Genomic DNA, 67892 nt, shown 5'->3' on the forward strand with positions numbered 1-67892 from the left:
GTACTTGACTTTCCCGCCCCTCCCCCACACGAGCCCTGGGCATATGTGTTTCTCTTCTCCTTGGACCACAGCATCTCCCACCCAGGCTGTTGCCACCTCCCACCTCCGCGCCGGTCTCTCTGCTTCCATCTCACCCTCTACAATCATTCTCCACGCGGGATGTTTTTGAAACATAAATAAAATCGTGCCCCTCCTACCTCGTGCTTAAAATCCATTGCACTGAAAATAAACCCAAACTGTTTCCCCTGGCATGCAAATCCCTACACAGTCCGCCCCGTTCCTCGCCTTACTCTGTCTCGTACACACCAACTTTCTCTCCTCTCTCTCTTTCCCTCTCTCTCTCTCTCTCTCTCTCTCTCTCTCTCCCTCCCTCTTCCCCAGGCTTCCTTCCGGGATCTTACTTCCCCCCACCAGGGATTGAACCGGGTCCACCTCAGTGAAAGTGCCACGTCCTAACCACTGGACCTCCAGGGAATTCCTCCAACTTCTCTCTTTTTCCTGCAAAGCTCACTGCCTCTCAGCCTCAGAGTCGACCCCTCTGAGACTCCCCGACCACCCCCTCATCTGCAGCCACCCCACCCAATCCCGGTCACTCTCTAGTATCACCCGTGGTCTCTGCACACACATTACTACCAGATATTTGCTTGTCCCTGTAGTTTTTCTGTTTGTCATGCTCCCCCGCTGGGACGTGAGCCCCAGGAGTGCCGGAATTTGCTTGTCCCTTCCCGCATCTCAAGTGCGGACAGCAGAGCTCAGAGCGTGACAGGTGCTCTTTGTTGAGCAAAGACTTCAGCCTGCTCCCACTGACTGGGCACCTAGGACACTCCTGGCACTTTGTCCGGGCGTTCTCACTGCATTATCTCTTTGGATGTATTTGGGGAGAGAGGAAAAATGGTAACTCCCATTTTACAGATGGAAAAACGGAGGCTCACAGGGGAGCAGTCACCGGCTCAAGGTTCCAAAGGTAGAACGTGATGCTGGGGATTTGAATCCGGGAAGTTTTGCTGGGGAAGCACAGCCGGGAGAGAGAGGAAGGGAGGGAGGGTGAGAGAGATTTAATGAGAGAGAGAATAAGAAAAAAAGAAAATGAGAGATAGAATGTGTGTGTGTGTGTGTGAGAGAGAGAGAGAGAGAGAGAGAGAGAGAGAGAGAGAGAGAGAGAAACCTGACAGAGAACCAAGAAAGAAGGGAACAGTGAGGCCAGGGTCTCCCAGCCCCTCTGGCTCCCTGGCCGCAGCCGGGCACAAGGCAGCCTGAGAACGCTGAGCTGGAAGCTGGGAGCACCTGACCCCAGGAATGTGTCCCTGGGGGACGGGCCGGCCCAGCTGGGGATGCTTATAAGCCCCATCGGGGCCCCTGATGGACGTAGCGGGCAGGAGCTCAGCCCAAAGCAGGATCCGGGAGCCCAGAGAGAGCCAGGTGAGTGGCCCCCAGGCCCCCCCTCACCGCCCCCTAAGAGCACGCGGTCTTTGTGACCCACTGTCTCTACAGCTTCGTGCCCCTGTGATTCTCAGCATCCGGACCTTGTGTCTCTATGTCTCTTCTCCAAACAGGTCTCCAGTTAGGAGTGTCTCTCCAGTTCTCTCTGTCTCCCCTGGTCTCTCTATTTCCCTGAATCTCTCTCTCCCTGACTCTGCCTCTCAGCCTGTCTCCGATGATCTCTCTTAAGTGCTCCACCTTCCCTCCATCCCTGAGAGTCCAGTCTCCTCCACCCTCCCACCTCGCCCAGTTTATAGACGGAGAGACACTTTCTCCATCCCTTCCTCTCCACCTAGTCCTCTCTCTTTCTGTCTTTCCACTTCACTCTCCCTCTCTCTTTTTCTCTCTCAGCCTCTAAATCTCTCTAGGCTGTGGGTCTCTGGGCCATGATCTCAGACCCTATGGCATGTGTGTGTCGGGGGAGGGGTGGTATAGGTCCTAGTTTGCCCAGTAATATCCTGGGAGGGCAGGAATGGAGAAAGAAAGAGACACATGCACGGCCCCCAGACTCACCTGAGACTGACCCTCATGCAGGTGCTGAAGGATGTCCAAGGCAGGAAAGCCCTGGGGCTGGTTCCTGGGACACCTCCTCCTCAGTGTCACAGGTATCTGTGTGTGTGTGTGTCTGTCTGTCTGTCTGTCTGTGCCTGAGGCGCAGTGTTTGTTACGGTGCAGCCATGACTCAGTGTCCTGCTGGATGTGCCTGAAGCTGCGTGGGTGACAGTACTGTGTGACCGTTGCTCTCCAGATGCACACCTGGGATTCCTTGTATCACAGGGAGTTTGCATGTGTGCTGCCTGTGTACTGGGTAGGTGTGGCTTTGCATGCCTCTGTGTGGGACATAGTATGACACGGTGTGTGGTCGTGCCCGTGAGAGTCGGTGCGTGATTGGGTGAACAACTCTGACAATCTGTGCCTCTGAATACCCTGCAGAGTGGCAATGCTGTGAGGACCTGAGTGCTGATGCTGTGAGGACCTGGGGAGCCTGGAGCGGGTGAAAGGGAGATGGTGCTTCTGGGGGAGTCACCCATCGCTGGCAATCTGTGCCTGCTTCCTGGGTCTCCGATCCTTGGGCCCCCAGACAGCCACATCACGGGACGGTGTGATAGGGTTTCTGTGTGAGCTGGCTTTTTGCTGCTGTGGTGGAGGCTGAGCCAGGGAAGGAGAGACTTGGAGGGCCACAGAGTGTGGCACGGCCTCGAGTGTCTGGCTGTGTCGCCTTGCCTCTGCCACCTTGTGTGAGGGGGTCTACTTGTTCTGGGAGGCTCGTAGCCCCAGTAGTGCACTGTCGAGGCGCGCGCGCGCGCGTGTGTGTGTGTATGTGTGTGTGTGTGAGAGAGAGAGGTGACACGTGGGTCCCAGAGATCTATGTGACACACTTACAGCTGAAAGTCTCCTCTTGACAAGCGACCCCTCCTCCTATACCCTGATCTCCGCCTCTTGAATCCTAACCCACCCCAAGGAATCTGATCCGTGGAGTAAAAGGCCTGCGCTGTGATCCCGCCCCCTTCTCCTCACTCATTCTTGATTCCGCCCCTAAGAGCCTGACTGCCCTCAGGATCCCTGACTCCATCCCTGCGGTCCTGACCACACCGCCTGCACTGTGACCCCGCCCCCAAGTGGCCTAGTCCTGCCTCCTGAATCTGTCCCCCAGCCCTGACCACGCCCCCCTGGACCGAGGTTTCCCCCCCACCCCCCACCAAGCTCTCACCCTGGTTCCACCCTGAGCCCATCCCCCTGACCTCGGAAGCCCTGATCTAGCTCCTGCACCGTGGCCACGCCCCTGGTCTTTGGCCACGCCCCCGAAAGCCGTGACCACGCCCCCAGGAGTAAGTGTCCAGCCTTCTGAGCCTTTTCCCCAGGCCTGACCACGCCCCTGCACCGAGCCCCGCCCCCAGAAGCCCCCGTTCCCCTCTGAGCCCGTCCCCCTACCCTGAATCTGCCCTCAGGATCCCTCGCCTGGGGTGGAGGCAGCCACATCATAAACGGCGAGGACTGCCACCCGCACTCGCAGCCTTGGCAGGCGGCACTGTTCTTGGAAAAGGAATTTCTCTGCGGGGGCGTCCTGGTGCATCCTCAATGGGTGCTGTCAGCCGCACACTGTTTCCAGAAGTGAGTGCAGGGTGGGGCGGGGACGGGGGCGGGGCCTGGGTCCTAGGGAGGACCCGGATGTATGGTGAGCTGAGGGGAAGCGCTTCATAGGTTCAATCTCTGGGTACTAAAAGTGAAAACCAGTGTGGAGGAAGGTTCTGCGAGGGAGGCGGGAGCTATGTGTTGCTTTGGAAGGACTCCAGAGTCCTGGGTTGAAATCCCAGCTCAACTGCTGAGTTACTAGTGACTTAAAGCAAGTTCTTGACCCTGGATTATTGATTGTGCCTTAGGTTGGGTAGCTCTTAGCGCAGTGCTTAGCAAGGAAGACGGGGCTAGGGTAAGGGGCTGGAGATGGGGCTGTGGTTGAAGGCAAGAATGGAGATAACGGTGTAGTAGCCACAGAGCTCTTCTGTCCCCACGCCACCCCCACCCTGTGGCCCTCAGTTCCTATACCATCGGGCTGGGCCTGCACAGTCTTGAGGACGACCATGAACCAGGCTGTAAGATGATGGAGGCTCACCTCTCCATCCAGCACCCAGAGTACCACAGAGCATCTTTTGCCAACGACCTCATGCTCATCAAGTTGGAAGAATTGGTGCCCCAGTCTGACACCATCCAGAGCATCAGCATCGCCTCACAGTGCCCGACCGCTCGGGATTCTTGCCTCATTTCCGGCTGGGGTCGGCTAGCGAATGGTGAGCTCGGGAGTGTGGGTGTGTCCGGCCTCTCTGAGGGGTTTCTCTGCCCAGCCAGAGAGGCTAACCCGATGCTCTGCGTCCCAGGCGGACTGCCCAGAGTGCTCCAATGCGTGAATATCTCAGTGGTGTCGGAAGAGATCTGCAGTGAACTCTATGCCCCGGTGTACCACCCCAGCATGTTCTGCGCTGGTGGAGGCCAGGACCAAAAGAACTCCTGCCATGTGAGAGACGGGAGAAGGGAAGAGGGGAGAAGATCCAGGGAGAGGTGGAGAAGGGAGGGGACAGGGAACCGTGGTGAGAAACAGAGATATGGGAAGATAGTGTGACAAACGGGGAGAGAGGCTGAAAGAGAGAAATCGACACGGGAATAAAGAGAAGCAAAGAAAGACAGAAACAGAAATAGAGAAAGACAGATTCAGTAAGGCAGAAACACACATGCACACACGCACACCCAGAGAGAAACAGATACACAGACGCATAGAGATGAAATGCCAAGTGAAATAGGAAAAAAAAACAAAAATAGAATATACAAAGAGATGCAGAGAGGCACAGAGACTCCAGGAGTCGTTGAGACAGAGAAATAAGCTACAGGGGGAGAAAAAGAAGGAGGGACACAAACAGAGACAGAACAGTAACAAACCCAAGAGAATCTACCAGCTGTTAGGATGTAGGGGAGCAGAATTGGTGCGGTCAGGGCTCTAGAATGGAACGTTTAAGGAATATGTTGCTATCTTTTTTTTTTTCCTCCTCTCCTGCATTGCTTCTCCTCATTTGGTTCCTTTCTGATCTCACATCTATCTCCATCTCTCTGTGTTTTGGATTCTCATTCTCTGTCTCTCCACAACAGGGTGACTCTGGGGGCCCCCTGGTCTGCAACGGGTCCCTGCAGGGCCTTGTGTCCTTTGGACAATCCCCGTGTGGCCAGCCCAACGTGCCAGGCGTCTACACCAACCTCTGCAAGTTCACAGACTGGATACAGAAAACCATCCAGGCCAGTTAAATCCAGGGACTGGGACCCATGAAATTGAACCCCCAAATATAAGCTGCTGAAGAGATTCAGGAATCTGGGTTCCCAGTGCCTTCCTCTTTCAGACCCAGGAGTCTAGACCCCCTCCCCCATCCCCATTAGTCCAGTCCTGCTAAGAGTATCTTCCTGTACACAGTGCCCCCTGGTGGCACAATGTTGACCCCGCCTTACCATTGGTAGAGAAAGTTGGGTTTTCACCGTCATTTGTCCCTTCCTCTAAGCCTAGAAATAAAGCCTAAGAGAAGCACGGGCTCGGCTCAGACTCTCCTCCTTACTTCCCTTCCCATCCAAGGGATTCCAGCAAATAGCTTTCCTTCCTTGTGCCTCAGTTTCCCCATCCGGGAAATGGGAGCCTTGACCAGGAGCGCCACAGGATCCCCAAGGAACGAGACATAGCTGGAAGGTTAAGAGAACTGATTCTGTGGATGTTGTCCAATTTCTGAAAAGTCAAATCAGCAAACGGCAAATTAATGGGATTTACTTATTTAGTTTATGTAGCTTTCACTGACTTATTTTGGTTTGGTCTTCTTAAATGCATTTTAAGAATTCTTGATTTGTAGCTGCCTCAGGACCCTCCTGCTGTAGCTGGAGACTGGTGGGAAGAATCTGGGGGGGCGGTGGGGAAGGGGGGTTCTGAGGACAGAGAGAGGGGAGACCGGGGACCCAAGAATATAAGGAATTGTTATTATACCATAATAATTATTATACTAAATAGAATATACTGATGAGAATTTATATCCATAAATATATTCATAAATATACTGCGAATCTATTCTTAAGGAAATATTTAAATTTTTATGTATCTCTTAATGTATCCTCAAATATATAAAGAGTGAAATAACTAAAAGTAAAGTAGACAAATCCCCACTCATAAAAGAGGATTTGGGGGATTCCCTGACGGTCTAGTGGTTAGGACTTGGTGCTTTCACTGCCAAGGGAGCAAGTTTGATGCCTGGTTGGGGAACTAAGATCCCGCAAGTGGCGAGATGTGGTCAAAAATTTTTTTTTAATTAAAAAATGTTAAAAAGAGGATTTTAAGGTGACTCAAAAAAATAATAGAACAAACAAGATAAAAATGGATAAGGACATAGATGATTTGAACAATATGATTAACAAACTTTACTTAATGGTCATATATAGAACATTGCACCCAGTATCTGAAGAATATACAATCTTGTCAAAACACAATACCTACCAGAATGGCTAAGATTAAAAAGATGGACAGCTCTGAGTATTGGTTGGTATGTAGAACAGCTGTAATTCTCACACATTTCTTGGGGGGTGGGGGGAGTATAAAATGGTACAACCGCTTTGGAAAACAGTTCGGCTGTTTCTTAGAAAGATAAACATATGTCTATCCCATGACCAGCAAGTCCACTCCTAGGTATTCATGTTAGAGCAATGGTGGAGGGGGCAACCGGCCGGAAGTGTTCATAGGAGCTTTATTCACAACAGCCAAATTGGAAACAACCCAAATGTCCATGAAGGGGTGAATGGCCAAACTCACTATGACCTATCCACTCAATGCAATGCTACTCAGTAATACAAAGAAGTATTGATATACACAACAATCTAAGGACATCTCAAAATCATGATGTGAATAGGGACTTCCCTGGCGGACCAGTGGTTAAGAATCCACGCTTCCACTGCCTGGGGCGCAGGTTCAAGCCCTGGTCAGGGAACTAAGATCCTACCTGCCGCACAGCCTAAATAAATAAAATTTTTTAAAAAAAATTTTAATCATTATGCTGAGTGAAAGAAGCCAAACACAAAATATATACTATGATTCTATTTATGTACGAAATTCTAGAATAGGCAAAATTAATCAATGTTGCCTGGTTGCTGGGATGGGAAGGGAAGAGTAGATGCGGAGACAATGGGAAGTGATATGACCAAAAAAAATGCTTTTTAATTTTTATTGGAGTATAGTTGATTTACAAATTTGTGTTAGTTTCTGCTGTACAGCAAAGTGATTCAGTTATACATAAACATATATCCATTCTTTTTAAAATTCTTTTCCCATACAGGTCATTACAGAGTATTGAGTAGAGTTCCCTGTGCTATACAGTAGGCCGAAATTTTTTATAATTTGACAAGATTGAGAGTTACCTGGGTGCATGCATTTATCAAAACTCATTGGACTGCACACTTGAAATCTATACCTTGCACTGTGTATACTGCAATTTAAAAACTATACCTCAACAAAAAACTTTGCACAACCTTTATAAAAATTGACCAGAGGGGGCTTGCCTGGTGGCGCAGTGGTTGAGAGTCCGCCTGCCGATGCAGGGGACACAGGTTCGTGCCCCAGTCTGGGAAGATCCCACATGCCGCAGAGCGGCTGGGCCCGTGAGCCATGGCCGCTGAGCCTGTGCGTCCGGAGCCTGTGCTCCGCAACGGGAGAGGCCACAGCAGTGAGAGGCCCGCGTATCGCAAAAAAAAAATTATCTGATTTTAAAGATGAGAAACTGAAATCACTTACCAGAATTTCCAAAACATCAAGTAGTGGAGCAGGGGTCTGAACGCAGGACCCTTGAAACTCCACTTTTGACTGGTTCCATAATGAAGGGGGAGGGGGGGTTGTGGTGAGATGAAATTAGAGGAGGGCCGACACTACCTGAGGAGTTCCCTGGGGCATCAAGAGTCCAGTCCCCCTCCCAGGGTGGGCAGGATGCAGTGACTGTCTCCCTGGGGCAAGAGTTCCAGATGAGGCTCGTTGCCTCAGGGGGATCCAAAGGGGCTCAAAGAGCAGGCCGAAGGCATTTGCCCAGGGGTGATGGGGCGTCTCCATGGAAGGGTTGTGAGCAGGGAAGGGGCAGGGTCAGCTCTGAGTGTATAGAGAGACCCTCTGAAGCCAACTGGTGGTGGACAGGAGGGGACAGACTGGAGGGTGGGAGGCCGCCGTGGAGGCTGGGGTGAGGGTCCAGGAATAGACCGAGGGGACAGAGAAGAGGGACAGGGCTGGGTACCGCTGGGCTGTAGGGGATGAGGGGAGGGAAGGGGTGGACAGCGCCCTCGGGGGTCTGGCCACACGACTGAGTGGACAGTGGGGGCTGTGGGATGGGAAACGTGGGAGGAAGCGGGAGGAGAGTTTGGGGAAAGAGAGAAATGTGTTAGGTCACAGTGAGTGGGAGGAGACCCCGGGCAGGGGTGGGTGTCTCCCAGGAGCAGGTGGCTGCCCAAGGCTGGAATTCAGAGTCACATGGAGGAGAACTGCTTGGTTGGTGGTTGAACCATGGAGGTGATGAAAGAAAGGCTCCAGGGAGTGTTCCCAGGAGGAGGAATAGGGCAGGTCTCAGGCCTTAGTGGAGGGGAAGGACGTCTGGGGAGATGCCCAGGAGGACGTCGGTCACCCAAGTCTAACTCGGCCAGACTGGGCGTGCGGCGCGGGGGAGGGGCTTTGACATCACCGTGTCGGGGACAAGGCGAGGCGCGGCGCCCTCCCAAGGAGCCTGCGCACAGGTCAGGTAAGAGCCTGGGCTGCGCTCTGGCATGAGTTCAGAGTCCCATCTGTGTCACGGAGACGGTTACAATACCTGCCTGTGTGGGCTGGTGGGAGGAGCATGTGTGATCTTGATGGAAAGCGCTTAGCCTGGCACCGGGAAGCCCTCGTTATGATCACCCCTCACCACCACCCGGCTCCAACAGAGGGAGGTGCCTCTAGGGGTGGAGATGAACAAACTAGCTAGGTGTTCCCAAAGACAGAGACTGGATTCTTCCCACCCTCTGTCGTGACCTTTGCTGTGATGCCCCTCTCTGGGTCTCAGTCTCCTCTATATTAAGGAGGAGGGACTTCCTTGGCAGTCCTGTGGTCAAGACTCCATGCTTCCAACGCAGGGGGCACAGGTTCGATCCGTGGTCAGGGAACTAAGATCCCACGTGCCAGCACTAAGACACCACATGTCGGCACAACCAAAAAAAAAAAAAAAAAAAAAAGGAGGAAGCCATTCGTAATAAACACCTCACGGGGCTGTCAGAAGGATAAATGAGATAATGCAAGGCCAACACTCCATAAACAGAGACTGCTCAGTTGAAGCTGTGGCCCACTGTGAGTCCAGAGACTTTGAACACGAATTTGTGGCAAAATGAAGAGACAAAGTAGTTCTAGAATAGCTTCTAGCCTGGGAAGCCAAATTATCTGGAAATCCCAGAACATCTGAAGATGATAGGTTTTAGGGTTCTAGAATGTCTAGAGATCTGTGGTTCTAGACTATTTTACCATCTTGGGTTCTAGAGCATCTGAGGCCCTAGATTTCCAGAATATCTCAGGCCCTTCTATTCTAGAATCTGAAGGTCTGGTATTCTAGAGCTTTTGAAAGTCTGTGGTTCTAGAATGACTGAGACCCTAGGATTCTGGAATAACTAAGGGTTTATGGTTCTGGAATGTCTGAAAGACATCTGGGGGCTTAGATACCATCATTCTCCCATATTATCTGTGAGGAAATCAAGGGCCAGGGACTCCTAGGCACTGATGTCCTTAGCAGTCAACCCCAATCATGCAGCCTCTTCCTATATATGTGATGGGGCCAGAAACAGGGAGAAACTATTCTTATAATAGGTCCCATCTTTCACTGGGTGATCTGAGGTCAGTATCTCCTTCTACTTGTGCCTCCTCATTATTTAAACAAGCCACGATAGACTCTAGACAATTTCCCAGGGCCCTCTATGGTCCTGAGACACTGGAAAACAAACTTAAATTCCCAAAGCTTTGGGTCATCTTAATGATGATCTCCAGTCTCCAGAAAACAGAATCCAGATTTCAAGCCTCAGGATGCAGAATGAAGACTGCAAGATCCAGAATAAAGACTCTAGTCTCCCAGTCTCTAAAGTCATGCCCTAGAGTCAAGAGTCTAGGAATCTCAGAATCATGGAAGCCAGGCCCCTGTTTCCTAGTCCAGTCGCTTAAATACGCAATGCAGTTTTTTTGGTTTTAGGGGGTTTTTTTGTTTTGTTTTGTTTTGTTTTTGGCTGCACCAGGTCTTAGTTGCAGCAGGCGAACTCTTAGTTGAGGCACGCATGCAGGATCTAGTTCCCTGACCAGGGATCGAACCCAGGCCCCCTGCATTGGGAGCGCAGAGTCTTACCCACTGGACCACGAGGGAAGTCCCCACAATGCAGATTTGAAACTCCATACTTCACATTCCAAAGTCAATCCATGAACCCTCAGAGTCTAGACCCAGACTCTAGAATCTAGGCCCCATAACTCAAAATCCAAAATCTATCGTTCATATTCCAGGCCCCAAAACCTCAAGTCCTAGAGTCCAAACATCAGACTCCAGATTCTTAGTCTGGACTCTAGATTCAGAGGCCCTGGATCTAGAATCCAAGACTGAGACCCGTCACTCAAAGGCCAGAGTCCAGGATCCAGATTCCAGACCCAAACTCCAGAAGTCACCTTCCAAAATCCACTCCCGACTTCAGGTCATGAGTGCCCGATTCTAGGCACCAAACTCAGAATTCAGAATTGGAGATCCAGAATCAAAGATGAAGGATCCAAGATCCAGAATCCAAAATTGGGAGGTTCAGACTCCAAGATCCAGAATTGGGGATATATATCCAGAATCCAAGGTCCAGAATTGGATATCCAGACCCCGAATCCACTGTCCAGAATCAGAGATCCAAGATCCAGAATCCAGAAGAGAGGGTTCAGAATCCAGAATCAGGGATCCAGATTTGGGGGATCCTGGTCCAGCTCCAGAATCCAAGATCCAGACCCCTAATCCAGGCACAAGAAGTATGACTCTAGAATCCAGTTTCTACACTCCAGACCCCAGATTCCAGGTCACATGCTCCAGACTCCTGGTTCTATAGTTTGATCTCCTCCAAGTTTCTGCTCTTGCCCCACCGTCTCCTGCCCCTTGACAAACTGCCCTTGGTAGGGAAATTCCTCTTCATAGACTCAGACGAAAGCTTCAGCCTAATAAATGCTCAGTAGGTCTTGTCCCCCACCCCACCAGCCTCTTAGGCATCCCTGCCTGTAAACCTGACTCTCAGCCACTTCCCACCTCACCCAAGACCTGGGTGGGGGTGGGAGCTTATAAATGCAGGCATTCATGTGCCTGCTCGCTTTCTTCTGGCTTCCAAGCTACCCCAGATGCTGCTGGAGGATCTGGAGGGGGTGAGATCTTTGAGATGGGGCAGGGGGGTTGGAGTGAGGAGAGACACAGGTCTTCCCTGGTCTAGGGGAGACATGGGATGCCCTGGCTCCAGGGAGCAGACACGGACTGCCCTGAGGGATTTGCATGTCAAGGGCACCTGGGTAGGTCCATGTGTTCTTTGCTGAGGCACCCAGTTGAGCCTGAACCAAGAAAATTCCTGGAGATGCAAGAGGGAGCTGCAGTGGTGAGGTGGGGGAGGGCATGGAGTAAATCAGGAGGACGTCTTCTAAAGCATTTGCACCAGAGCCAGGAACAAGGTCAGGAGTTATCATGCGTGCAGGTCAGCTCAGCACAATCTCCCTGAGGCCTCCTGTGTGCCTGGCCCCTGGCTGGGTAGTGCTGGGGACACAGAGAGGACCTGACCTGAGCATTCCTGGGGATGGAACCAGAACAGGCACTATAGGACCCAGAAGAGATACCTGTTAGGTATCAGGGTCTCCCGGAAGAGGTGAGGGCTGAGCCTCAGAGGACAAATAGGAATTTGGAAGATGCGGGGGGAAAGGGCTTTAATTCAAGCCCAAAGCTTGCCTGGCTCTGGGCAGTGCTGGGAATCCAGAGTCCAGTCAGGCTGGGCTTGCCCTCAGGGAGTTCTTGGTCTGGAAGGGGAGGCAGACACCAGTGACTCAGAGAGTCACTGGCCCTTGAAGGGACTGGCATACCTGGGAGGAGGAACAGCCTGAACAAAAGTGTGGAGGCATGACATTGCAAGAAGGAAAATGGGAAGAGATAGCCTAGATGAGCAAGGTCATGAGAGACCCGGCCAGAGGGGCTAGAAGGGGAGAAGCCACTCATGGCCCCGCAAGTGGGGCCGGGGGACTGGGACTTTATCCCGGGGGTGCCAGGGGTCTGTGAGAGCTGTGAGTGGAAAAGGGACCTGGTCAGCTCCGGGTGTAGGGGGGTCCTATGGAGCCATGTAGGGGTACAGGCTGTGAGGGGTGTGGGACTTGAGTGAGAAGGACCCAAGAGGCCAGATAAGAGGCTGGTATGGGGTTTGGGGAAAGAATGTATCCTGAGCCAAAGCTCTGGGGTAAGTGGATGGTGTTGGGCTCTGCCAGGCTGTGGGTGTACCTGAGCGTCTGTCCCGGTGCCTGGAGAAACAGCAGACCCTGGGGAGATGGGGAGCCCGGGAGGAAGAGCAGGTTGGGGTGAGGAACAAGGATGGTGAAAAGGGGTTTCTTAAGAGCAGGTGGGATGAGTTTGTGTCTGGAGAGATCCAGGTGGGGGCAGGAGGGTCCGACCTCACACCCGCTTGCTCTCTCCCCTCCCCAGACATCAGCAGAGCCCTGGCCCCTCCTTCGCAATGTGGCTTCTCCTCACCTTCTCCTTCCTGCTGACATCTGCAGGTGAGGTGGGCCCAGGTCAGGTCCGGGTCTGTGGCAGTGTAATGCCACCTAATCCCGCCCCCCCAGCCTATCTGGGTCCTGCAATCTGCCAGCGCCTCCCTCACTCGGGGACCATCTGATGAACCTTCCCCCACACCCACCTCAGCCACGTGCTGACATCCCTGGGTCCTCACGCTACCCCAAGAGCTGTCAGGGGCCTGGGGCTGCTCTGGAGTCCCCATGACAGTGAACATGGCCCTTGGGTGACACAGACCTGAGTTCGAGTCCTAGGGCTGCCCCTTCCTTGCTGTGTGACCTTGAGGAAATTATTTCACCTTTCTGGTCCTTCAGTGCCTTCTTTAGAAGACAGCACCTACCTGCAACAACAATGGTAAGGGCTCAATAGCACGATGTAGGTAAAGCTTATACTAAGCAATGAATACATGTTGGGAAGCTCAAGAACACAGACTCTGGGTTCAAATCCTGCCTCTGCCACTTTCAGGTTACTTAACGTCTCTGTGACTCAGGTTCCCTAATTGTACCATGGAGATAACCACAGATGCTCCCTCATAGGGGTGCTGTGAGGATTCAATGTGGTCCCGGCCCAGGGTACCACCCTGTAAAGGTGTGCTAGCATTACTGGGCACTTGGTATATTCCAGGCACAGTGCTCAGCACTCATCTAATCCTCTGTGGCTCAGAGAGGGGCCGCCACTAGGTCAAGGTGACCCCAGGTGGCAGGAGAGCTCCAGACAGTGTTCAGCCACCACCCGTGGAGGAATTAACTGTAACCTGATGCCTCTGCCCTGGAGAAGTTGAAGGTGGACTTTTATTAACCCCCCCACATGACCCTCACTTCTGGGGGCCCCTCAGACCTCCCCCCTGCTGCCAGCCTCCCCTCAGGCTTTCCCTGTGCTCTTTCTTCCCTGCCCCCCACCTGCCCGCTGCACCCAGCTAGGGCCTCCGCCCTCCTCCAGCTTGGACTGGCCAGGGGCGGCCTCAGCGCCCAGCTGTTCAGCCCGCACCCTCTGTCCTTCTCTGTAGGACGACCCCACCCTTCCCTTGTTAAGCCCCTTGTCCACCACATCCGCGTTCCCCCCCGCCTTGCCATGGCCCTTGGCCCAGTTCCTGACCTTGGCAGGTAGTGTGGGCATTTGGTGTGGCTGTGCAAATCTTGCCCCATTGTGGGTGTCTGTGTGCCTGGCTGTGACCTTGAGGGGACATATCCACATTGCTCGGTGTAGGGGGTCACGGTCCTAGGATCTTGACGCATCTCTGTGCATGTCCTTGTGCGTGGTGCAGTGTGGGCAAGGGGAGTGTGTGTGTGCAAAATCCTTTGTGTCTACATCCTGCCCACATGTCTGAACCAGGTCCCCAACTGTGAAACTCAATTAGTGACCCTGAACGCCAAGTGAGTGACTTGGGGGCTGATCTAGAGATGGATAAATATGTCCTGACCTGGCTGCCTGTGTCTTGAGCAATGTGTCTTTGACCTTGAATGCCACCTTTGTGTCCCATGTTTCCCTGGGTCTGATCTAGTGGGTCCACATCTGAGCTCTGGCCCTCTGGGTCAGTTTTATAACTTTGAATCTCCACAAAGTGACTTGGGAATGAATAACAGTTTTGACCTTGACGATCTTTACCTGGGTCTGCACATACGTCTGGCTTACTTTGGCTAAATTTGTGTCCACAACCTGAACATCCACACATATGTCTACATAAATAAATCTATCTGTCCTTTGTTTAAAATAACTAATATTTTTTAAGCAGTTACAATATGCCAGGCATCATATACACACTCTCTCACTCTCTCTCTCTCTGTCTTGCTCTCTTTCCCATTTAATTCTTACAACAATCCCATTATACAGATGAGGAAATAGAGGCACAGAAAAGTCCGTTTGCTCAGTCTCACAGATAATATGTTTGGATCCAGGATTTTTTACTCTATCACTTCAGATTTAACCACGATACTATAGACCCATGTTGGTGACAAGTCTTTTGGGACCTGAGTGTGTATTGGTGTCTATCCCTGTGTACCCTTATTAAGGACCTCACCCTGTTGTTCAGACCCCGTGTGCAAGTGTGCAAATCTGTGACCTAGTATATGCAGATCCACGCTGGAGACTGTAAATTTAGGTCTGAGCTTCTATGTCAAACCTGTGCCTGTGAATGTGTGTGTGTGCACACATATACACACACATGCTCATGCCTTAAGTATCCTATTCACATGCACATATGAAGTTCTGTGCTGTGATTCTTGAAGCGGCAACCCATGTACATGCAAATGAATTTCAGCTGACAGTGCTGTCCATATCAGTTCCTAAGTTTGGAAGACTGGTTGTGCCTGTATGTTTGCCCATGACCTTGTGTGGCTACATCTGTGTCCTTGTAAGATACCGCATTTGGCTGAGATGTACAGACTCTGGGGCCAAGAATGTGTGTCACACAGATTGAGTGGCCACACCCTTTTGGTGTCTGTGACAGCTCGGTGACCTTGAATGGCTGGTTCCAAGTGACCATCTGTCTGGACCTGTATCCATTGTCCTTGTCTCTACACCCAACCCCAGAGGACTGCCTGCCCTCTGGTCCTCTCCCTGTCCTCTCTCTCCTGGAGTCCTATAGCAAATGAGTGGGGGCTGAGGGCAGAGGGACAGTTCTGGAGAAAACAAGCAGCAGTTGTAAAAGCTAGAGAGAAGGCGGTGCTTAAAAATCAACAGCAGGGACATCTTAAGAAGTTGGAGAAAGGCAACAGGTGGAAAAGGTGTAGTGAGGTCAGGGCGCAAGGGAGAGGACTCTGTCCTCGGGGATCTTCCTCTGGCTCCTCTCTCAGTGGCCCAGGAGGGGTGATGAGTGTGCGCCCCGCCCCCAGCCATGGCAGGTGGCCCTCTTCGAGCATGGACACTTTAACTGCGGTGGTTCCCTCGTCTCCCCGCACTGGGTGTTCTCTGCAGCCCATTGCCAAACGCGCTATGAAGGCTTAGGGTCCTGAGGGGGCGTGGCGGGAGGGTCTATGGGTCTGACAATCATGGATTCTGAGGAAAAGAGCTGGAGCCTGGGCACTGAGCTCCAGGTGTGTGCATGACTTTGGCACCTTGGTCTCTGAGAGGCAGAGGCTGAAACGATTGGCTTCGGGGCCTTGCGGAAAGGCTGATGGGATCTCCAGATTCCCAGAGGCTCAGGGGCCCCGAAGTTGCCCACTCTTTGATCTTTCTGTCCACTCCTCACTCCACTTGTGGCTAACCACTTGCCCGCACAGCTCCGTGAGAGTGCGCTTAGGCGAGCACAATCTGCGCCAGCGCGATGGCCCAGAGCAACTGCGGGCTGTTTCTCTCTGTCCCACATGCGCATTACGAAGCGCAGAGCCACCGTCACGATATCCTGTTACTGCGTCTAACCCGGCCCGCACGCGTCTCTACCAAAGTGCCCCGGGTCCCGCTGCCCACGCACTGCCCCCAGCCCAGCGAGGCCTGTGTGGTGTCTGGCTGGGGCTTGGTGTCTGACAACAAGCCTGGGGCCACACGGAGCCCAGTGTCACAAGGTGCGTGGGAACATGGAACTGGATGTCAGGCCTCGAGGACCGTATTGTCCAGGGCTCTTGGGCGGAGGGAACAAGGGCCTGAAATTTTATGGATTTGCTCCGACTCTACCGTCCTCCCCAGCGAGACTCCCAGATACGCTGCATTGAGCCGACATCAGCATTATCTGGGCTACATCTTGTAACGAGGACCATGCAGGGCGCCTGGTGAACACAACGCTGCGTGCGGGCGTGGGGGGCGGAGGCACGGACTCCCGTGAGGTCAGAGGTGCCAGGGAGCCATGGAAGGAGGGGGAAGAGAGGGGAACGGGTCTGGGTGTTGGAATGGGGCAGGGTTTTGCTTGCTTTGGGCCATAGAAGATGCTAAGGAGCATTTTTGGGGATGGAGGAGGAGGGGCAGTTAGAATGGGGGTGAGGTTGGAGTTGGGGTTAGAGAGGCAATGGGGGGGGGCTTGTGTCTGGGGAGGACGGTGCAGTTTGGGACGGCCTGGGCTGCCGTTGAGGATGGGTATGAGTTTGGTTTGATCTCAGATGGGAAATATGTCAGGGATGAACTGGGGATGGGGGTAAATTTCGTTTGGGAGGCAAGAGACATGACGATCGGAGCTGGGTTGTGTTGGAATGAGGATGGTCGTGGGTTAGGTTAGACTCTGAATGGGAAGACGTGGGGGTCAGGCTGGGTTGGGGTTGTGGCTGTGGGGAGGTGGGATTGGACGTGGGCTGTATTGAGCTGTGTTGGGTTGAGGTGGGGTTGGATTGATTTGGATTAAACTGGGTTGTATTGAGTTGAGGTGGGGTGGGTTGGCCTGGGGTGGGGGTGGATTGGGTTTTGATTGAGATTCTGAATGGTGTTTAGAATGGGGATGGGGGCACTGGGTCCAGAAGGTTCCCACTCAATCTTCCCCTTCTCCCTACAGGGTGACTACGGGGGACCCCTGGTCTGTGGGGATGTCCTGCAGGGCATTGTGTCCTGGGGTGATGTCCCCTGCGACACAACCACCAAGCCCAGTGTCTGTACCAAAGTCTGCAGCGACTTGGAGTGGATCAAGGAAACCATGAAGAAGAACTGACTATTCCGGCCCACCACCTGGGTCCCTGACTACACAGAAGCCCCCATGGCTGGCCAGCAGCCCCATCTTGACCTGGAACAGAACTGGGCCATTTCCCAAGACCCCATCCAAGACCCAGAGGTTAGCCAAGGACTTGCCCATCTGAGACCAGAGCTGGTGCTCCAGGTCACCTGTTGGATACCAGAATAACAGAAAACACTGATGCAAGTTTCTCTGTGGAAGTTTCTGCAACTTACTTCTGGGGATGAAGGGAAATGGGGGCCACAGACTGGGTGGGGAACTCACAGCCACTGTATACTGTTCCTTTTCACCCACTGCCCTGACGTTCATTCAGCATCTAGGACCAGCTATTTCATCTTGAGCAAAAGGCCCAACCTCAGTCAGCCTGGGTTTCCCCCATCTCGTATGGCTTTCCTCAGAGGGTTGCTGTGAGGATTACATGAGGTGATTCATATGAACTGATTTGAATCGTGCCTGGCACTGAGAAAATACTCTGTATTTCTGGACCCCAGTGAAAGAACGCAGCACACACTAGATGCTCAAGAATGACTTCATTTTCTTCAAGATCTAGTTCTAGGCTTCCTGGTAGCCATGGCAAAAAGGCAAAAACTCTCCTTTCCTTAGGCAGGTTCCTGACCTACAGCAGAGGTTGGGCCCCCATGAGCTGCTTTGATTTTACTGAAGAGCCAAGAGAATGCGTTGGAAACCTTAGAAATGGATTGGGTTTATCACGGGGGCTGCAGGAATCTAGTTCCTGGCCCCAAACATGGGATTTTTCAAGGTCACTGAACGTCAAGGCACAGGAACCTGGCTCCTGAGACCTAAATAGTTTATGGAGGGGAGGGTGGATTGGAATTTGCAGAGACGATCTCTTGACCCTGCAAGGCAGGAGTCCAGAATCTTTGAGACTTTGGAGGACATGACCTTGAGCATCCAGATTTGGGGAACGAGGGGGAGGTGGGTATTGTGGCCCAACATTGTTTGGGGGGGGCGTTAGATGTTGAAATGCTAGGAAATTTACACTGGGAACCATTGAAACTTCATATTCCTGCATCTGGGGATGCTAGGATTTGGTGAGGGGTGCCTAAGATTTTATTATGAAAGAAAGAGTAGATGTAGGGGCCTGGATCCCAAATCTAGGAGTGCAAGAGTCAGGGCATTCTGAAAGCAAAGGCTTACGTTCCAGGGGGTTCTAGAAGCTGAGAAGCTTGTATCTTTCTTTGGCTAGAAGTGGTGCAGGGAGAAAGGAATCAGAGCCCCACTGATGGTATTTGAGGGTATATTGGGTCTTGGGGGTCCATAGCCTTCCTTGGGGTGAAGGTATATGGGGTTTTGTGTTGGAGGTCAATGGTTCGTCCACCTTTGCTGTTTCTGCTCCCACCTGCCCCACCTCCACCTCCCCTCACTGGCTCGGTCCCCAGGAGCAAGGTCTCAGGAACTCCAGGCCCTGCCCTGTCTGGCTTCAGGCCCCAGGAATGCTTCCAGTGCGACTGAGGGCCTGCAGAGCAACAGCTGCTCCCTCTCCCGCCCCTTCCACAAGCTCTGGGTGTGGGAGAGGGTTGTCCGGCCCCCAGGAAGCAGAGGCAGGGCCTTGGCCAGCATCTGGGTGCCAGCAGGGCAGGGGTGGGGCCCTGGGGGAGTGAGGGCTTTAAAAGCCTCCTCAGGGAGGCTCCCCAGCTCCAAGCTCACCGCCTGCCTGCCCCTGGACACCTGTGTCGTCATGTGCTTCCCGGTTCTGTGCCTTGCCCTGTCCCTGGCAGGGACTGGTGAGATAGTGGGGAAGATGTGGGAGGGCGGCTGGGCCCCGAGTCTCTTGCTGCCCCCCGGCCCCGCTCCATGACTCCTTGCCCTCCCACATGGCACCGCAGCCTGCACCCCTGCGACCCAGTCTAGCCCAGACCAGGACACCAGGCTCTCTCTTCTCTCTCCCAGCCCCACCCTAAAATCCAACCTGACCCCCTCCTCAGTGTCACCTTGCTCTGCACTAGGTCCCTGCTCCCTCGGGAATATTACTCCCTCGGGAATAATCAGACTTTGCTCCCCTTCCCCACTCACATCCCTGCCCCCATCCACTTTACTAAAGGGGCAGATCCTGGGCCATCTCTGTCTCTCTCTTCCAAGGAGCCCCCCAAACCCATCAGATTCTGGGACCCTAATCACCCCCTCCTATCCCTAGTTCTCTATGGCCCAGGGATCCGGCTCTTGAGGCCCCAAATCCTACCACACCCTGGTGATTTTCCCCATCCAGCTGTCAGCTCCCCACTAGCTCCTTCAGTCCTGACATCTGGTCCCCCGCCATCCCCCAGGACCCCAAATTTCAGTAGACACCTATGCTTCTTCAAAAACAGACTTTCTGGTCTGTGACTAGGTAAGCCTCCCATCTGGTATCGGGGGGTGGGTTCTGCAAATGTCGCTTCCTCACCTCTTTGCTCCAGAACCCTCATCCCACAGTCCCAGCCATTTCCCCCAGGAAAAACATCCAGGACCCACAATCACATGCTCCTTTCCTTGGAGAATTTCCATCCTTCCCCAAGCTCCAGCCCTTTACCACCCAGAATTTGTCCTGTGCAGCTCTGGTTTTCTGGGAACCCGTCCACCAGGATCCCAACACGGACCTTCCCAGCCCAGCTGTCCTGCCCTAGGTATCCCAACATCTGATTCTGAAACCCCACATCAAGTGAGTTCTCTCTGTGTTTCCACAGCTGTTTGGCCCCTGAGATGCCTCCTCCTCCATTCCTGTCCTGGCGCTGCTCCCAAGAAAACCCCAGAACCCTCCAGTAGCCTCAGACCATGAACCCCAACCCCGTGAGAATCACTCGATCCCAGAATGACTGTTATTTCACTCTCCCTTCTCCTGAGTTCCCTCCCAGTCTGACCCCAACCTGGTCCCGGGGCCCTTGCTCTTGTTAGAATGCCATTCCTAGATCACAGGACCCCTTTCCCAGCCTAATCCTTTCATCCATTCTTTGATCTGGAACCCCATATCTCCCAGCCCCAATCCAGGACCCCCCAAATTCCCCAGATGCTCTTCTTGGCCCCTCTAACCTAATGCCCAGATCTGCATTCTTTCCAGAAGCCCAAAAGCTCAACCCAAGCCCTAACCATTTCATCAGCCTGAGAGCCCCTTAATCCTCCAAATCCCTCCTCCTGCAGCCTCTGACCTCGTCTCTTGGTGCCTCTATCCTTGGTTTCCCCTCTCAGAACCCATAGCCTCCTGTCCCCCAGTCCAAGAACCCAAATCACCCAACCCCCTCACCAAATGCCTGCTCCAGATGCTGTCTTGCTGTTCCCTACCCTAATCCCGGGGGTCAGCTCTGCACTCAGCGTAGTCTCCACACCCAGGACCAGCCACCAACCCACAATCCCAGGGATGGCTCCAGAATTCCAGGCCCTTCCCAACGCCCCTGGCCCATGTTCAGACCCCCAGCTCTGGTCCTCTCCCCCCACGAACCTCCAATCACACAGCTCAGCTCCCTCTCCTAGCCCAGTCTCTTAGCCCCATTGCTAACTCCACCCGACCTGACCCAGCACCCCCATCCACAGGTGCTGTGCCCCCTATCCAGTCCCGGATCATAGGAGGCCATGAGTGTAAGAAGCATTCCCAGCCCTGGCAGGTGGCTCTGTACCATTTCAGCAGCTTCCAGTGTGGAGGTGTCCTGGTGGCCCCCCAGTGGGTGCTCACAGCTGCTCACTGCATGAGCGAGTGCGTAGGGGGCAGGGGATCTGGAGAGGGGGGCACACCCAGGATTAAGCAGCCAGCACTGTCCCCTCGGATAACCTCAGGGGAGGCTGGGGGACCTGAGGCAGAGAGGGAAGGTTGTGGTCCAGGGTCACAAGGAGAGGGGCAGGGCTGGGACGGGATGACCCCAGGGAAGCCCTCTCCGTGGTTGCCTGGGTCTCTTGGGTCTCTCCTGTTGTCTCTCTTTCTGTGTCTGCCTCTGTCCTATCTGTGTGTGTGTCTCAGTAACTGGCTCTGCTGTGGGTCTGCCTGTGTGACTGTGATTGGTGTCTCTCTCCCTCTCTCTTCTGTCTCCATTTCTCTGTGTCTCTCCCTGTCTCTGTCCATCTCAAGTGTCTGCTGCCATCTCTGTCACCTAGGTCTCATCCTCCAACTCTCTGCCCTGTCTCTCTGCCTCACTCCCTCTCCCATCACTACTGAGCACACCTCCACCCCAGAGAAGTGGAAGAGAGTATCCATCCCTGGGCAGCCCCTCGCTCCAGGCCAATCATCCACTCCAGGGGGACACAGAGAAGGTCCAGTGTCAGCTGGAGCTGGGTGGGGGCAGCGGAGGGAAGGAGGAAGGAGGAGGAAGGAGAAGAGGAGAGAGGGAGCTGGGGCAGGAAGGGGACGCTGACCTTGGGCTGGGGGCCAGGCCACCCGCCTGCTGGGGAACCAGCCCCGCAGCCCCAGCTGCGGCTGAGCTGGTCGCCCCGCCCCCGCCCCCGCCCCCTCCTGTGCTCCTCCGCTTTCTCTCCCTCTCTCTCACCCCTTTGCCTCCTCTGCCTCTATTTCTCATTCTCTCTTCTTCCTTCCTCCTCCCTTCCTCACTTGGTCCGTTTCTCACTCTCCTGCCTCGTTCTGTTTTGTTCCTCCCTGCCTCTTTTTTTAGTCTGTTCTTCACGGTCTCTGTCTCTTCCTCCTCCTGTCTCCTATGCGCTCCCTCTATCTCCCTGCCTCCCCTCCATCCTTCCCACCCTCTCTACTGTTCTAAGCTCTTCTTTGACTCCATTTCAGTCTGTCTCTGTCTGTGACATTGTCACATTCTTTCATCTAGTTACTCGCAGTCTCTTTGTTTGCTGTGACTCGGTATCTTCCCTCGGTCTCTCTCTCCCTCTCTCTCCCTCTCTCCCCGCTTCCTGTTTCTCTTTCTCATTTCGGACCCTTCCTCGTGCCCTCCCTTTCTACCTCCTCTCTCATTCTCATCGTCTCCATCCTCTCCTTCACCAGCAATTACCAGCTCTGGCTGGGTCGCCACAACCTGTTTGAGGACGAAGACACAGCCCAGTTTGCCCATGTCAGTAAGGACTTTCCACACCCCGATTTCGACCTGAGCCTCCTGAAGAATGACACCCTCTCCCCAGGGGAGGACTACAGCCATGACCTCATGCTGCTCCGCCTGGAGAGGCCCATCCAGATCACAGAGGATGTGCAGGTCCTGGAGCTGCCCACCGAGGAACCCCGACTGGGGAGCACCTGCTATGCCTCTGGCTGGGGCAGCATCGAACCAGATAAGTGTATGCCAGGGCCACACCGTGCAGCCTGGAGCCCAGGCACCTGGGTGTAAGGGAGGAGGGGGCTGGGGACCTGGACTCCAGAGTCAGGGGGAGGAGGGCGGAGGGGGTGGGGTCTGGCCACAGCCGTGTTTCTCCCTGGCCTGTAGTCATTTACCCAGATGATCTCCAGTGTGTGAACCTTACTGTCCTGTCCAATGAGGTGTGTGCCAATGCCCACCCCGAGAAGGTGACAGAGTTCATGCTGTGTGCTGGACACCTGGAGGGCGGCAAGGACACCTGCGTGGTGAGCCAGCCTGTCCCCCAGAGCCTTGAAGTGCTGGGGGAGGGCACTCAGATTCTGGACTGGGGTTCAGAGCTAGGCAGGCATCTGTCTCCATAGCTTCCCAGCTGTAGCTCTCTGCCCCCTTTCCTTCCTGTATCCCCCTCCCGGTATCCTGCACATAACAGTTCACCTGTTCCTCTAACACATGCTTACTGTCCAGTCAGAGAAAGCTTCTCCGGAGAGGTGACATCTGACATGAGCCCTGTGGGTGGGAGTGTCCTATAGATGGGTCCTCCCCACTGATCTGTCTGCAGGGACCATCCTCCTCCTGGATCCTCCCCCCCCAACCCCGGGGAAGAAACTGGACCCTGAGGTCCCATCCCCATTGTCAGGACCCGAGCCACTGTCCCCTCTGTTGGAATCCCCACTCATGTTCTTCTGGGAGTGGACTCTGGAGACAATTGTCTCTTTCCCCAGAGATGGGGAGTCGCTGTCTGGATCTGTGCACCCAGGTCCAAGTGCTGGAGACCCCCAGGCCCAGCTAACCTCTCCCACACTCTCCCCCTCCCCCTTGTGCTGTAGGGTGACTCAGGGGGCCCGCTGATCTGCGAGGGTATGTTTCAGGGAATCACGTCATGGGGCCACATCCCGTGTGGTGCCCCCAATAAGCCCTCCGTCTACACCAGAGTGATTTTGTATGTGGATTGGATCAAGAAGACCATGGCTGACAACCCCTGAATGCCCCCGCCCTGTCCCTTACCCCCAGTAAAATCGAATATGCATCAATTCCTGGTGTCATTTGGCCTTCCAGACGCTAGACACCTGGGAACTCGGGACCCATCCAGCCCAGACTAGAGCCTCCCCAGCCCTCCCGGTCTCTCTCGGCGGGAGATGTGCAGTTATGATCAGGGGGGAAAGGAAGGATCAGAGGCAGGTGTGGACAAAGAGGCAGAGAAAGGCTCAGACCCCAAAGGACAAGGCAAGAACTCTGAGCCCCACTCTGCCCTGGGGGAGAGCACGAAACGGAGGCTCGGACTCTTGAGAGATAGGGCCCACGTTTTATTGTGGCAGGAAAGCCAGGAAGGGGCGGGGGGTATAATTGCAAGCCACGCCTCCCTGGGGAGGGGTGTGTTCCGCCGAGGAGAGGGGCTACATCAAATGCTGGGCAGTGTCGTGTCGGCCCGGGGCAAGACTGGACATCCTGGGGCGGTGCTGGCCCTCGGAGGGGTAGGAATTCCTATGACGAAGTGCGGCTTCGGGCCACGGCCAGCGAGGGCTGGACACCTGGGGGCGGGGCCTAGCTAGGCCCGGGGGCGGGGCCACACAGCACAGGCGGAGTGCAGAACTGGAGGGGGCGGTGTTGGACTTCCGGGGTGGGGGCAGGGTGAGGACTCGGGGCGGGGACTGAGCCGCAAAGGGAGGGCCCTGGCTCGAGGGGTGGGGCTTTGTCACCTGTTCTTGGAGGGTGCTTAGGGAGTGGGACCTCCAGGGAAGTCTAATCTCGGGCGCGTGGCCAAGATGAGATGGGTGGGCCCGGCACCTGGCGGCGGTTAGGCGTCAGTGTCCTGAGAAGCTGGGGTGCGATTGCTTAGAGAGGCTTAGACGGGCGTTCTTGGGGGAGGAAGTGAACTGGGCTCTTCCTCGGTGCTCCTGGAGTCTGGGTGTGATTGCTGCTGTTCTGACATGGACTTCAGGGTGTTCTGGTGCGAGACGCACCGGCGGTGGCTCACCCGCAGCTCCTTGGAGGGCCCCCTTTTGCCCCACATGCCCACGTAGTTTAAGTAGCTCAGGGTTCCTGGGGGTGGGGGCCAGATGGGCTGGTGGACTCCGAACCCCGCCCTAGGCCCCGCCCTGTCCCTCGAGGCTGACCTCCCCGGGGGTCCGCCCCAATCTGGCCAGAAGCCCTGCCTGGTATTCTCCCCGGGTTCCGCCCCCTGCCCTGCCGAGACCCCGCCCCTTCCTCACCGGCCCACAGCGTCAAGGCGCCGGCGCCCCAGCACAGGTAGGTGGTCACCAGGTAGGACACCTGTGGCCTCGGTTGGAGCGTCTCGCAGTTGGCTACAAAGAGCGTCAGGCTGAGGACAACCAGGAGCCCTGCACTGGGGTGGGGCCAGAGATGGACACGAGGCTGGACAGGGACCCCGAGGCCCCCAGAAAGAGAAAAGAGAGACATCCTCTCCCACCCTCCCTGACAAGGGCGCGCGCAAACACACACACAAGACAGACAGAAAGATACCAGGAGGGGGCGGAAAGAAAGAGTGGGAACGAGGAAGAGAGTGAGAGGCCCAGCACACTCACCCCGACTGAGAAGGTTATAGAACTGAGAAACACACAGGGAGGGTGGGACAGAGAGCCCAAGAGGCATTCAAAGAGAGACCCAGCAGGACAGAAACTCTGAGACACACCTCCCCAAAGCCAGAAAGAGAGCCCCGGGGAGAGATGCTGAGGTAGGGAGGGCACCCCTTCCCCCAGGGAAACACTCACCGATGCAAAAGCTGAGGGAACTGAAGATGAGGTCAGCCTTGTTAAGGCGGCGGAACACTGGTCGGAAGGAGAAGCCCATGGCCACGAGGAGAACTAGACACAGAATCAGGGCCAGGATCATGAAGCCCATGCTCATGTGGATGAGAACTGGAAGGAAAGGGGGGAATGCCCCAGAGTCACCCCCAGATACTCTCCAAGGTCACCCTCCCAACTCATCCCCACTGACAGCCCTGAGCAACATCCCCAACACACACCCCCAAATTTTAGCTACAGACATCCTCAAAATCACCCCCACTGCCCTCGCCAGTCACCTCCTTGAAACCCCAAAATGACTCCCACTCACAAAGTCAACCCCATGTACCCATAAAGTTAACCCAAAGTCTTTAAAAACCCACTTTCTTTAAAAATTGTGAATCACTATGTTGTACACCTGAAATTATATAATACTATAAGTCAACTATATCTCAATTTTTTAAAAAGTCATCCCCACTTGCACCCTCCAAGTTGTCCCAAATCACCCTCTCTTACCCCAAAGTCAATCCTAGACACTCTCATGATCAACTCCACAGATACCTCCAAGGTAACCCCACAGATGACCCTTGAGTCACCCCCACTCACATCCTCAAGTTCACCCCACAGAATCATCTCTATTATTTCTAGAGTCATCCCCACGGTCACCTCTAAGGTTATTCATACTCCCAAAAGATGCCCCACAGCAAATCACATTAATACCTTCCATATCAATCCCAGGCACTCCCAATAGCACCCTTAGTTACTTTAATCACCTCTAAAGTCACGCTACTTCTCTCCCACTCTTACCCCAAGTTTCCCTAATGACCCCACTCACACCCCCAGACCTCCCCAGGTGTCCCAATGTCACCCCCATTCACACCCTAGAGCCCCTCCCAGACATTCTCCAAATCACCCTCCTGACATCCCTCAGAGCACACACACAGATGTACACACAAGAAAATTTCCAAATACTCTAAAACCAAAGTACCTAAAAGACGTAATCACACTCGGTTTAAAATTGATATTTATCCAATTTGCATTTCAGTATGACAGGAGTTTCAGCTCCTTCTGAGAATTACACTTCTCCCTTTTAGCCCTTTCCTACTTTGCCTACTTTTGAGCAGTGCAAGACTATTTCAGCCAAATGAGCTAAGACTCCATTTGCTTTGTTTCTGGCAAACTGCACATATTACAAAATAGCAGTAGTGCTCTCAGGATCAATCACATAATCCTGGTTGAGAGTTTTTCATGCCATACCCTGCCCTCTGGGGCCACAGAGGTAGTCATGTGACTCTGGCTGAGCCAATCACAATGCCTCATGACCCAGACAGTGGTGATTGGCTCAAACATAGGCACATGACCAAAGCCAAACCAATCAAGCTCTTTCCAGGGACTTTTTCTAACTGAAGCTGTCGGGGACCAGCTCTTTCTTCTCTAATCAAGAGGATTATGAGCTTGTAGCTGCCTGAGCCTTGGACCCAGCCTCCTAGGTGACAGGAGAACTGAGAGAGTAAAACTAAGAAGAAAAAGCAGACAAGAGGAGGAGAGAAAGAGAGTTGAGATGACACTCAAGTCCCTGGCTCTTGTCATCCCAGAGACAAGCCCACTCTGTAGTTTGGTCAGAAGGGAGGGCCATTTGCAGCTTACCTCCGCACCATGCATTTCGCCTTCCTGCCGTTCCTCACTTGGAGTCCCAGTTATAAGCCAGTCAGTACGTTGCATTGCTCTAGCCACCATGCTTGGTTTGGGGGCACCTTGTGACCCAGTCACACAGGACTTTTGCAGGAAATTTCTGCACTCTTTTTTCCTGCCGGACCTGAGGTCTGAGTTGTTAGCAGTTATGCCGGTCATTCTTCTGTCTGCTTTCAGGTTCATTCCCCACCCTTCTCTGTTCTGCATTACAAGGACTACATTTCCCAGCCTCCTTTGCTCACTGACTTATCTCTGTTTGGCTCATGGGAGGCACTGGCAAAAGACTGGCTCTAGGGGGAGAGGACAAGCCGGGGTATTTATCCTCTTCTCTCTCTCTGCCTCGGTGTCTTCAGCCATCGATGCATTTCTTCTGTGATTGTAGCCACCTCTAAGCAAATCCCAGCGTGAGTCTATGCCTTCCAGATGGCTCCAACTTCCAGGCTCCAGTAATACTGCTTCTTCCCTTTGTCTTTCTGGCATAGGGGCCTAGCAGCTTCCTGAGTTGCTAATCCCTGATTTGCCTCACCATTCCTACTCGGCTTCTCAGCTCTTCTATTACCCATGAAACCAATTCCCTATATTTACTTCCCTCTGAAGCACTTAGAATGATTTTTTTTTTTTCCTAACTGGATCCTGCCTTGCCACTACATGGAGCCTCGAGAATGAAGCCCACTCAAGTAAGTAACCAAGAAACAGACAGACAGTAATGGCTGATGCAGTCACTTGGACCGCTGAATGCAGCCATATCTGAAAGCATTTCTACCCCATACTTTTTCACTTAGGTGAGCCTGTAAATTCCTTCACTCAAGCTAGTTCAAGTTAGAGTTTCTACCACCTGTGATCCAAAGACTTACTAATTCAGATCCCTTCTGTAGGCTCCTGGCAGGAGCACAGGATTCAGTACTGCCTGAATACCACCCACCAAAATCACAGTCAAACCCAAACACACACACACACACACACATAAAACCATAATTGAATGTTCACCAAAAATCTAGAAGAAGAACTCCCCAAAGCTGAGGAGCAGTTGGTAAAGTCACAGAGGCAAAGGTGGAGAATTTAGACTACATAAAAATCCTAAATTTCTGCACCTAAAAAATAATTAAAACCTTCACAACCTATTTGTTATTTCTTTATGCCAACCACAAAGCTTTGTATATTCTTAGCATTCAATAAATGGTGATTTACCTTTAAAAGAGAACAGTAATACTGCAATGTGTGTTTTTAAATGATATATAAATAAATACATACCTACATATGTGTGTATGTATGTATATTCTTATGTGTATATAACCATAGCCATTTTCTCATATATGCAGAGAATATGACTAGCAGAACACAAGAGCTTAAAAATGGCTCAGTGACATCGGTCACCCCCAGGAAGGGGGACTGGGAGGGACGGGAGACAAAAATGAGAGGGAGACGTTTGCATTTTTTAAAATGTTGAACCACGTAAATATATTACCTGTTCAAATAAAATAAAAGTCATTTAAATTTTAAAATAAGGAAAAATTTTTAAACCACACAGAGGGATTCCCTGGCGGTCCAGTGCTTAGGACTCTGCGCTTTCACTGCCAAGGGCCCAGGGTTCAATCCCTGGTGGGGGAACTAAGATCCCAAAAGCTGCATGGGGCAGCCAAAAAGTAAAATAAAATAAAATAAAGTAAAATCAAATAAAACCACACAGAGTTAACATTTTAGACCAAATGAGGAATGTAATGAATATTCACCATTCTTTTTTGTTTTCCCAGCACCTTTGAACACCAGTCCTATGTTTGGGGAATTTCCCAATGTGTGTATCCACACTTCCCAGCAAGGAAACCAGCCTCTCACTGCTAGCACCTCAGCGTGTGACCAGGTTCCACCAATAAAATAGAGCCACGCTGAACTTGGAATCAGCAGCCAGGAGAAATGGCCGTGAACTCTATTCTAGTCGGGGTGGCTGCAACTACCTCCGGGGTCCTGGGGCAGCAGAGAAAGAGGTTCCCCAGTGGAGTCCAGGCCTGGAGAGACGGGGCTCCACACGTCAAGCTCCAGTGTGTGTGACCAGTCAGCCAGTCCTCAAGCCTCTTTCGGCACAGTCTTGATCACTCAGTCCCTGGAGCCCAGTTCCCTGGCCTCACAGACAGTCTATAAGCTCCGCGATATCCTGTGTAAATCTATTATCTGCTTAAACCAGCTTGAATTGGCTTCTGCTGCTTGTCATGAGAATCCTGACTTCCATATGGGGAGTGTATATCAAAGCCTTACAAAATTTCATCAGCCCTTTTGTGGTACGCGGGCCTCTCACCGTTGTGGCCTCTCCCGTTGCGGAGCACAGGCTCCGGATGCACAGGCCCAGCGGCCATGGCTCACGGGCCCAGCCGCTCCGCGGCATGTGGGATCCTCCCGGACCGGGGCACGAACCCGTGTCCCCTGCATCGGCAGGCGGACTCTCAAGCACTGCGCCACCAGGGAAGCCCTCATCAGCCCTTTTGAAGCACTGCTATTCTGCTCTTGGGAATATATCCCCCAAGAGGAATCATGCTCAAAGAAAGTACTGTAAATAGAGGGGGAAGTTGTGCACAGTTGCTTTTGCCCACCCAGCATCCATTCCCATTCTTCTGGCAAGAGCACCTTGTTATTGTTCAGAGAGACTCTCTGCCCACCCTCTGTCCTTGTGATTCTGACAGAAATGACCCCCTCCGTTGACTCTTAAGAAAAGCATGTGACTCAGACCCAGCCAAACACAGCATGACGTCCTCCTGACCACAGCAAGTGATTCAGTGAGGAGTGAGAATTCCCAGGGTAGTTAATCTGATCCCATCGGAGCTAATTCTGAGACCTTTGTGTGAGGGCCACAGAAGAAAACTTATTCTCTTGTCTTCATCGTTGCTTACAGGAAAAAAATGGGACCCGGGAGCTGCTGAGAGCCCCATCGCCACTGTATGAGCACAGCTTGCCTGAGGGCCCAACACAAAAGAATCCTTCAAGGAGAGATGGTAAGAGACAGATACCTTTTGAGCACCCGGATCCCGAAGCAGGGACAATTTATGCCTGCAGACTTTTCCATAACTTGAAACCATCTTGAGTTTGAGAGGTATAAGAGAAAGAGATACTCAAAATAAATAAATAAGATTAATACCACACAATATTCTGGAAGTTTTATGAGCACTTATTTGAGATCTGAAATGAAGGTAGGTACATTGGCTGGTGGGGTGGCGGATCCTTATAATAATAAGAAGAAATCTGGGTGTAGCACTTACTGTGTGCCAGGCACTGTTCTAATTCCTTTACGTGTTTTAACTCACGTATTCCTCAAACAGCCCATGAATTGGTACTACTATCACTGACATTATAGAAATGAGGAAACTGAGGCACACAGCGGTGAAGGAATATGCCCAAGATCACCCAGTTACCAAGTGTCTGAGCCAGGATTCAAACCCAGAGCTCTGGCTCCAGGGTCTGGGCTGCCTCTGTGGCAATGCTCAAAAGCACTGGAAATGCAGCAAAATGTTTCTGAAGGAGCTGAAAGGCTCTTGTTATCTTAAAAAAAAAACCACTGGGCTTCCCTGGTGGCGCAGTGGTTGAGAGTCCGCCTGCCGATGCAGGGGACACGGGTTCGTGCCCCGGTCCGGGAAAATCCCACATGCCGCGGAGCGGCTGGGCCCGTGGGCCATGGCCGCTGAGCCTGCGCGTCCGGAGCCTGTGCTCCGCAACGGGAGAGGCCACAATATTTTCAAAAGAGTGAGAGAGAGAATGATGGTGTCTAGCCATCTAGTCATGAGGCAGGTTGGGTTTCGGCCAAGTGTAACGCTCCTCTTCCCATGAGCAATGACCGTCCTGTTTCCTCATAAGCCCACATATAACTTCAGGAAGCTCCCTCATAAGGCCTTCAGAGAATCTCCAGAGACCCTCTCAAGAATTCTAAAGATTCCACCCCCCACCAAGAACACCCAAAGAGATTCCCCCAGAGATTCTCTCTCCTGATCATCCCCAGAGACCACTCCGCCCCCAGAGCATCCCAAAGCCTGCCCAGGCCCCTACTGACCGGTGACTTGGCCCAGGCTGGCGCACTTGTCCTTCCCGCAGTTGGTCCAGAAGCCCAGGTAGCCAGTGTAGGAGCCCTGCAGGTAGGCCATGCGCCCATCCAACATGCTGAGCAGCAACAGGGTCACCAGGATGTTGAAGACAAGACACCAGCCCCGCAGGACAAACTTGCGGTCTTCCTCCCAGGAAGAGGCTTGTCCCGCTGGGAAAGAATAGAATTCTGGAGGCCTGGCTCTGCCTGCATCACTCTGTTGCGTCCTAGTCTCCATCTTCGAACACAGCCACGTCTCCACCCCCACCCTAACCTTGCCTTTTACCCCATTCTCAATCCCCTTCCACTCACAGCCATCTTCCCATCCCCACCCAAACTGCAATCCCAATTTCATCCCCATCTCTGTTTCCTGTCCCATCCCAGCACCATCCACAGCCCCGTGCCATCCCCAATATTCTCCCTGTCCTAAACCCTGAGCACAACTCCATTCCCATCTCTAACCCTAATGCACATCTCCTCTCCCACCCACTACCCATCCTAAACCCAGACACTTGTTTTGTCTCCAACCTCATCCTCTGCTTCCTATTCCGCAAAGCCCAGCTCCATCTCCACTCTCAACATCATCCCCTTATCTCCATCCCTGTCGCATATCCCAACCCAGGACACAGACTATGACACAGGTTCCAAAGTGTGTTCACAAGGCCAAGACCCATGGTGTCGAAAGGGTGAACACGGGCGGTGCACCCGACATTCACCAAGGGCTGTGATCTGCCAACCTTCTAGCTGGCAGGGACCCTGACCCCGCACTGCTCACTTACCTCCAGCTACTCTGGACTTCACAGGGCCCCTCCCACACACCAGGAGGCTACCCTGGGGCCTCTACACCCTGAGTCCATGCTCTGATGCATGCTTCTCCCTCCACCTGGGGCACTAGTCTTCCAACTTGGCCCTGACTGCCCCAACCGCTCTCACCTCCAGTGTCACTTCCTTCACATCTCCCTTCCTGAGCCCTACCCCACCCCCAGCCTCAATTCTTAGCCAGGTTGCCCATTAAACACTCTCACAGTACAATGTGCAGTTCTCTCGTATGTGCACACATTAGACTTGGGATTTATTATTTCACTATTTATTTCCCTGCCAGTCTTCCATGAGGGTAGGAAACCCATCTCTTCTATTTCCCGCTGCATCCCTATTGCCTGGTACAGAGCCGTTGCTCCTTGTCAACTAAAAAGAATAATGAATGAATGCATGAATTAATGAATAAAGGGATGGATGCATTAGTGGTACCCAGTAATAGTAATTCCCTTCTCTTCTTCTACGGTACATCTCAACGTGGATTTCGGAGGAAGTTGGGTCTCTGAGTCTGGAACTCAGGAAGGAGCTTGGGAGATGGAGAAAGAAACTTTTAGGACTGAATCAATATCCATGAAATGTAAAAATTCAACAGGTTTTTCTTACAATGGGTTCTGAGCCCTTTTGCCTGTGATCAACCCATCTCATCCTTATAACAACCCTCTGAAGTATCATTGACTCCTCTCACAGATGAGGAAACAGAGGTACGGAGCAGTTAAGTGGATATTCGTGTAATTAAAGATATAAAAGTTTACGGGGTTTTATTTTTTCCAAAAAATCATCACTAAAGCCAAAGGAGAAGATGAAGGAACAGTTGGGAAAATCCCCACTTCTGACTGGAAAGGCAGCACACACTCTTTGGGATACTTGCACCCCTGCTGACCTCTCCTGAGCCCTTCTTGAGCTGTAGGTGGGTCTGCCTCCTCTCCCCAATCCCAGATTTTATAATTTTTAAAATTTATTTATTTTTTGGCCACATCACGTGGCTTGTGGTATATTAGTTCCCCAACCAGGGATGGAACCCATGCCCCCTGCAGTGGAAGTGCAGAGTCCTAACACTGGACTGCCAGGGAATTCCCAATCCCCAAACCCAGATTGGAGGTCTTTGAGGGCAGGGAACAGGCCCAATCTTCTCAGGGTCCCTGAGACTCAGGGAAAGGTGAGGAGAGACAGAGGAGAAGGAAAGGGAGCAAGAAGACACAAAGAACTTCAGATGGAAATCAAGGGATGAAATTGATTCAGAGAAGGCCCTGGGACGGCGGAAGGGTGGGAACAGGTAGGAGGAAGGAATCAGAAATTCAGGTCTCAGGCCCTCCAGAAACTGCAAGAATCGATCTCAGACAAAGCCCATGATCCAGCCCTGACACAGCCCTGTCTAGCCCTGACCCTCCTCTGGCCCCTGTTGTCTCCACTCTGACCCTTCCCTTTACTGCCTTACCCCACTCAGACCCCACTTTGATCCCACCCTGGCCCCTCTCTGATCCTACTCTGTCTCTACCCTGATTGATCCCTGCCCTCCACCCTGACCCCTGCCCTGTCCTGACACCTCTCTGACCCAGCCATGACCCCTTCTTGACCCAGTCCTGACCCCACCAAGACCCTACACTGAGCCCACCCTGACCCAGCCCAAGCCCCCATATCTCTCACACGGGGCTAGGGTGGAAGATGAGTCCATGGCCAACGTCCCAACCTCCTGGAACCCCTCCAACTGTCATGGAACCTGGCCCCCTGCCCCCAGGTCAGGCCAGACTGAAGCCCTGAGGCCTGCCTTTGGACAGCAGGAGAGACCAAGAAACACAGAAGAGGGGACAGAGAGATTCAAACCCCAAGGGACAGAGCCTGAGCCCCGGAGAGACCAATGGACTTCCGGGTGGCCATGGAAATGCCTGGAAAGAGGGGATGAGGCAGTTGGCAGGTTGTTGAGTGCTTCTGGGGACTGGCCTTGTCCCGCATCTCCACATGGCCCAGAGGTCCCAATCTGGCCAGCAGAGCTCTCAGCCAGAGCCCCTTCCAGTAGCTCCCAGCAACACCCAGGGCGAGACCCAAGACCCTTCGTCAACTACCCTCAGGCCCCAGATCAGTCCACAAGACTCACAGCCCATTGTTCAGGGTCGCCGGGTCAGTATCCAAGAGCCCCTGCCCATTGTCCACAGCCGTCGAGTCAGTATCCAAGGACCCCTGCCCAATGTTCAGGGTCGCCGGGTCACTATCCAAGGCCCTCTAGCCATCAACAGTCACCGACTCAGTGCTGAGGACACAACACCCATCATCAGCGGTCACCGGGCCAGCGTCCAAGACACACCATCCATTACCTACAGTCGCTGTTTCCATACCCGAGGTGTCCCACCAGTTTTCCAAACTCGCCACTTCAGTAACCAAAACCCTTCATTAACTGCTCGCACGCCCCTGACCAAAATAAAATCAGTTACCTTCAATAGTCAAATTAGTATCCAGCCAATGACCCAGAGTTTCCACTCAAGTCTTCCAAGCTCCAAGTCACCAATCCGGGCCTGAGTCGATGTCCCCCCATCAATTACTCTCAGCCCCGAGGCTAGTCTGGACCTCCCAGGAGAGTATCAAAGACACTTTGGACGGCTCCCAAATCAACCAACATCCTCTAGAAAGCAACATTCACAGCTTACCATCAGGCAGCTCCATTGAGAGCAGTCCTGGCAGGTAAGAGGCAGGAGTCCACGGAGTAGGCCAGATTTGGGGCCAGAATCCTGGGGGAGGGGTATCAGGCGAAAGTCAGGGACCAGAAGCACGGTCAGTATATGAGACTAGAGGTTGGACTTAGGTGTGGCAGGGCTTGAAAGCTGGACCTGAAGGCTGGCCCTGGGTGGGGCTTGGCATAGAGGCTGGACCTATGATTCAACCTAGAGACTGCATTTGGGGGTGGCAGGGCCTGGAAGCTAGATCTGGAGGCCAGGGAGCCTAGAGGCTGTATCTGGGTGAGCATGTCCTAGAGGTAGGACCTGGCGGATACAGGGAATGGAGAATGGACATAGGGAAGGTAGAGTCTGAAAGTTAGACTGGGTGGGACTCTGACAGTTGGACCTGGGCTGGCTGGCTGGACTCGCTGCTGACACTGGTGATGGGCAATCTGCTGCAGGTCTCTGGAGAGGTGTGGACTCAGCCATTCCCAGCTGCCCATGGGCTGGCGGCTGCTGCGTGAGGCCAAGAAGATCAGTTGCCAGCTGAGCCTGGTGCTGAGCCTGGCCGGCTTGGTAATCATCGGCCTCATCTGTCTGGGCCAGCCCTGGATCCACTTCCAGGTGCCACTGGCGCCCCCTGGGGCCCCTGCTGGCTCCCAGACCATCCCCATCAATACCATCTTCTTTGAGCGGTGCTCTGACATCTCCTGCCTGGATGAGTACGACCAGAATGTTTGTAAGGCCTGCCTTATACTCACCATTCCTGGGACCCCTCTTTCCTCTTTGTTCCAGAGACCCCTTTCTGCCTCCCCTGGGTGGGTCCTCACTGCCCCGGGTTAGCCCTCCCCTCTTCAGGATGGTCCTCCCTTCCCCCTGGAATACAGATACACTGCCTCAGAACCATCCTCACTGCCCTATGCTCCTTCTCACCTGCATGCTACCCATCCTCACAGTTCTCACAACCGTAGCATCTTATTCACTATCCTGAGGCCTTTTCACCCCAAGGAATCTGTCCTCATCGCATCAAGTTGGTTTCTCAATGCCCACCCCACTTGTCACTGCCCAAGAACCTGTCCTTACTGACCTGGGGGGTGTACCCTCAATGCCAAAGGCATCTGCCTCAATATCCTTTCTCTAGAGCCCAGTTTCAATTTTCTTAAGAGAGGGATGAAGAATGTTCAAGGGAGAGGGCTTAAGAATACTCCCAGACTCCCTGGAGACCCTCTCCCCCGTGCTCGGGGCCTGAGGGCCCATCTTGGTGTTCCTGATTCTCTTCCTTCCCCAGACTTGTTGGACTTTGCCCAGGCCTTCCTCCTCATCGCCAGCATTGCCGGCTTCATCCTCTGCATCATTCTCATAAACATCATCTTCTTCACCAGTTCCAACATGCCCGTGCTGGACTTCTCCAATGTCATCCTCAGCCTCCTCACAGGCACGGCACTGAGATCCTTCCCTGAGGGACCAAGTCAAGGAGTACCTCGCTCCCATCCCCATCCTCACCTTCATCCCCAACCCCAAGCCTATCTCCCTCCAAACCTCTAACCCATCCCAATAACAAAGATCAACTTCCAATCCAGCCCCATCTCCAGCCCCAATACCAGCCTCCACTTCACCTCCCATCTCCATCATCAACAAATCTCAAACTCATTCACATTCCCTTCTGTAATGTCCATCTCCATCCCCACCCCCATTCCAATTTTGTCTTGTTTCCAATCTCCAAACCATCCCCATTACCATCTCCAACCCCTTTGCAAACCTCAACACCCAGCTCCATGCCTAACCCTCCGCAAGACTCATTCCAAATGCAACCCACCCCATCGCCTATGAATCTCAATCTCAAACTCAACCCCAATTTATCTCTGATCCCATCTTCTTCTTAATCCCCAACCTCAACTGCAACCACATCCTTATCCCCTGTGGATCTCACTCTCAAACTCAACCCAGCGCATTCCCAGCCCCATCTTCTTACCCATCTCCAATCCATCCTCATCCCCAACCACAGCTCATGCCCATCCCCAAAACTCAGGCCTCAACCTTAATGTCCATCACTCAGACTCCAACTACCCAAGACTCAACCCCATGTTCAGTTCTAACCCCATCCCACATCCTATCTCACCACCACCACCAGCTCTGTGACTTTGTTCAAGCTACTTAATGTTTCTGAGCCACAGTTTTCTCATCTGTAGGATGGGGATAATAAAATTTCCTACCACGTGAGAGGTAGTGAGGACTGAATTAGAAAATGTCAGTACGTGACTGTAGCTGTTTAACTTTGCACATATCCTTACCATGATAGTCCTCCCACTCCCTTCCAAATAACTCAGAAACGATAGTCTGATTAGAATAGTTTAGTTTTTCATTTGCATGCCAAATTACACTTTTTGGAAAAAGGGGGGCAATTTAATTTGGAAATGCAGGATATTGTGTTCCTGTCTTTTGTAATAATTGTTCACAACTTTCAGTTGCATCAAAAGAACATCCTTGGAGAGTGATAGTAAGGCCAAGAAGAGAGAACACTCAACTTCCTGTTTTCTTGTTAGTAAATGGTATTTATCCAGTTTGTCTAGTAAATCTTCCCAACTGTTTAAACATAAGGTACGAAGTGTAGAAAACACCCCTGTTATATGTCATCTAAAATAGGACATTTTGGGCCTCTCTGGTGGCGCAGTGGTTGAGAGTCCGCCTGCCGATGCAGGGGATATGGGTTCGTGCCCCGGTCTGGGAGGATCCCATATGCCGCGGAGCGGCTGGGCCCGTGAGCCATGGCCGCTGGGCCTGCGCGTCCGGAGCCTGTGCTCTGCAACGGGAGAGGCCACAACAGTGAGAGGCCCGCATACAGCAAAAAGAAAAAAAATAAAATAAAAATAAAATAAAATAGGACATTTTTTTCTATAAGAAAATCATTTCTGGGACTTCCCCGGCAGTCCAGTGGTTAAGACTCCATGCTTCCAGGGCAGGGGGCACGGGTTCGATCCCTGGTCGAGGAACTAAGATCCCGCATGCCGCGTGGCATGGCCAAAAAAAGAGAAACATTTCTGCCCATTCCCCCTTTTAATGAAATGGAAAACACCTCCTATATTATTTTTCAATAACAAAGAAAAAATTACCCAGTTCTCCATTACCTGAGAGGGGAAAAAACGAGTCTTTTCCTTTTCACAAATTATCTTTAATTCATGTCATTTCAAAATAAAATTAAAATATCCAGAATGACTAAGTTTCTTGTCACTGCTTCAGAAGCCCAAAATTAAAGACCCAATATAGTGATAATAATCTCAATTCTTTTTTTTTTTTTTTTGGCTGCACTGCGCGGCATGCACGATCTTATTTCCCCGGCCAGGGATCGAACCTGTGACCCCTGCAGTGGAAGCACGGAGCCCTAACCACTGGACCACCAGGGAATTCTTAATAATCTCAATTCTTGAGGACACACTGTGTGCCAGGGAATGTGCCAATCTCAATAACTCCTCAAGACAGCCCAAGGAGATGGGTCCTACGATTATGCCCACTTTACAGATGAGGGAAATGAGGCTCAGAGAGACGGAGTGGCTGCCCTAAGGTGGGATACAGAGGCTGCCCTAAGGTGGGATACAGAAACGGGACAAGAGTTCCAGTCTGTTAGCTCCAAAGCCTGTGGTTTTAGACATCACCATTGCCTGGTTAAACACCAAGTCTTGCCCTCCCAGTGTCCTCCACCAAGACATTGTCAGGAGCCTGTTTTCCTGCCTGTGAGCAGAGGTTCATGGAGGTAAAAGCAAGTGGGAAAATAAGGAACAAGACCCTGGCAGCCACACAACTATGGGCAGGGGTCCTCACACACCTGATGCCTGGCCTCCTAACACCTGTACTCATACAGGAACCAGCATGATATTGGGTATCCTCTTCTACCTGATGCAGGCCCATGAGTACCTGCAAGAAGGCATGACCTACAAGCTGGGGTGCAGCTTCTACCTGGCATGGATTGGCATCTTCCTCTTCCTGATGACTGGTCTGGGCTGGGGTGGGGTTGGGTTTGGGGTTTGGGCATGTGTTCAAGGATGCAGATGGGGACAGGGTGGGTTAGGGTGTGGGATGGGAAGGGGATTGTGGACTGGGAGGACTGGATTGAGTAGGGAGGTGGGATTGGGGATAGGCCTAGGGCTGGATGTAGGGGTGGGGTCGGGTTTGAATTTGGGAATGGGTTGGGGACAGTGTAGAGAGTGGTGTTGAGTTTGGGGACAGTTTAGGGGCTGGGGCTGAGTTTGGTTTTAGACATGCATTTGGGGACATGATAGGAGATATAGCTGGGCTTGGAGAAAGGACCGGGGTCAGGCTGGGGCTGGTGAACTCTGCGCCTCACCCCCTTTGCTCTCTTCCTTCCCCCAGGTTTCTTTTCCTATCTGAACTACATGAATTTCTGGTCCCTCCTGGCAATCCAGGCCATCTGGACTTAAGAAATGAGGATGTCCCCACCTCGGGCCTGCTCCCACGGCTCCCTGCCAAGCTCCTGCCAACCCTGCTCTCCAGCCCCCTCAGTCCCCTCTGAAACATCCCCCCAACTCAGATTAATGATCTGTATTTTCAAATAATCTGCGTTTTTCACCCAGAACATTCTTTTAAGTTCAGTACCTTGTAAGTGTTCCCTGGAAATGCCATGCCTCTCTGGGGCCATCCCTTGAGCCCTCTGGGGTACAGGGATAGGTGAGGGAGAGACTCGGGAGGGAAAGAGACAGGAGGTGTCAGCAAACAGGCTGGTTCCTGGTTCCTGGCATACAGATGGTGCTCAGTCAATGTGTGTTGAATAGCTGATTCTCTCCAAGCTCTTTGGGCTCATCCTTCACTTTTGTGACCCCTGATAATTTGCCCCTCCTGAGGTTAATTCTCCTTGCACCGACACTTCACCTCGTGCCTTTGCCAGCACCTCCTGCCACCACTCCCTTTCTCCTCCCCTAGCCCAATTCAGGTCTATTCCTTTTTTTAACTTAAGTTTTTTTTTGCTATAGCATCCCATTCCTTCTCTATTTATTTATTTTAAAGGCTGTTATATGTAGCCAATTTTTGCATATGGTTTGGAGGACAATGACAGTACAGTTGTTCCTCGGTATCCGGAGGGAATTGGTTCCAGGACCGCCCCCCCCCACCTTGGATAACGCAATCCGGGGATGCTCAAGTTCCCTATATAAAATTGCAGGGTATTTTCATGTAACCTATGCACATCCTCCTGTACATTTTAAATCATCTCTAGATTACTTATAATATGTAATACAATGTAATTGCTATGTAAATAGTTATAAATATAATGTAAATGCTATGCAAATAGTTGCTGGGACACACAGCAAATTCAAGTTTCGGTTTGGGGAACTTTCCGGAGCTCTTTTTTCCCCCAATTTTTTCGATCCGTGGTTGGTTGAAATTGTGTATGTGGAAACTGTGGATACAGAAAGCCAATTGTACCTTAATCTAGTTAGAGTTTAGTCCATAGTATGTGCTCATTAAGTGTTGTTACAATAACTCTTTCTCTTGTCTCCCACAAAAGGCTCTCCAATGTGTTCATTTTTAACAAAAAGTGAGCTGCAACTATGTGCCAGACACGGGGTCTACAGGAGTGACCCAACTGGACACAAATCCTAGTCTTTAAGGAATTGATAATTCAGCAGGGAGCCAAAAAGAAGGAAAACATGCCCACAAATAGATATGTTAGGAGATAAGAGCTATGAAGAAAAATAACAGAGGGTAAGGGAGAACAGTCTGGAAAGGAGAGGTCTGTTGTATGGAGCAGATGGGTGAGGGCTCTATGCTAAGGTGACATCTGAGCAGAAACAGGACTGAAGAGAGGAAGAGAGTTATGGCGATTGATTGGGGGAAAGAGTTCCAGGCAGAGGAATCAGCAAATGCAAAGGTCCTGGGGTTGACATGTCCTTGGCAGGTTCCAGGAAGACCAGGGAGGCCAATGTGCTAGCGTAGCCCTGAGCAAGGGAGAGAGAGGAAGGAAATGAGGGCAGAAAGGGAACAGGGAACAGGTCACTCTGGGCCTTGTGGGCCACAGTGAGGACTTTGCATTCCTCTGAGGGAAGCAGGAACCAGTGAACGAAATGTGTTACTTAAGTGCAGAGTTTAAGTCTCTTCCTTTTACTTCAGACCACAGGCTTCATGGAGGAGTCTCCTCACTAGAAGGAAGAAAACAATCCCAATGACCAGGGGAACCAGCTAAACAAAGCGTGTTCTAGTCACACAAGGGAATACTTTGCCACTGCTTAAGGAATGAGGTCACTCTGTGTACGATGGGGAGAGACTACTTATGAGACTACTGGAGTTAAAAAAAAAAAAAAGCATCTTTACCCATAACGTGTGTGTGTATATCATAAAGCAAAAAGCCCACAATGGCGACTCTGGACAGTGGGTCTGAAGTAGAGAAGTTTCATTTAATATCTTTGAAAAAAACTTTTACAATCATGTCAGTTGAAAGACACTCCTCAGATCTCCAGGGGAGTCCGGGCCTCCAAGACCCTCCTCCGTCGACCCAGAAGTCTGGCCTTCCAGCCCCCAAGTCCAGCCTCTGGCCGCGCCTCTCACTGCGCAGGCTCGGCCTCTAACTCTGCGCCACGCAGACCCTTTCCCGGAACGCCCCCTTGTCCATCTCCGCACTGGCCCCGCCTCCCACCCTGCGCCTGGGACTGCGTCTGAGTCGGCCCCGCCCCTGCAGCCATAGCTCGCGCCACTGCCGCGCTGGCAATTCCTTCTGGCCCCTCCCACACTTGGGGTCCTTCCCCTTCACCGCCCGCCTCTTGTGCTGTTCACAGAGTTGCCTGACTCTCATGATAGGAAAAAGGGCCTCAATATTTCCTTGCTCTCTTTTCCTCCGCCTCCCGGGACAATGTCTCATCCGCTGTTCGGGAAGATTCTAGAGGAAACCGGCAGTATTTCCTTCCTCAAGCACCAAAGTGGGGTTTCCGACACCGGTGAATATGCCGGATGCCTCGGGGAGGAGCCCGACCTGGGGCCGGGGGGCGGGCCGTGCGAGCGGCGCGCGTAATAAAGCGGAAGGTGCAGCAACCCGCACACGCGGTGAAGAAAGTGAGGGTTGGGTGAGAGATCTTTGCATTTTGGCTCTTTTTTTTTTCGCGGGAGGGCGTGCGTTGGGACCTGGGTCGCGCGTGTCGTGTGTGCCCGGGGCTGCTGCGGGGACGGCCACGCTGTGGCGTGGACGGGGTCAGGGCCTTTGTAAGGACCCGGCACCCGCGCTCCCAGGCGAGCCTGAGTGCTCTCTGCGGGGCGGGCAGTGGCGACCGGAGAGGGTGGTGGCTCTTTGGGGGTGCTCGGGGCGTGGGAGAGGAATACTCCCGCCGAAGCGAACTGGGGCCACTAGGACTAGTCCTCCTTTGTCTGCACCGCAGCCTGGCTGCGCCATTTCTGTTGCTCACGTTGCAGGGCTCCGCCATTTTGTCCATTTCGGGGCGGGGGTGGCTTGTGACATGGAGTTTTTCTTTCTGAGGTTTTCCACACCTGTGCTAGCTACACGTACTTTCCCTCGGAAATCGTTCTTGTGTATTCCCGTTTCATGTGGCTGGCGTTTTTGTGCACGTAGGACAGAGACTATGGGGCAGGTAGAGACAGAATCTCAAGGGTTCCTGAGGAAGAAGTGCGAGTGGGGTCTCTAGGTGAATTACTGGGTTGTGTCTGAGAACCAGATAGGAGTAGTTTTAGGAGAAAGCAAATGGGGCCTTTGTTCACTTTCAGGAATCATTCTGACACGGTCACTTAAATATCAGTTTCGTGATCACTCAGAACATCAGAGTTTTGTGTTAAACGTTAGTTCTGGGCTAACCGGACTTTTTTGGACATCGTTTCCCTGACTCCCGAGGAATACTACGCCCCTGCCAAGGAGATCCAGCCCAGGAGCAGCTAGCTGATTTTCTCTCCCCACCACAACCTAGCAAGAATCCTCTCTAGCTGAGTTTCTCCCTTCAGTCAACCATCTAGAAAACCGTTGACTTTATCCTAACTGTTGCCATGTCACAAGTGGAAGGATATTCAACCATTCATCATTGGAGCGCGCCCCCTTTTGCCATTGTCCCATGTATTCCTTTTTCGCGCCATTTTTTTTTTTCTTTTTACTTTTTATTGTTAAAATCCTTGAACATGCGGGGAAATAGACATGTTTGACAGAACATTTCCCCATGTTTACTTTTGTGTCCTTCACGTTTTGAAAGTAAATTTCTTGTTTCATCCAAAATAGTTAATACTGTGTCTCTAAAGTAACATTTTTCTACTTAAAGACAAGGCTGTTGTCATCCTCAGTGAGATAATTCCTTAATGAGGCCATCTCCTATCTGCTCTGTGTCCATAGTTCCCAAGTCATCTCCAAAATGTCTTCCACGGTTGATTTGTTCAAAAATGGTTGCGTTTAAGGGTCTCTGGGCATTGCTTACGCTGCTTGTATTTTAGGTTTCTCTTTTCCTCCTCATTTACCCCAACAGTTTCTTCCAAGGGATTTGCATCTTAGCTTTCATTGTTTAGGGTCAGTAGCAGGCGTAGCGAATGCTGGAAATCTGCAAAACTAGGCAAGGGGGTTAGTCAGCAGGTTCTTTCCATGTAATGGGTTTGAGGACAGTCCCTTGTGGACCTGTGACACTGGGGAGGTGAGGGCATTTTGGTGTCACCACAGGGAAGGCTGTGGGCATTTGTACGTCCGACGGATTTTGTGTTTTCCAGTCTCAAAGCACTGTTAGCTTGCTTGGCCTCTGTCCCTGAAGGTGAGTGGCCTTGGGACCTGGTTGCAGAGGGACTGGAGCTCCCATGATGTCTAGCACTGGGCTCCGATCACCCCTGAGGACACAGTGCCCCCCAGGACCTTTGACACCTGGGGGTCTGAGGGGCCCTGGTTTTGATGTTCCTTGGACCCCCAGACTGTTTCTTCCCCCACCCTCACCAAATCCTTCCTGTGTTACAGGTTTGTCTTCAAGCTGAGGGCCCACCCACCTTGGTAAGAACCCTTGCTCCCAGTCCCTGACCCACCCAGGTCTAAAATATCTCACCCTCACTTGGGGTGACTTCACATCAGATATCTCTGGGACCTAATTTTATATGCCAGCAATCATGCAAATCCCAGCTCTGCTGTTCTTGGGCTTAGGGATGTTAGTCAAGTGATTGGTCTCCTGAGCCTCAGTTTCTGTGTCTGTAGAGTGGACACAACACATCAAAGGTAAGGGTTGAATATGACAGGGAATATATGGGCTGTAGAAGAGGAAAATATTTAGTCACTTTTTGGTGTCCATGGGGGATTGGTTCCAGGGCCCCGCGGATATGGAGAGCCCAATATATGTTTTTGGGTTTCAGGGAAAAGGAGTAATCAGAAATCTAATTTTCAAACTCAGCAGAAGAAAAGAAACAGAAGGGCTCAGAGCATTATCACTCACACTGCAGGGCGGTGGGGGTGGTTTGTAGACTAAATACACTGTACCTTTCAGCAAAGATTAGGCAGCTTCCCATGCATCATGTATATGTAAACTGATAAAATTGTTAAGGTTACCCTCAATTTATATAATACTTGTTGTCAGAGAACATAGTTTATCTGGAGAATGTTTCATAAATGTTTCACATTGGAGAATGTTTCACAGATGTTTCAAAGAGCTAAATAAATCATCAAATGGGCATGGGTATGTGTGTTACCCAAAAAGAAACAAGTGTTCCCAGCTCTAGAAGGGTTTTTTCTCTGTTCAATGAGATCTGGGCCTAAATCTATATTCCCATTAATAAGGATGACTTTTGATACTGATACAGGTATGTCTTCACCTGTATTTAGATTACTTTCTAAATACATAATATGGAGAACTGGAAGTGTAGCCTGTGGGGTTCTCAGAGGTTTAGATTCTCGCTGACAGGTGCCTTAGGGGGTGAGAAGCTGCGTCCTGTGAAGGGTTAGCTCAGAATGCGGATCATCTGAGCATCTTTCTGGGGGGCTGTTCTTTTCATCCGAGGTGTCCTCTGCAGAGCTCTGAAGTTTCGTTGCGGGCTGAGAGGGAATTTGTGGGATAATGTGAAGTAGGGAGAGTGTCACTTGGGCAGGGATATGTGAGGGGGGTGGGAAGAAGCGCTGAGAGCAGGACAGGGAAGCCCTAAGGGACGTGTAACACCTGTCGATGTCCGAGGCAGTGTTGGCCAGCAGAACTGGCCAAAGGTGGAAACGTTCTACCTGCCTTGTCCAGTCCGGGGGCAGCGGAGTTGGGGTGTGGGGTTTGAGGACACTGGGACCCCCAGGATGTCCCGCACTGGGCTCTGATCTCTGTTGAGGACACAGTGCCCCCCGGGACCTTTGACACCCGGGGGTCTGAGTGGAGGGGTCCCGTCTCTGGGGAGGGACGGATGGGGGCCATGGTTGCCCTGTACCCTATAACCTCTCCATTCCCCCATCCCTTCCTGTCTGCAGGTGGTTCCCCCAGGAGTTCAGCAGCCCTCGGTAAGAACAGAAGAGACTCCCCTTACTATTAATGCCCTAATAATCATATTAAACTTATATTATAAATTTATTGTTAATACAATTTATAGAGTATGGTAACATTAATACAATAAGGACAGGAGCTGGGTACTTAGTCTGAGCCAGGCCGCATTCCTAAGCACTAGATTCAGTTGATCGTCACAATAACCCCATGCTTTGAAATAGGTGCAGTTTTGTCATATTTCACAGGTGAGGTGGAGGCACGTAGAGGCGGTGGTTTGCCCACACTCGTCTCCTTGTGGCGGGGAGGGGGCTTATTTCTGCAGCTTCCATCCATGTTCAGGTGCAACAGGGTGATGGGGGCTTTCTCTGCCCCCCGCTTCTTCCCTACGGTTGATACAGGATCAGCGAGGTTGGTTTTGATCCCCGGTTCTGCCACTTTTGACCTTAGGGCGCCTCCGTGATCTGGGCCGAGGGGTAGGCACCCTGGTGTGTGTGCTGTGGGCCTCCCCTCCCCAGCAAGGTCCTGGGCCCAGCCCCTCCTGGGCTTGTAGAGATGCCTCAGCTGGTACTGCTGGGGATCACCGGGATCGTTGAGCGCCAGCCTCCCCCCACTCCGCCCCCTGAGTGCTGCGTCTGGGCCCTGAGTTCTGTGGCATCCACTGCAGAGATGGAGGTGGGGCGTGTTAGAGGAGGTGGATGTGGGAGGGGCGGGGATGAGAAACAGGCCAACCCGCGGTGGGCGGGGCATGGTTTGCAGTGAGATGTGCTCAGTTGGTGCCTGAAGGGGCCGTGCCTGGGGGCCCCTGTGATGTCCAGCACTGGGCCCTGCTCTGTGACGACACGGTGCTCCCCTGGGACCTTTGACCTCTGGGGGTCTGAAGGGTCCCTGGCTGTGGGGCAGATGGATGGCGATCATGGTTGCCCTGCACCCCACCAGCCTGCTCTAACCCCCTCCCTGTCTGCAGGCAGTTCCTCCAGGAGGCCAGCAGCTCCACCAGGCCTCTTGGTGAGAACAAATTCTTATTAATACCATAATTATATTAAATTTATAGTTATAAAGTGGAGAGATTATGGTAACAGTATATGTACAGGCAAATGCTGAGCACCTCACTTTCAACCAGGCACAGTCCTAAGCACTAAATTCATTTAATCTTCACAGTAACCCCGTGATGGGGGTGCAGTGGGTGGCGTAAGGGGAAGTTGGTACACGAACGGCTTGGGGTGGGGTTTGCGGGGAGACATCCAGTACGAGGGCTCCTGAAGGGGCCACGCTTGGGGCCCCCGTGATGTCCAGCACTGGGCTCTGATCTCCCGTGAGGACACAGTGCCCCCCAGGACCTTTGACACCTGGGGGTCTGAGGGGCTCCCACCTCGGGAGAGGCTGGGGGGCTGTGACTTTCCCCGCCCAATGCCCCTCTGTTCCCTTCCCGCAGCTCCCGGGGCCGCGCCCCTCCAGCCTTCCGGCTCTTCTCGGCCCGTGGCCATGGCGGGGCAGGGCGACCGCTACTACACGTACACCGAGCTCCTGGCCATCGCCCGGCGCTTCCGGCAGAACCCCAACGAGCTCATGATCACCTGGATCCTGCGGGTGTATGACCAGGGGGGCCTGGCCCTGGCCCTGAACTCCAGGGAGTTGGTGATGCTGGGCGACCTGACCGGCGATGCCGTCTTCAACTACCGCTGCAAGGCCCTGCGGGGCGACGGCAAGACGCTGCTGGCCTGGCTGCTGCTGGCCTGGCGCCAGCGCTGGGAGTCCTTCCTGCACTTCGAGGGCACCGAGCTGCCTTTCCGACCCTGGACCACCATGGAGGAGGGCATCCAGCTGGTGCGGGAGCTGGGCATGCTCGACTGGATCTACCGCGAGCCACCGCCGCTCCCCGAGCCCGAGTGGCTGGTGCCCGAGGACGTGCCCTTCACGCAGGGCCTGCAGCGGCGCCTGTTGACGGCCGCGCCCTCCGAGCTGCGGCTCTCGCTGGTCGGCCTGCTGGTCAAGGGCGTGACGGTGCTGGAGGCGGTGATGGTGATCCAGACCGTCGCCGACGTGGGCCTGCTCTGGCGCCAGAACCAGCCGGGCCACGCCAGGCTCATGCTCGGGCCCAACCCGACACGCAAGGACCTCATGGGCTGGCTGCTGAGCCACGGCATGCCCAAGGAGCGGGTGGACAAGCAGCCCACCAAGGTCCTCCTGGAGCTGTATATCCAAGAGGCCAGGCGCAGCCACACCCGCGACGCGTACGGGCCGGGAGAGGAGCAGCCCCCGTGTCCACCGTACTCTGACCAAGCCTGCGGGGCGGAGCCACCCGTGCGCCATGACTAGGCCTCCCGGGCCTTCTGGGCGAGGAGCAGGACCTTGTAGGGGAGACGCAAAGCCTTGGTCGGCTCCAGCCGGTGTTCAAGGAGCCCAAGAGAGGGGTGTCCTTGCCCCCAGCCCACCCCGTGGGCGTCACCAGCCAGAGCTGGCAGAGAACAGGCAGCTGGCTGATAGCTGCTGTTGCTGGATGCCAGACAGAGTGTGTTACGTTCCAGTCTGTTACACTTTGGCCCGATGGGCATGGTGGGTGGGCCCCTGCTGCTGTGTCACGGGCCTCTGAAGCACTACAGGCCAAGCGGGAGACCCTGCAGCCCACGCCATGAAAGCACCTTGAAGCTTGTACCCTTTCTCTTAAGGCTTTTTTTAATGCAATATTTTTACCTGTTAACTTCATACAGCCCTTGGGTTTTATGGGTGCCCATTTCCCCTTTTGCAAAAGTTTTTCTATTAAGTTTTTTTTGCAATGCCTTTCTCTTTTAAAATTGAATTTTGCGCTTTGCTCGCTTGCGAAGGGGGCGGCCAGTCCCTTCCAGTTTCTGTAGCTGCGTGTGTGGCTGGTACCTGTGGGCGAGGGGTGCTGGGGCCAAGAATCCCAGCTGTGAGGATGGACAGCCCTGGCAGGCGGTACCAGGCACCCATTAAGTAGCCTGCACGTCACTGCGTGTGAGCTGCGGCGTCTGACTGGGTCCAGGTGTGGAGCTGGAGTCAGAACCCTCCCCGGGTGGGGATGGAGAGATGCATGGCAGCCCCAGCGAGGTCCCCCACCTGCATGGCCCTCCCTGCAGTCTGCTGAGGCGGGGGCTGGGCTCACAGCCGCGGGGTCAGGTAAATTGGGTCTAACGTGCATCTGGAAGCAAGAGGCTGCACCACTGCAATTCCAGCCCCGCCCTCCAAGCAGGACCAAGAAGTGAAGTGCAGAGAGCATTCCTAGGCCTTCCTTGAGGCCCTGTGACTGTCCAGGACCAGCAGGGGCAGTGGTAGGCGCGTGCTCATGACAAGAGGCTCCCTCAGGGGCCCAGGGCAGGTGGTGCTGGGAGGTGGCTGGAGCCGGGCTTGTCCACACGTGTGAGGACGGGGCTGCTGACCCCTGCCCTTTCCCTCCCGTGCCCAAGGTGTTCTGGCAGCTGGGGGTGGTTCTCGCGTCTGGCCGCCCAGCCCCACCTCTGATCCTCCAAGCCTCCCCCATCTACCAGGCACCCACTGCACGCCCGGCTGCCCACCAACAGCCTAATGGGCTGTTGACACGTTTGCCTGATTATGCAGACAGGATCATCGGTGCCCCAGACTGCTGCCTGGTCTGGCGTGTGGAGAGGGCAGAGCCGCCTCCTGGGTTGCAGGGCTAAATGCAGCAGCGCAAGTACAGGCCTGGGACGGCCTGGTCTGTGACGAGCACCGCGTGAACCTGCCGTGCGGTAGCGCTACCCTTCCTTACGTTCAGTGCTTTCCCAGGGAAGCTCCCTGTCTGCGCTGCCCCAGCCACCTGCCATGTGCGGCTAATGAGTGCTTGAACTGGCTAGTATGGCTGGGACCTGAATTTCACATTTTATTTATTTACACAATGTGAATTCAGACAGCCACGTGGCAGCCAGTGGCTACCATACTGGACAGTACTTGGGTGGGATCCCGGGGTCCCACCCCCTCCAAATCGTAATTATAGCAAATGCTAGGCTACGTGGCCCAGAGGGGGTGCTACCGTCCCCCTCCCGCTACTGGCTCTGCGGAGGCCAGTTAACCTGATGGAGGAGAAGTGTGTGCCAGAGGAGATGGCGGTGCAGAGACGAATGCTTAGCCCAGAGTCACAGCCTCCAGGTTGGTCACGGCAGGCTGGCTGTGCGGGCAGGCTCTGAACCCTGACCTCAGCTCTCCCACTACCAGGCGGGCCCCAAAGCCAGGCTGAGCGAGCTGGACCCCGACGGTGCATGACCCGCGGTGGGGAGGGCGTCACCCCTCAGCCTTACACATCACATGTGCTGCACCTACAAAATAGAGGTTCCTGCACGTACGCCACGCGTTCCCAGGCGTGTATAGAAACCTGCACATAAACACTGGTGCGCGTGTCACCCACACATGCAAAGGACCACGTAAGCATGTGCGTGTACGTCGAATACGTGTATACACAGATCCATGCAGGAGCGTATGCATGAATAGACATCCACACGTATGTGCACGTGCGTTAACACGTATATGCACGCTTAAGCCCACACATACATAGGACAGCTTGTGACTTGGCCTGGGAGCCCTCCCCGTGTTCCCCCCGACGCGCACGGTAACTCACAGAAGCCAGAGCAGCGGGTGAGCAAGTGTGTTGAGATCCAGTGTCAGCTGCGAGGGAAAGGGTGCCGGTTCCGTGGCTCACACGGGGTCCCCCCAGGCCCGCAGGCAGCCGGTTCTGCAGGCCAGCAGGCCCAGCCCCATGCTGAGGGCTGCCGGCAGGGGCACCACGGTGGCTGCGGGGAGAACGGGGCGGGGGGTGTGTGAGTCTCCAGACCTGAGCCCCACCCTCTCACCCCCGCCTCGAGGGCCATCACCTGCGGGGGTGGTGGGCTCGTAGAAGCCATGGCAGGGGATCCCGTGAGCCGGAGGCTGGGCGGGGGCAGTCAGCTGGCGGAAGCGGCCTAAGGGGCAGGCCGCCGGGCACCCGGGGAGGCTGAGGGTCAAGGGTAAGGCGGCAGAGTCGTTGCGGTAGAAGAGGGAGATGGTGACATTCCTGGAGGGAGAGAGGAGGTGGTGGTACCCAGGCCCCTCCTCGCCTTCCCTACTGCTGACCTGAGATCTAGAGAAGAGCAGCTGGATGGAGAGCTGGGCTCCTGACACTGTCCCCAGTAAATTCCCCCTCGAAGCCTGTGCCTGGGCCATGCCCTCTACCTGGCACCGCATCACTCCTCTTGAGAGTTCTGGTCCTGCCCATTCCCGGGTACCACCCCGTCCTCACCCTGCGTCGTCATCCGGGTCCCCAAGGCGCCTCCGGAACTCAAAGCCGAGGCAGGCTGCGTAAGGCGGTGTGTGCCCGTCATAGAGACCCAGGGCCCCCTGGAGGGCCAGGAGAGTGCCGTCGTGCTGCAGGCGGATCCAGGGCTGACTCGGGGCTCCTCCAGATGTCTCCTCTCTCCTGAGCTTGTGCATCCAGCTGCCTCCCAGGTGTCCCTCAGACCCCTTAGAGCCAGTCCCCCCAAACCTGCTCACCCTGGAGGCAGCCCCACCAGTTCCAGGTAGTCACTTAATAAACATTGGTTAAATAGACACGAAGTATGATGACGGCTCAGTTAAAAAGCCAGTCCTTCCAGAAAAGCTGAATTCTTTCCCATAACACCATCACCTCCCTCCTTCCCGATTCCATGCCTCTAGTGATATGGTCCAAGAGTATGGTTTGGAGATAGGAGCTGCTCAAGGCATTAGGCTGAGGTCCCACTGGGACCACCAGTCCTTCCACTGCCCCCCCATCCCTGTGCCCATGGGGCACTGCCTCCCTTCCCAAAGACTCACAGCCGAATACATAGCCATCTTGAGGGGCAGCCCCAAGTGCTGCGCCCGAGAGAAGTTGGCAAGGATGGAATCCAACAGGATTCCTGACAGGGCGAGACAGAGTGCTAAGAACCCCCCAGAGGAAGGCGCCTCAGCCTCCCAGCCCCCCAGCTCCACACCTCACCCCCAGACAGCTGGGCCTTCTCTGCTGCCCCGGGCGGGCGCACGTGTGCCCCAACATCCAAAGCCAAGATCTGAGCTAGTGTCTGCAGGACATCCGGGGAGGCCCAGGATGGGAGGGGGAGACCGTGGGCTTGCTGGGGAGAGAGAGGGAGGGGACAAAGTGACCGCAGCGTCCTGAGGTCTTCATGCCCCCCTTAGGCCCTCCTGTGTTGCCCCCATCAGCTGCAATCCTCTCTCCCGACCCTCATCTGAACCCCTCATGGGCTAGGTCTGGTCAGGAAGTTATGGGGTGGGCGATAGCGATTATTAATTAAACATAGGAATGACCATCATTCCAGAAGGCCTTATGCAAAATCCTTGGGTCCAGAGCTGTTCTAGAATTCAGACGTTTGGAATTTTAGAAAGATACGGTGGTGAGGATACCTTATACCTCATAACACATCCAGTGGGGTCTGGGGCAGCCCCCCTAGACATACATTCCCATAAAGTGGGGTAAGAAAGGACTACCAGCATCATGCAGCTTCAGGTCAGCTGTTGCCGCCGAAGCCTTAGTTACCGGCGCTTTTCCGATTATGGAGCAGGGGGATTGGAGTTGCAAGCATGCAGATTGAAAGGCCTCACTGTGTGCCACGCGCTGTTCTAAGGCATCACGTGAATTAACCCGTTTTGATCTAAACAGCAACCCAGGGCGTGTTGATACGTGCGTCGCCATCCCCATTGTGTAGATGGGGAAACTGAGGCACTAAAGGTTAAGTGACTTGCCTGAGGGAACGCAGGTAGTGAGCGGCAAAGCTGGGATTTGAACCCAGGTGCCATAAACGACTTGGCTGGGTGGGTGAGGCAGGGACCCACCTGGCAAGTAAGAGTGTCCAGAACTTTCCACGCCCTGCGGAGCGGCTCCCCGACCAGCGACAGCCCCGTGAAGTTCTCCAGGTGAGTCAAGAAGTCCTGGATGCACCGGACTGGGCTGGGTGAGCCTGACAGACCTCCGGGCCCGGCGGGTCCCACGAGGTCCTGCCGGCCCCGCCCCGCTCCACTGGCCCCGCCCTGCACCGCAGGTCCCGCCCTATCCCGCCAGCCCCGCCCCGCCCCGCCCCATCCTGCCCCACCACACAGGCCCTGCTCACCGTCCAACCCTCTAGGGCCGTCTGGAACTCGGCGGCCTCCGTGGCCTCCCTCACCAGCTCCTGGTATCGGGGACAGCTGCGTGTAGGGAACCTCAGTAGCTGGAGGAAACGGAGGCTCAGCGGGAACAGCAGAGTGACGGGCCCGACTGCAGGCGGTGGGGAGTCGGGCTGCGGGGCCCTGTCTCCGGTCCAGCGTCTCTCCCAGATCCGGCTGCACAGTGTCGGGTAGGCGGCTCACCCCACCAGGACAGCTCAGCCCCAGGGAAGGTGTGGGTGCTCTGGCTCCCGGGAGCCACCCATCCAGGCCCCGAGCCTCCTCTCTCAGCCGCTGGCCCTCTCCATCTCTGGGGTCCCTGTCTCCCTCCATCCCTCCCGCCTCCAGGCCCTGTCCAGCCCCCTGACCTTGTCCTCACTGACGGGCACCGTGTGCACAGGGATCGGCCTCCAGGTGGCCTCGGAGCGCCCTGGGGCGGCCTCAGGGAACAGCCCCGCCAGGTTGGCCTGAGCGCTCTCCAGGGTCCGGTCAAAGTCTGTGCTGCGAATGTATACCTGGGTGCGGTGGGGAGAGGCCAGGCCAGGGTACCACGGTCAGGGTCAGAGGTCAGCTATAGCAGCAAACCAAAAGCTTCAGATTAAGTTCAGGGTCGGGTCGAAGTTCAGGTGTTGGGGGTCAAAACTCAGGGCGGGTTCAGGGGCTGGCCTTCAATTTTGGAAGCTGAGATCAAGGGTCAGAGATCAATGTCAGGAGCAGTTGGGTTGGGGGTCAGAAGTTGGGTGGACATTGAGGATTAAGGGGGTCAGTTGAGTCAATGAAAGTCAGAAAGGAATATCAGAGGCTTCCCTGGTGGCACAGTGGTTAAGAATCCGCCTGCCAATGCAGGGAACATGGGTTCGAGCCCTGGTCTGGGAAGATCCCACATGCAGCAGAGAAACTAGGCCCGTGTGCCACAACTACTGAGACTGCGCTCTAGAGCCCGAGTGCCACAACTACTGAGCCTGCGAGGCACAACTACTGAAGTCCGCGCCTAGAGCCCGTGCTCCGCAACAAGAGAAGCCACCACAATGAGAAGCCCATGCCCGCCGCAGCTAGAGAAAGCCCGCGTGCAGCAACAAAGACCCAACATAGCCAAAAGTAAATAAATTTAATAAATAAATTTAAAAAAAGAAAAGGAATATAAGAATCGCTGGAGGCTGGAAGTTAGAAGTCAAGATGAGGGCAGATTGGAGGTCATGGGGTCAGAGTTCAGTACATGTGTATCGGGGATCAGAGGTCAGGGGTCAGGAGGAATGATCCTAATTGGGGATCTGTCAGGAGACAGAGGAAGGTATAGGAAAGTCAGATTTGAGGAAGGGTAGAGGTCAAAGGTTGGAGTCAGAAGGGCAAGTAGAATCAATGAGGGTCAAAGACAGAATCAATCAAGTTTCAGAGTCAGAAGTCAGAGAGTCTGGTTGGAGTCAGAGGGAGTCAGAACACAGAGGTGGAGGACAGAAAATAAAGTCAGAGATGATGGAGGTCAGAGGTCAAGATGTGACTCAGGATGAGATAGAGTCAGAGGTCAACGTGGTTTAGTCGATGGTTCAGGGGTCAGAGATCAGACATAAGGTGCAGGTTAGGTTGATGGGGGTCAAAGGCCAGAGGTGGAGGCCAAGGGAAACACTAGAGTCAGTGGAAGTCAGAGGTGGAAGGTCAGGAGGTGAGATGGAGGTCAGCAAGGCAGTACCTCCTCCCGCCGGTACTCGGGGCTCAGAAAATCCTCGTAGCGACTCCTCAAGAAGCGGCCCAGCTCCAGCTGCTGGCGGACCCCTTCCTGGGGACAGAGCAGGCTCAGCGGACCCCTCTCCACACTGCCCCACCCCTTGCTCCCATCCCCAGCTTCTCACCGAGGTCAGCTGGCCCAGGCCACGTGGCCACAGGGTAGATACAGCCTCCTTGTGCGGGTCAGTGGGATAGGAGGCCAGCGGGGCCCGGTCACCATGGCGGAACACCTGGGGAGGGGACCAGGTCAGGGCTGGCCTGGGGGACATGAGGGCCCGGGCAGCGGGGGTGGGGCACCTCACCACAGCCACAAAGACCAGGGGTCCCTCTGTCAGGGCCTGGGGTAGCAGCAGCAGCAGCAGGAGAAGTCCAGCTGTGTGGCCCCGAAACCCTGGCCCTGCCATTCCCACACAGCCAGACGCTGAGCTCAGCCCACTGTCTGTGCTGCAGCCCCACCTGCTCATTACCCCCGCCTCAGCAACCGCCCCCAGAAGAGCAGGTCCCAGCACGCCTCCCCGCAGAGCCCGATCCCCCAGGGCCTTTGTCAGCCTTGGATTCACCATGGATTGACCCATTTAATCTTCACCACAACCCCAGGAAGTGTTGATCTGATTATCACCATCTCCATGGTGCAGACGGGGAAACCGAGGCACAGCAAGGGTAAGTAATCTGCCTGAGGGAACACAGCTAGTGAGTGGCAAAGTTGGGATCTGAACCTAGGAGCCCTTAAAGTGGGCACAGAGGGAGGGAGAACCCCGCCCCACCCCACATTCTAGACTCTGCCTTCCCCTCCTTCCCCACTCCACCAGCCACGTCTGTTCTTTTTCTCACCCCTTAAATGTTGGGGCTCTTTGAGGCTCTCTTGGACTTCTTGGTGACTTCTTCCAGTGCCACCCACAGCTGGCCAAAGCCACCCTGGCCCAGAGGTTGAACACCCACACCCTGGAGTTTGGACAGGCTGGGTTCAAACCCCAGCTTTGCCATATGTAAGCTGTGTGACTTTGGGCAAGTTACTGCATCTCTCTGTGCCTTAGTTTCCTCATTCATACAATGGGGACAAACACAGTCTGTTCCTTGGAGAGTTGCTTTCAGGATTAATGAGTTCAAATATATTCAGCACTTAGAACAGCGTTTCTCAGGGTAAGTACTAAATAGTGTTGGTTATGTACTGCTGTGTAACAAATCACTCTAAAACTTAATGGGGGGCTTCCGTGGTGACGCAGTGGTTGAGGGTCCACCTGCTGATGCAGGGGACGCGGGTTGGTGCCCCGGTCTGGGAGGATCCCACATGCCGCGGAGCGGCTGGGCCCGTGAGCCATGGCCGCTGGGCCTGCGTGTCCAGAGCCTGTGCTCCGCAACGGGAGAGGCCACAACAGTGAGAGGCCCGTGTACCAAAAAAAAAAAAAAAACCAAAAAAACCCAAAAACTTAATGGGTTAAGACAGTAGCCATTCATTATCTCACAGTTTTTGTGGGCCAGGAATTTGGGAGTGGCTTAGCTGGGTGATTCTGGCTCAGGGTCTCTCATGAGATTGTAGTCAAATATCCACCAGGGCTGCAGTCACGTGAAAACTCGACTGGCACTGGAAGAGCCACTTCCAAGCTTACTGATGTGGCTGTTGGCAGGAGGCCTCAGCCCCCTCACCACACAGGCCTCCCATGGGGCTGCTTGAGCACCTTCACAGCATGGCCAGCAGCTTACCCCAGAGTGACTAACCCAAGGCATAGCAATGTTTTTATAGCCCAGCCTCAGAAGTCACCCTCTGCCATTTCCACCATATTCCACTATTTACACAGGTTGACCCTATTCCATGAGGGAGGAGACTACACGGGATATGAACTCCAGGAGGTGAGACTCACTGGGGGCTATGTTGGAGGCTGGCGCCATGGCAATGTTCTTTATTTTACTTTATTTTTGGCTGCGTGGCACGTGGGACCTTAGTTCCCTGACCAGGGCTCAAACCCACACCCCCTGCGTTGGAAGCATAGAGTCTTAACCACTGGACCACCAAGGAAGTCCCCATGGTAATGTACTTTAAATAAAGATGTCTTGTCAGCCCACTTCCTGAGTCCCCCCCCCCGAAATTCATATGTTTTAACCTGAACCTCCAAGGTGATGGTATGAGGAGGTGGGGCCTTTGGGGTGATTAGGTCATGAGGGTGGAGGCCTCATGAATGGGATTAGTGCCCTTTTAAAAGAGACCCCAGAGAGCGCCCTGTTCTCTTCCACCACATGAGGACACATCAAGTAATTGGCCTCTATGAACAAGAAAGCAGGCTCTTACCAGACACCAAATCTGCCAACACCTTGATCTTGGACTTCCAGCCTCCAGAACTGTGAGAAATATAGTTGTGTTATTTATAAGCCACCCCGTCTATGGTATTCTATTATAGTAGCTCAAATAGACTAAGACAAGTCCTGTCTCAAGATCCTTAACGTAATCGCCTCTGCAAAGTACCTTAAGCCACGTGAGGGAAATACTCACCGGTTTGGGGGGTTGGGGTGTGACCAGTTTGGGTCTATTACTCAGCCCCCCACACACGTAAATACAGGGGTGGCCCACCCCACCCCTCTGATCCACTTTCCACCCTTCTCTGTCCAGCTCTGTGCCCTTGAGGAAGCCTCTGTCTTCGTCTCCATCCTGGCCCCCCTCCCCTCTGGATCCCCATTGGGGTCAGCCAGGGACGGGAGCAGGAACTCCTAGGATGAGAGGTACTGGCTGCAGTATAGCTTCCTTCGGGGAACCCCCTGTCCCTTTAGGTTCTGATGACATGGATCTCAGCCCTTGACGCCTAGAGGTGTGTATTGGTTTGCTAGAGCTGCTGTAATAAACAACCACAAACTGGCTGGTTTAGACATCAGAAATGTATTGTCTCCCAGTTCTGGAGGCCAGACGTCCGAAATCAAGGTTTCGGCAGTGTTGGTCCCTACTGAGAGCTGTGAAGAAGGATCTGCTCCCTGCCTCTCCCCAGCTTCCGGCGTTGCTGACAATCCCTGGCCTATAGAAGCATCACTCCAGACTCTGTCATCACGTGGCCTTTGTGTGTGTCTGTCTCTGCGTCTCTCCTCTTCTTATCAGGACACCAGTTATGACCTGATCTTAACTTGATTTACGTCTGCAAAGACCCTACTTCCAAATGAAGTCACGTTCACAGGCACCAGGGGTGAGGACTTGACCTTTGATGGGACTCAATTCAGACCCAACTGGGCGGCAGCGGCTCCCCAGGTTCCCTAAGCCCAGGGCTGCGCTGTCCTGCCAACTCTGAACATGGGCCCTGCATTAAACTCCCTCCAATTAAACCTTTTGGAGCTGCGCCTGCCGCTTTCTGCTGCAACACTGATTCAGCACATCCTTCCAGATTTTTCAGCACACACGTTCTTTTTTTTCCTGCCGCACCACGCGGCACATGGGATCTTAGTTCCTCAACGAGGGATCGAACCCGTGCACCCTGCAGTGGAAGCGCAGAGTCTTAACCACTGGACCTCCAGGGAAATCCCCACTTTTTTTTTTTTGGGGGGGGGGTGGTGGTATGCAGGCCTCTCACTGTTGTGGCCTCTCCCGTTGCGGAGCACAGGCTCCGGACACGCAGGCTCAGCAGCCGTGGCTCACGGGCCCAGCCGCTCTGCGGCATGTGGGATCTTCCCGGACCGGGGCACGAGCCCGTGTCCCCTGCATCTGCAGGCGGACTCTCAACCACTGCGCCACCAGGGAAGCCCGAAATCCCCACATTTTAAAAATATATGTACTTTTTACCAAAATGAGATCATATCGCACATGCAATTTTGGAACAATCTCCTCCTTTCCATGTCAATAACACTTTCATCTCCTCTAATACCCACTCTCCTTTCAGAGGTCCCCAGTATCTCCCCAAATATCCTTTACAGCTGATTATCTAAACCAGAATCCAGTTCAGAATCACCCATCGAATCTGGTCTTATGTCTCTTATGGATTTGTTGAAATAGAACAAGTCCATTTGCCTTGGTTTCTTGGGGGACACGGACTTGTTGGAGAGACCATGCCAGTTGCCCTGTTCAATGTCTTGCCTTCTGGAATTTTCTGGTTGGTGCACTCAGGTATCATTTCACAGCTGATTCTTGTCATTTCCAGCATTTATGTTGCATAAAGTCACTGGGAACGCGGGATTAGCAAATACTGAATCATTGCTTCTAGGGAAAATGTGTGTGTGTGTCACGTAGATTATAATCTTAAATCCAAAAAACTACTCATCCTGGTAGATCCTTTTTTTTTTTTTTTTTTTCTTTTTCTTTTTTACAAACTAGAAAATTTGCCTCAGGGCACCCCACTCACAGGTGCCAGAGCTGGGATCCAAACCCATCCCTCTGGCCCCAGAGCTGGAGCTCCTCCCCAGCACTGCCCCGTCCTGTCTCCAGCCTCTGGGCGGCTCTCTGCTTGAGCTGAAACAAGAGAGCAGAGAATTGTCACCTTGATCAACCACAGCTGGGAATGTGCGTGTCCTCAGACTCAAACTTGTAGCCACTCTGGGCAGAGATGGAATCGTGGATAATGAGGGCTGACTGCACTGTTTTCCTCTGTCCTCTGGTTTTCTGGTAACCCCAGAGTTAGTTCTAAAGGCGTGATGGACCCAAAGAGATTTACGTCTACAAACTCTCGGGGTCGGGGGCGCTGGCGGAGTAAAAGGCAGGGACCACCAGAGGGCCACGGGAGTCCCGGGCACATCACTGTCCCCGTGGCCCAGAGATGGGAAAGCTGCGGCCTCTGTCACGATTTCTACCATTATAACTGCTGCTCCCGCCCCCAGACTGGTGACCAGGCTCTGGAAGGCTCAGTCCTCCCCCTGCTGTGTCTCTAAATCTTGCAACTGGCAGATACCATTGGAGGAAATTTTGCCTGGGCCACCTCATCTGCTCTCTGGCTTCCAGTCTCTTTCTGTTCCAAGATACTTCTTTTTTTTCTTCATTTTTTTTTTCTCCAAGATATTTCTGGCACCCAGAGCTCACCCAGTCCCTCCCCTGCTCGCAGCCCTCTCACGGCTCCCCAGCACCCTCCAGGGTTGCAGGTCTGGACTCTCCCATCTCAAATGTCCCCATTCCAAGTTCACATACTCCATGTGACATTCTGTACCCAAATGCCCCTCTTCCCCAAGCCTCTGCCACAAGGTCCCCTTACCCAGAATGCCCTTCTCTTGTCACAGTGGCCACCATTCTGGTCTCCCAGACCACCCTCTCTCAGGTTCTGCTGGCTGATCTTCCCTCTCTGGCTCACAGGCCCAGGAAAGGGAGAGGGAGGCCAAGCAACCCTGCGGCTGAGATCTCTGGCCATGAATTTTCAGGAAGTGAGGAGGGGTCCAGCAGGGGGAGGGAGGCCCGGGGTAGGGGTGGGGAGAGGGGAGGGGAGGGATGGGTCCTGACCTCTGACCCCTCCACCCAGAATGTGACCCTGGCCATAGCCGTATTCACCATCCTCACCTCCACCTACTTCTTCAACAAGGTGAGCAGGAAGAGGGCGGGGGTAGCGGGCTAGATCTCGGTCCTTCTGCCTTCACGTTATCATCTTGGCCTCTCTTTCTGTCCCACGTTTCCGTGTGTCTCTCTGTCTCTTTTCCTCTCTTAGGCTCAGCAATGAGAAGACACAGGACCCCTAATCCAAGAGCCCTGCCTGTGCCCTGACCGTGACTCTGGCCTCTGAGACCAAATAAATGTGACTAAATCAGCACACCCTGCTCTATCCCACCACCCTGGCAGGCACACAGCCTTGGGCCAACTCTGTCTGAGGGCCAGGCTTCTGGGTCAGAGAGAGGAGGCCTGGACTCCTGGGTCTGGGGAAGGTGGGGACTAGGGGGATAGACTATCAGGTTTGAGGCTAGGTGCCCAGACACTGAGCTGTGTTTTGAGGGGTGAGTAGTCTGTCAGGAGCGTTTAGAGAGGGGGAAGGACATTCCAACTTTGAGTGCAAAAACACAGATAGGAGAAGGAGCAGGGATGACTCACCACCTGGTACCAACACAGGCTGCTGTGTGCTTCAGATTTATTCCTTCTCTCTGAGTCTTGGTTTTCTTCTCAGTCAGACAAAGGTGAAAATCTTGGACCCGTGGGCCCCAGAAGGCCATGGCAAGGACAGCCTGAGACCAAAGATGTGAATGGAATTTGCAAGTTGCAAAGGGTCTCTAGTGATCGTCTTCATTGCTATATTGTATCAACACATCTTTCTCTTTTCTTAGCAAACTCCTGTTCAGCCTTCAATACCTACTGTAAATGCCCCTTACTTATAAAAGTGTCCAGACCTCCAGATATACAGTCAGTTACCAGCTCCCTCACTAACCGCCTCCTTCCCACTCCCTGTCTCCATCCCCAGTAGGTGGCATGCCATGGGTGACACCCCAGCCTTTGGTCAAGTTTCATCCATTTTTCTCATCAGACAATTTCATTTCACCTCAGGATCTGAAAAGGCAGCTTCTGAGTAGGGTTACTGAGCAGCCTGGGTTTCCTAGGAAAGGCCTAGAAAGTTCCAATTAGAAACGAATTTATAGTTTCACCATAATTTTAATTTGTAATAGTGCCCTCCTTAACTCTTCTAAGCGTCCTGATTTAGAAGACAGTCTTACTTATAGGAGACCTTGATTGCAAAGCTAAGAATAACCACACAGAGGTGGTGTTGTACTATGTTCCCAGCCAGAAGTTGGTCGGCCCAACTCTAGCAGGGAAGTCGACTTCCGCAAAACAAGAATTCTGAGACCTGAGCCGAGTAAGCGGTCCTTGAGGCTTTGTCCCCTCTCCCAGGGACCTTCCTCTCTCCCTGGACCATAGCCGCGCCCCCTATCTCTCTCCTTCAGTCTTCCCAGGGGTCATTCTACAAGCAGAGGTGACCTATCCTTCCCATGGCTCCCCAGCACCCCTGGGACAAGAGTCCCAGCCCCTCAGCCTGGCACAGGAAGCTGTGTTTTGGTGTTTGTTTGTTTGTTTTTGGCTGCGATGTGTCTTTGCTGCGCGTGGGCTGTGGGCTTTCTCTAGTTACGGCGAGCGGGGGCTCCTCTTCACTGCGGTGCATGGGCTTCTCACTGTGGTGGCTTCTCTTGTTGTGGAGCACCGGCTCTAGGTGTGTGGGCTTCAGTTGTTGTGGCACGTGGCTCAGTAGTTGTGGATCCCGGGCTCTAGAGCACAGGATCAATAGTTGTGGCGCACAGGCTTAGTTGCTCCACAGCATGTGGGATCTACCCGGACCAGGGATCGAACCGGTGTGCCCTGCATTGGCAGGCAGATTCTTAACAACTGCGCCACCAGAGAAGTCCCGGAAGCTGTGTTTGACCTGACGCCCTCTCGTCTTTTTCTTTTTTTAATCACACCCACCTCTTACGCCCCCTCTGTAGTATATCTTAACGTATATAACTCACAGATGGTTTAAAGAAAAAAAAGCCGCACCCCAGGGTCTTTGCACATGCTGTACTCCCTGCCCGGAGTGCCCTTTCCCTCCTCTATTGTGTGTCAGCTCCACCTGGAAGGCTTCCTAAAAACCTCTCCCAATCAGAGTCAGCCTCCCTGCCTCTCTTCCCCTCCCCCACCACTTTCTCCCCACCCTTCTTGGCTGTGACTGGAAGCCTGAGGCTGGGGGTGCACAGAATAAATCTGACATCTGCTGGACGCCCAGCTTGGGTCTTGGCTATCAACGTTTGGAAAACAAATATTGACAAAGAAATCGATCTTTGTGTCCCTCCTCCCCACTCCCACCTCCAGGGTTTTCAGCCATTGAGTGCTGTGTTTCTCAATCCCCTGGGAGCTACCAAGGTTGCATTTGCACAGCCACAGGCACTTGGAGATGGATGGGGCTCAGCCCACTGCCCATGGCACTTCCTGGCAAGCTTTTGAAACTCCCAGAGCCCAGCTCTACCCTAGACCACTTAAACCACAACACCTGGGGTTGGGGCCTGGGCATTGATTTGGATTTTAAAAGCTCCTCCGGAGATTCTGATGTGCAGACAGGGTCAAGAGGCATCTACTATAATGCATTTTCCAAAGACAGAAGAGATAGATTTTCCCCCTTGGAGCTGAGTGCATTTCTGAGGTAGTACCACAGATACATCAAACGACTCAGAACGTGGAGCGAAAATTAACCTTTAGTTTGGAAACATTTGGGAGTTTGAAAACCAAAGATGACCAACAACATCCTTTTCCAGGGGCGGGGCATGGTTAGGAGGCGCGTGCATATTTCAAAAGGCAGCAGGAGAAGACGAATGATAGCTAGTGTCCTGGAGACCCAGAAAATCCGGTGGCCAAGTACTGTCCTGTGTTACTCGGTTCCACCTGCAGGGACCACGGCATCCCAGCGTGCATGAGACTTTCCCAGTTTTAGCTCCGAAAGCCCCATAGCCCAGATACTGTATTGCTAAGCCCTGGCATAACCAGGATGGTTGGCTGCAATTTCCTAGCCCATGTCTATAATCTTGTCTTTAGATCCAGGCCTATGTCTGTCTGTACGTCTGTCTGTCTCTCCCTGTCCATCTGTCTCTCTCCCCACTCATTCTCCTCTCCTTCAGTCAGAGTCTAGTTCTTTTCCATCTCCTCCTGGGTCTTTGTCTCCGTATCTTTTTCTGTCTTGTCTCCCACTTGGTCCCTCCCGGCAGCCTGACCTGTCTCTCGCGTCCTTTCCCTGCCTTGGCCTCCACGTCTTCGCACTTTCCCCGGTCTTTGCACTTTCCCCGGTCTTCGCACCTTCCCCGGTCTTCGCACCTTCCCCGGTCTTCGCACCTTCCCCGGTCTTCGCACCTTCCCCGGTCTTCGCACCTTCCCCGGTCTTCGCACCTTCCCCGGTCTTCGCACCTTCCCCGGTCTTCGCACCTTCCCCGGTCTTCGCACCTTCCCCGGTCTTCGCACCTTCCCCGGTCTTCGCACCTTCCCCGGTCTTCGCACTTTCCCCGGTCTTCGCACCTTCCCCGGTCTTCGCACCTTCCCCGGTCTTCGCACCTTCCCCGGTCTTCGCACTTTCCCCGGTCTTCGCACCTTCCCCGGTCTTCGCACCTTCCCCGGTCTTCGCACCTTCCCCGGTCTTCGCACCTTCCCCGGTCTTCGCACTTTCCCCGGTCTTCGCACCTTCCCCGGTCTTCGCACTTTCCCCGGTCTTCGCACCTTCCCCGGTCTTCGCACTTTCCCCGGTCTTCGCACCTTCCCCGGTCTTCGCACCTTCCCCGGTCTTCGCACTTTCCCCGGTCTTCGCACCTTCCCCGGTCTTCGCACCTTCCCCGGTCTTCGCACCTTCCCCGGTCTTCGCACTTTCCCCGGTCTTCGCGGTCTTCGCACCTTCCCCGGTCTTCGCACCTTCCCCGGTCTTCGCACCTTCCCCGGTCTTCGCACCTTCCCCGGTCTTCGCACCTTCCCCGGTCTTCGCACCTTCCCCGGTCTTCGCACTTTCCCCAGTCTGCCACCACGTCTATGTAATGCTGTCATGTCTGCGTCGGTGCCCATTTCTCCCTCTCTGCATCTCTTCCTCCACTTGGCCTGCTTTCTCTTTGCATCCTTGTCCCCCTCTCTCTGGGCCTCTGCCCCCCACCCCGGGTCCCTGTCCCCCTCTCTAAATTTCAGTCTCTCTCAGCATCTCACATTCTCTGCAGTTTGATAAGATGGGAGACCCCCCTCAACACTCCCCCTAAATGTCCCCGTCCCCAGCCCCACCCAGGAATTTCCCTCCCGTCCCCGCAGGACACCTGGGCCTCCCTCCCCAGTGCTAGACCCCACCCGTCTCCTCCTCAGACTACCCCACTTGGCAGGACCAGAGGGCCCACCCAGCACAGGTGCCGCCTGAAGGCCTGGTCCTCTCACACATAGAGCAGTGGGTTGAGGCAGCCACAGGCCCCGAGCAGGGTGAGCCCCAGGGGGCTAAGCAGCACACGCACCTCCTCCTCATCCGGCCCAGCCTCTCACATCCCCACCGGCATCAACAGAAGCAGCAGGTGGAAGGGAAACCAGCAGAGAAACAGCATGGCTCCCGTGGCCTATGGCACCCCTAGCAGCCGGGGCATCCCTGTGAGCCTTGCCAGCTGCAGCCTGGCCTTCAGGAGGCTGTGAAAGGCACTCAGCACCACCAGTAGCACCCCAAAGCTGAACACCAGCTGACTCAGTGCAGCTCTGGTGGTTGAAGATGGCTGGGCAGGCTCCCCGGCAGGCGTCTTGTTAAAAGGGTCGGCCCGCTTCACCTGGCCCCTCAGGGTTCACAGGGCTGATGTGCCCAGGACCAGAAGAAGAAGCCCAAAACCCCCGGCCCAGAAAACTGCCCTCCAGGCTGTGCGATGGTTCTGTGCCCAGGTGGGCTGGAGCGCAGAGGTGTAGCGGTCGGCGGCCGCACGGGTCAGCAGGCCGCCACTGGCATAGAATGTCAGGAAGACGAGGCCGGGGTCCAGGTGGCAGAAGATGCCACCCAGGGGCCAGCCGGAGAGAGTCCAGGTGAGGGTCAGGGGCAGGAGAACAGTGAAGGCAGCATCGGCCATGGCCTCGTGGCCAAACCAGTCTGCGGACAAAGGGGGAGGCAGGAGGGGCCCTGCCCCTTGGATCACCAGGAGGTAGGAGATGAGGGCGGCCAGAGGGTAGAGGAGGAAGAGGGCTGTCCCCGGCGGACACAGGGCTCCCGCGGGTGACGGCTGCCAAGTCTCCAGAGGGTCCTCCATGGGTTGGATGATGCCGTTGGGACCCACAGACCTCCACGTTAGCAAGTCCCACCCCCCGCCCCCCACCAACTTCCCCGTGTCCTCCATCTCAGGGACGGCCCCCCCGTCTACCCAGACCTGGGGCGCTGCCCTCTCTGCCTTGCTTCCCCACACCTCTCACAGTCTCACTCTGATTCTCTCTGCCCCATCCCCTCCGCTCTGTCCCCGTCGCCCTGGCCCCGTGCAGGCCTCCACCTCACCTGGCTGGCCTCTCAGCCCAGCCTCCTCCCAGACCTCCCTGCCTCCAGTTGTCCCATCCAGTGCAGAGCAGACCTACCCCTCCCCTGCTCACAGGCCTCCCATGGCTCTCCAGTACCCCTGGCCAAAGTCCCAGCCCCTCAGCCTAGGGTGGAGACTCTGGGGGGTCTGACCCACCCTCCTCTGCACCCCTTTTCCTGTCCTTAATGCATCATCACATCAAACCACTCCCAGAACTAGAGGCTTGCTCCAGGCTTGTGCACTTCACCCTGGTATTCTCCTCCATCCTCTCAGGAAGCCTGTATCTTTCAAGGACTGCAGGATCCTGGCTGTCCCAAGCCCCACGAAGTGACTACTCTTATTCTTTTTAAATTTTTATTATTTTTTATAATTATTATTTTTTGGCCGTGCTTTGCGGCATGCAGGATCTTAGTTCCCCGACCAGGGATCGAACTCATGCCCCCTCCATTGGGAGCATGGAGTTTTCACCACTGGACTGCCAGAGAAGTCCCGAGGTGGCTACTCTTAACAGCTACACTTTTCAGATGGGGAAACTGAGGCTCAGAGGAGGAGATTCACTTGCTCAAAATCAAAGCAGACAAAACAGAGACCAAGCCTGGATTTGCACCCGTATCTGTGTGACCTCAGAGGCCAGGTTGTTAACTCGGAGATCCTGATCTGTTTGCGGGCCTCAGTTTCCCCACTCTGTTTCCTCGTTGTCCTGAGCCCACCAGCAGGTGGGAGGCAGGCGTCTTCCAGGGTGTCTGAGCAGGAGCTGGAGGCCTGGTCTCCCCTGGAGGACCCAGGATGGGGAGGCTCACAAGTGGATAGAAATCAGAGAGCTGGAAATCGGAGCGGCCACCACACAGGATCTGAGCATGGGCCTCAGTTTCCCCATCTGTGAACCGAAAGATCAGCTTGTTTGCTTGGACGCTGTCTTCCCATTGCCCCCAGGATGAGGTCCCAGCTCAGGCCTCCTCCTCTTTCCCTGGACCCCTCCCCCCTCCCAGCCTTCTTCTGGTCTCTGTCCACCCGCACGGGGGCCCCAGAAGATTCTTTCTACACCCAGGGTTAACCCTACCCCTCCCCTGCTCACACACCTCCCATGGCTCCCCAGTGCCCTTGCACAAAGACCCAGCCCCTCAGCCTGGCGTTCCACTGTCACCAATCAGAGCCCTCTATTTCGCCTCCCACGGCTTCACCCTAAAGCTCTGGGTGCCACACACCTGGTACCTGCTCTGTTACGGCCATGACCACCTTGGTTCTCACTGTCTGTGTCCATCTCTGCCACCAGTCTGCAGCGTCTTTGAGATCAGGATTCTGGTCTTACTCCTCCGGGGTCCCCAGCATCACCCACCACAGGGGAGGCACGTGGTGGGGGGGTCCCCACTTTTGAGTGAATCATTTAACACTCTAGAAACCCAGGTCTTGGTCAGCGTGAGTCTGAGGGGTGTAGGGCCGCCCATCATTCATTACCTCAATGTCCCAGGCAAGGACACAGTGACACAGAAACAATGACACAGACAAGGGCGCAAGGCTGTCACGTTGCCTTCCCTTCATTTTATTCCACACAACCAAGAATGGGCACCGGGAGATCCAAGCACAGCTCACCGTGACATCCAAGGTGCTGAGTTTGAATCCCGATCCTGACATCTTCACCCCGCTGGGACTTCGGGTAAGTAAGTCTCTACCCCAGTAAGGCTGCGTGAGAATTTGAAAGCATGCGGTGCTCAGTCAACAGGAGTAGAACCTATGACTTTGCAGTCGCAGGGGGAGGGTTTCAGGTGTCGGGGGTGACGCGTCTCATGACAGCTATTTTCCGACATTTGATGACTGTCTGTCTCCCGCGGCTGGGAACATCTCAAACCAGGCCAGGTTCGGGGCGCCGCCTTTCCTCTCTCCTTGCTGAGAGAAACAGAGGTAGTGATTAAGAGCGCGTAATTGCCTCCCTCCTGCCTGGGAGGTAAATACCTTTCTGTAGGGTCCTACGGTTCAGGACTGTCTTTCCTAGGCTGTGAGCTGCGTGAGGGCAGAGGCTGTGTTCTTGTCAGGAACGCTTGAATCCCAGGGGATGGCAGAGATTTGTACCTACTATGTGCTCGGTCAGTACTATGTAGGGACAGGGTACAACGTGGAGGTGGAGGCTGTGGACCCTGAAGGCTAGAGAACGTCAGCCCCTCCCCCCGTAATGTTGGCCCCATCTTCTCGAATGGCGGCCCCGCCCAAGGAATATCTGTGCCTCCAAGGTGGGGGTCTTTGTCTCCTTCACCTTTTATCTTTGGTGACTAGAACCACGCCCTTCACCTGACAGGCACTCAATAAACATAATTGGATGGATTCGTGCAGTCAGACCGCTCAAGTCTTGACTACCACTCACTCGCTGTGTGAACTTTGGTAAGTGACTTTACCTCTCTGAGCTTCAAGTTTCCTCATCAGTGGGCATAATCGTACTACCGCCCTCATAGGGTCCCGATGTGGAGTTCACACGTTTATAAAGCTCTGGACAGGACCTGGTGCCCAGGACACGATCAATACTTGTGAGCTGTCCTTATGGGATGAATGAAGGGGTGAATCGCCTTCTTAGATTCTCATAGAAATCTTATTAGAGAAGGATTTCCAGTCCCTAGATGGTAAAGTAAGAATCCGAGGTTTAGGGCATCGTCCACCTCCCCCTCCCCACCCACTTCACAGAGGCTGATCAGGGAAATGCTGATTCCCGCGCTGGGCCACGCGGAGAGGCTGCTGTCCCTCTGGGTCTCAAAACCCACCTCACCAACCATGCGAGGCTCTCCCCAGTCAAAGACCACGATCTCCCCAGGAGAATCCTGAAGCGGCTGTGAAAACCACAGCGTCTCCCTGAAAGACTGCTTAACCAAATTCATTAGAAAATCAATGCAAATTAAAAACCTCACCGGGATCCCACTATTCACCTCTGAGAAGGCGGAGATCAAAGAGTCTGACATCGCGGTTGCGTTGGCAAAGCTCTGGGAAACCGCCTTTCGGAGCTCCCTGTGCAGGAGTCTAGCAACATCTAACACGCCCTCTGACCCTGCCAGTCCCCGAGGAAAGATCTGTTCTAACAGATGACAAGATTGGTAATAGCAAATACATCACACCTCCAAGGGTGCCAGGTACGAACTAAACGCTTTACCCACATCAATACACATAATCATCCCAGT

At 53.8% G+C, this 67892-nt stretch overlaps 5 protein-coding genes, 1 long non-coding RNA gene and 4 other non-coding genes across 12 annotated transcripts; 9 read left to right on the forward strand and 1 right to left on the reverse strand.

The window, feature by feature from the left end:
- Positions 1–3544: 3544 nt before the first annotated feature.
- LOC132479868 (kallikrein-4-like) lies at positions 3545–5490 on the forward strand. 2 transcript variants are annotated; one of them, XM_060083523.1, is made up of 4 exons: positions 3545–3591; positions 4103–4265; positions 4353–4489; positions 5116–5490. In XM_060083523.1, the coding sequence occupies exons 1-4, from the start codon at positions 3559–3561 to the stop codon at positions 5266–5268; spliced, it is 486 nt and encodes a 161-aa protein (XP_059939506.1). In that variant the 5' UTR covers positions 3545–3558; the 3' UTR covers positions 5269–5490. The 2 variants fall into 2 exon arrangements, with proteins under 2 accessions (XP_059939506.1, XP_059939507.1); XM_060083524.1 differs by lacking the exon at positions 3545–3591 and having other exon boundaries at positions 3726–4265.
- Positions 5491–12753: 7263 nt separating this feature from the next.
- On the forward strand, positions 12754–17379 carry KLK15 (kallikrein related peptidase 15). Its single transcript, XM_060084749.1, is given in 6 exon segments — positions 12754–12822; positions 15605–15756; positions 16031–16102; positions 16104–16312; positions 16434–16570; positions 17227–17379. Coding segments are annotated over 6 exon segments (792 nt in total).
- Positions 17380–19099: 1720 nt separating this feature from the next.
- On the forward strand, positions 19100–23614 carry KLK1 (kallikrein 1). Its single transcript, XM_060083522.1, has 5 exons — positions 19100–19145; positions 20923–21082; positions 22328–22614; positions 22761–22897; positions 23459–23614. Exons 1-5 carry the CDS (start codon positions 19100–19102, stop codon positions 23612–23614), a joined length of 786 nt encoding a protein of 261 aa, XP_059939505.1.
- A 17867-nt stretch (positions 23615–41481) lies between these two features.
- Positions 41482–47784, forward strand: LOC132480455 (Friend virus susceptibility protein 1-like). 2 transcript variants are annotated; one of them, XM_060084702.1, is made up of 5 exons: positions 41482–41652; positions 43518–43550; positions 44994–45023; positions 45971–46011; positions 46439–47784. In XM_060084702.1, exons 1-5 carry the CDS (start codon positions 41540–41542, stop codon positions 47320–47322), a joined length of 1101 nt encoding a protein of 366 aa, XP_059940685.1. In that variant the 5' UTR covers positions 41482–41539; the 3' UTR covers positions 47323–47784. The 2 variants fall into 2 exon arrangements, with proteins under 2 accessions (XP_059940685.1, XP_059940686.1); XM_060084703.1 differs by lacking the exons at positions 41482–41652; positions 43518–43550 and adding an exon at positions 43643–43769.
- Positions 43356–43446, forward strand: LOC132481011 (small nucleolar RNA SNORD88). The gene has a single exon (XR_009530723.1). It is a non-coding gene; the product is annotated as a small nucleolar RNA SNORD88 (small nucleolar RNA).
- Positions 44815–44910, forward strand: LOC132481012 (small nucleolar RNA SNORD88). The gene has a single exon (XR_009530724.1). It is a non-coding gene; the product is annotated as a small nucleolar RNA SNORD88 (small nucleolar RNA).
- On the forward strand, positions 45803–45891 carry LOC132481013 (small nucleolar RNA SNORD88). The gene has a single exon (XR_009530725.1). It is a non-coding gene; the product is annotated as a small nucleolar RNA SNORD88 (small nucleolar RNA).
- LOC132481010 (small nucleolar RNA SNORD88) lies at positions 46281–46371 on the forward strand. The gene has a single exon (XR_009530722.1). It is a non-coding gene; the product is annotated as a small nucleolar RNA SNORD88 (small nucleolar RNA).
- A 1884-nt stretch (positions 47785–49668) lies between the features above and the next one.
- ACP4 (acid phosphatase 4) lies at positions 49669–54248 on the reverse strand. Its single transcript, XM_060084717.1, has 11 exons — positions 54147–54248; positions 53970–54074; positions 53810–53896; positions 52491–52637; positions 52089–52187; positions 51814–51909; positions 50963–51095; positions 50800–50882; positions 50249–50373; positions 49845–50023; positions 49669–49763 (listed from the first exon to the last, which is right to left on the reverse strand). The coding sequence occupies exons 1-11, from the start codon at positions 54246–54248 to the stop codon at positions 49669–49671; spliced, it is 1251 nt and encodes a 416-aa protein (XP_059940700.1).
- LOC132480468 (uncharacterized) lies at positions 52111–56628 on the forward strand. Its single transcript, XR_009530650.1, has 5 exons — positions 52111–52313; positions 52969–53220; positions 54442–54504; positions 55641–55692; positions 56447–56628. It is a non-coding gene; the product is annotated as an uncharacterized LOC132480468 (long non-coding RNA).
- Positions 56629–67892: the final 11264 nt, after the last annotated feature.

Source organism: Mesoplodon densirostris, chromosome 19, assembly GCF_025265405.1.
Source record: "Mesoplodon densirostris isolate mMesDen1 chromosome 19, mMesDen1 primary haplotype, whole genome shotgun sequence".
Classification (NCBI taxonomy): Eukaryota; Metazoa; Chordata; class Mammalia; order Artiodactyla; family Ziphiidae; genus Mesoplodon; species Mesoplodon densirostris.

Coding starts and splice junctions, on each gene's coding strand:
- LOC132479868 (XM_060083523.1), top strand. CDS start 3,559: ATGGGTGCTGTCAGCCGCACACTGTTTCCAGAA. Junction 3,592..4,102: donor GCCGCACACTGTTTCCAGAA/GTGAGTGCAGGG, acceptor CTCTCCATCCAG/CACCCAGAGTACCACAGAGC. Junction 4,266..4,352: donor CTGGGGTCGGCTAGCGAATG/GTGAGCTCGGGA, acceptor TCTGCGTCCCAG/GCGGACTGCCCAGAGTGCTC.
- KLK1 (XM_060083522.1), top strand. CDS start 19,100: ATGTGCTTCCCGGTTCTGTGCCTTGCCCTGTCCCTGGCAGGGACTG. Junction 21,083..22,327: donor GCTGCTCACTGCATGAGCGA/GTGCGTAGGGGG, acceptor CTCCTTCACCAG/CAATTACCAGCTCTGGCTGG. Junction 22,898..23,458: donor GCGGCAAGGACACCTGCGTG/GTGAGCCAGCCT, acceptor CTTGTGCTGTAG/GGTGACTCAGGGGGCCCGCT.
- LOC132480455 (XM_060084702.1), top strand. CDS start 41,540: ATGCCTCGGGGAGGAGCCCGACCTGGGGCCGGGGGGCGGGCCGTGCGA. Junction 41,653..43,517: donor GTGAAGAAAGTGAGGGTTGG/GTGAGAGATCTT, acceptor CCTGTGTTACAG/GTTTGTCTTCAAGCTGAGGG. Junction 43,551..44,993: donor CTGAGGGCCCACCCACCTTG/GTAAGAACCCTT, acceptor TCCTGTCTGCAG/GTGGTTCCCCCAGGAGTTCA.
- ACP4 (XM_060084717.1), bottom strand. CDS start 54,248: ATGGCAGGGCCAGGGTTTCGGGGCCACACAGCTGGACTTCTCCTGCTG. Junction 51,910..52,088: donor CGGCCCTAGAGGGTTGGACG/GTGAGCAGGGCC, acceptor CGGTGCATCCAG/GACTTCTTGACTCACCTGGA. Junction 50,883..50,962: donor GAAGGCCCAGCTGTCTGGGG/GTGAGGTGTGGA, acceptor TCGCCCTGTCAG/GAATCCTGTTGGATTCCATC.